Here is a 69,804-nt window from a genome sequence, read left to right as displayed (position 1 = left end):
GTGGATTTTAAACCCCAAGATTTTCATTATTTCCTTTACGTCTCATAGCTTAGAATTTAGAATAATTTTCAAAGATCTCCTTTATTTTCATTTATAAGTCATTTCTTTTTATTTGCCTCTACCTATCTTCTCATCTATTTTTGCAGACCTCTTGGTGAAGCAATTTGAAGTCCATGGGTAGACTATCCAGGGAAAAAAGCAATGAAGTTAATTTAAGAGACTCAAGAAAAATCCTCTAGTAAAAATACTTCAAAAGGGATTCCCTGCTAGATTATATTACTTCCTTCTCAGAGTCCCTCTAGGAATACAAACGACACCTAGGAAATTACCACCATTTACCAGAAGAACCTACACAAAGCACCTAATTTTATGACATGCCAGGAAAGCACAGAGCAATGTGTGAATATAAGCAGTGTGAAGTCAGCTTTAAATTGTAGTACTTATTTTTAGAGTCATTCATAGTGTTCTGGCCCACTTGGACAGGAAATATATATCAAAAATTCAATACTCACTATGATGATATCATAGTAATAACATTTATCTTAGTTTTTTAATGTAATAGTTCCCCAGGTCAGGACCCAATCATGAAGAATATTGGTGTTCTAACTTCAGGGCTAAATTTTACTTGTAGAGTCTTATTCTCTTGGTTTGGTGTATAGGCAGTGTCAGGCTAGAGCTCCACCTACAGGCCGGAGGAGTAGTTGTGCACATCTCCTCCCAAATCCATGTTCAGTGACTTCAGGCTGGTAACTCGAAATCAGCAATGATGGGAGTATTTACATTATGGAAATCAGCAAATATGGACTCCCCCTACCATCATCTCCCTGCTTCAAGAGCTGGTTGTTAAACATTCACCAGACACCACTGCACACAGAAAAAGAAAAAAAGAGACAAATATGGCTCATTTTCCTACTTCATTACAATGCAACAGTCCTATTTCATCAATACGTTAGTTTATGTTTTGCATGGATGTAGCTGAAAACCAGCATGTTGTTTATCTGGCTGGAAGATTTGCTTCTGATGAAATTGCAAAAGAGAACAAGACACTCTCTGGGATATTCTGTTGATAAGGAGGTTAAGTGGCTATAGCATTTACCTTGCCTGTCCCTATGCAGGGGAATCAATAAAAGAGAGGAGGAAATGTGACTGTTGTAACCAGTGTCACCTTTGCTTCCTGAGAGCTGACCTCAGGCACTGCACACTGTGGTTCTATCCCTGTGTGACACAGGATGCCTTTTCTCAAGACCTTCTGTCACAGCATTGCCCATTTAGCTCCATACTCTTTGTACCTTTGTTTTTATCCCTTCCATTTTCTCTGAAAATAAACTCAGAGACTCACAGATGCACCTTTATCCTGTTAGCATATAACACTTTAACAATCTTCAGCAATGCCCCTGGACTCTAATCTTTTAAGTTTCTTACACAAAAACCTGAAGGCATTTGGAAGTAATAGAGACAAAAGATCAGAATCTTGGGATGGAATGGCCAAAATAGATAAATTGGAATTCACCAGTGCTTTAAGAATTATCTGTAAAGAGGATAAGAAAAAAAAAATACTACAATTGTATTTGGCTTCCAAGAGTTAAACAAATTGCCCTTGGAGAGAGATATAAGGAAGGTTGAGGGCAGGTGATGGTGTGGAGGCCACGGGGGACCCACAATCAAGGTTTATTTGACCTAGAGGCAGTTATCAGTAAAGGAAAACCTGATGTCGCACAACCTCTTTGTCTGAAGCTTAACAAGTAGTTCTCCTCCCTTATGTAAATCCCACTGGAAACAAGTGCAAGGAGTGTGTCTTCACAGATGTCTCCCAAAGCATGTCCCCAGCTCAGGGATCATTAGTCATTGTAGTAGGTAGTTTGGGATTTGCTTTATGTACAAGAACAAAGGTTTTTTTTTTCCATTTTGCAAAGCTGAGCCTTGATATTCAAGGACAGTGAAATGTCTCTCATCTATTCCCCTCCTTTATATAAAACCTGCCTTTCTTCTTTTTTTCCTCACTTGTCTACTCATGTATGATGCTTAGCATATTCCATCTCGTCTGTAGATTCTTTTAGATATCTTGCCTGGTGTGTGTGTGTGAGGGGAGAAGGCTGTGTCATATTCATTTTATATCCCTTGTCCCACTAGCATAGAATCCTGTTGGGTGCTCATAAACAGTGCTAACTTAAGCTTCTTGTTTTCCTTATTTTGGAGATCTTTATCCATCTATTATTAATTTAATAAATATATTAAGCACATGGAATTAGAGTCGGGTCTAAATAGCATTAAATTCAATAAAAATTTTCTGCTATAGTTTCTCTTACTATTTTAGTTTTCAAAAGACAGTTTTTTTCTTATTTAGCTTATTATATCCATTATGTGGTTTATTATTATCTTAAGCTTCTAGCATTCTGCTTGGTATCAAGTTGATTCTCAACAAATGTTCATCTCTTTCTATTTCCCTCATGAACTCAGTTATTTTAGTTGAGTTTGTTCTCTGATTTTAGATAGTCTCTGGGCCATCTTAGTTGCAGGCTAGGCAGAAGATACTGAGCACACACACACACACACACACACTCACACACCTTACACCTATTGCCACCTTCACCTCCACCAACACTTGTTTATGGCTATGTGGCTCCAGCATACAGGCAAGTGTGTGGTATGAAGGTTGGATCATGGGCTCTGGGGTCAAGTGATCTTGTTTGCATCCTGGCCCTGTCACTAGTTTGCTTTACTTTCGACAAGTTATTTACCTCTCTCTGCCTCAGTTTCCTCATCTGTAAAGTGAGAATAACTAAGATGGTGCTTTGGGGATTAAAATAGATGATGTAGGTAAAAGCCTTAGCACTTCATTATAAACAACAACTGTGGTTAGCATTCCTTATAGAAGGTTTCTCTGGACAGCTAGCTCACTGAGGATGGCTCATTTCCCTGTCCCCTCACCTTGGTGCTCCAGAGGAGTAAGGGATGAGTAGGGTAATGAGGTTGAGGATCCAGTAAAAAATCTAGGGCATTCAAATTTGAATTCAAAGTCTTTTTCCTGTTCATGTTCTGTGGCCCTTCCTTGGTTTCCAGAGCCCCTTTGGCTTGGAAGTTACTTCCTCTCTGTCCTGTAATTCCCTTCCCCACATCCTGCGTACACACACCCCAGTTCACCCCAACCAGTTCTCTTCTATCGTCACAGTTTTATAGGGTTTTTAAAATACTTCTGCCATCCTTCCATGCAAAATCTGTTTTCTTTACCTCTGACAATTTCCAGATGTGTATCTGCCACTCTCTCTGCTAAGCTCCAGTATATAAGTCTCCTGGGCCAGCCTGGGCATATAGGTGGTTCTGGAGATGTAGGAGACAGGTCCCACTTCAAGTGAACTTTAATGGGCAATCATAACTCATTAACTTTCTTTCTTAGAAGTAATATCAGTGAGTAGAAGGTACAGGGAGAAGGTCTTCAGAAATTTCCACATTCAAAGATGGATTTTTTGCAGGAGGACATAGTAAATTCCCCAAGACTGAAAACCTTCAAGCACAGGCTGAGAGACCACTGCTATGCAGATTTAAAGACTGGAAGGAGGAATCAGTTAGATAACTAAACCCAAGATACCAAGATTCTATTAAAATTTCATGTTACTTTGCATTATGATTATTATAATATTTTAAAGTTCAAAAGTTTTAGACCAAAGTAGGACAGTCTGTCATACACATACACAGTCACACACAGACACACAGACACAGACACAGACACAGACACACACACACACACACACACACACACACTTCATCCACATTTGGAACTCCTTTTGAAGTTTAAATAAGTTGCAGTGAAAAACTCCAGTGAAGTCAAGACCTTCAAATTTTATTTTTGAAAAGAGCACTCCAGAACAATCAGGGCAAACTCAGAGATTAACTGCAGTTCTTCATTTATTTAATCCTCTTTATCATGTGAAAAGCAGTTCTGTCACTTCCTTTGGAGACTGAGCAGGTACATTTGTTAATAAAAATCTACTTTGCATGTTCCTCTTGCATAAGGGCATTGCTGTAAGCCAATTTGATTTGAATGACAGGAATCTGCTCAAGTTGTGAATGGATCCAATAAATTGGAATACTCTTACCTGAGAGAAAATGGAAATCCCAATGTTGAGTGCATATTTGGAACCAGGCTGGTCTCCTGGGAATAGTGTAAATGCTTTATTACTATGTCTTCAACTTAAAACCCATCTTTCATTTGACACTTGAATTTTTATTCCCAGGGCTTCTTAAGTCTCCTACAATTTTCATGCAAAATATGATTCAGCAAGACTCATTGCATACTTGCTGGGTACAAGGCAGTATGGTAGGCCTTGGGGAAAAGAGAAAAATCAGAAATAGAAAGTTGAATAACACATGGTTCCTGCCTTACAGGACTTTAAAATCTACTGGGAGAGGAAGTAATGGTTAAGACTGTCAGTTAGATTATTGAGATATTTTATCGATTTAACATATTTTAACTGAGGGGTGTAAAGACTATGGAAGAGAAAATTTCTTAAGGAAGGAGACTGGAATGAATGAGATCAAAATACTAATGGTCATTGTGTTAGAGCACTGAAATTCAAAGTGATTCATTTTTCTTTTGCTGTTTCCACATTTTCTTTAATTGATTATAATTCCTTATCATGAATGAAAATACATATAAGTTCAAAAATTCTTCTAGAGTATTTCCTTACTCCCTAAAACATAACTACCATGTCTTTAGTATGAGAATTTGCTTTGAGGAGCAAGGAAATGTAAACTTGAAATCAATATCAATATGAATGGAATTTACAAAAGTAGTGGCCTTTATGTGGTGCTGCACATATGTGTGTGTGTGTCCCTTGCATATCTATCTCTATATCTCTCTATATGTATAGAGATAGATAGATAGATATAGATATATAGGCATATATCCCTTGCAAGGGATATATAGATGCATACAAAACACACATACTCATTTCACACACACACATATGTGCATGCACATACATCTATATGTACATACATATATTCATTGCCAACTCTAGAATGTTCACGAACTAATGGGTGTCTTGTGTTCTGTTCCTTGGCTCTTTCATTATCCTTATGATTGAAAAGACAGAAAGTGACCACCTCCCACCTGCCACTTTCCTTAATACTGACAACCATGGTGGAAAGTAAAGAATATCTGACTGGTAAGACTTAGCTCTGAGTTCAGATCCTGACTCTACCACATATTACTTCTCCCTTTCTGTGAGTGTATGAATATTCTCTGGTAGAATGGAGGGGTCAGAAAGATCCCTGCTTATACCAGTAAAGGCCAGCCCATTGCCTGGGTTAGGGATGAAAAAAAAAAATTGAGAAGAAGCAGTTTGACCACTCTTGACCTTAGAGAAAAGCTTTGAAAATCTAGCCCATTCCCTCTCCAAGCTTATTGTAGATGAAAGTTCTGAGACCCATATACTCCAAACTCCAAACACCATGCTTGTTCACCAACTTCTGACCCTCCATTACCCTTCAACCTTCTCCACCTACTTTATAGAGGGTGTTTCCATGACACAGTTGCACCAAAGATTAGGTGGAGACAATAATAGCTACTAAAAGTAGCTATTTGTTAAAGGTCTATCATGAGAAAAATTCTCACCTCCATCATCTTATTTAATACTCACGAGAATCTTCCCAGTTAGCTATTATTTTCTTTATTTTACAGATGTGGAAATGAGGTTCAGAGAACCAAGTAATCTGCTTAAGGAGGGCTAGTTAATGAGTGAAAGAACAGGTGTATCAATGTGACACAGTGCTGCATTCCAGAAGAACCAAGGGCACACTGACCCCATGGATAAAAAATGATGCCAGAATTGGCTGGTGTTAGGGTTCAAGGAGGACTCTGCAGTAGTATGATCTGATTTTCTCTTTGCCAAAAGATCTTTACTTTAAGGATGGGGACAAATCTACTTCTGTAGCAGCTCTGGTCATGCTTATCATATAAAGAGAGGAGGGAGGGAGGTGGAGAGGAAGGAGACATCCTTGCAGAATTTTAGCTTTTAGATGTCTAGAACCCAAAACTGAAACTATTAGATACAGGTTTTTGCAAAAAGTTAGTAAAGTCCATTTTGAGAGCCATAATCAACCATATGCTTAAGTTTTTCTCCTTTTGCTCCAAGGACTCCAAATACAAGTCTCCTGTTTTCAGTATACCCTAGTCCTTCTCTTCCATTTACATGAGAACCTACTGAGACCAACGTTGTTGTGAATGTCAAAGTAGAAATTAACTGGTATAAAATTACTTTGAAAATTTGAAAGAGTAGAGGGGTGTATAGGAGAATAAAATTTGAGGAATTTTTAATAAGAGGTCATTACCTCCAATCCTATACCTAACATGTGTTTACGAAGTGCTTCGTCCTGTCATCTACTGTCTCTCAGCGTTAAAGGAGGCTACTATGAGTACAGAGGCAAAGGCTGCATTAAGCTCCACAGCGAAGCTCAGTGGGGGAGCCAGAGGGACTCTGCAGTAAAAGCTGCCCCCACTCCCATGCCAATGTTATCAGTGGAGGCTGAGTCAGTGGAGGCTACATCTCCAGGCACTGATCATCATTTGATAATGGGCTGGGCTCCTGTGCCTGATCCCTTTGGTACTTAGGTCATGAGCAATAGATCCCCAAAAGTCCTAGGGTCACCTACTCCAGGTGATTGCATTACCATTTAAGTCATACTGCTCTGAGTTTAGGATTCCTCCTCCAGCTAATCAAATCATTTACATACTCAAACTGACTCAGGGCCAGCAGGGACATTTTCTGGAATATGACTCATAGATGATATAAGGCACTGAGATTGAAAACCACAGCCCAGTGCTATAACAATGATAGATGGCTTGCTTACATTGTATGGAATATCTCTAGGTTTATTTCCATGAAAATGAATTTGTTAGCCCATAAATTGAAATTACAAAGGAGATTTTTTTCCTTCTCTTATCTTTCCACCCCTTCCTGGGTATATTGGTGGAAATAATGAGGCTAACCAGGTCCTAAATGTCACGGTGAAAAATTTGCAACCTTATCCAACACTCTGATTATTCCCTTTATCCCACAACTGAAGAGAACCCAGGCCTCGTTATCTTCCCTGCGGACGGCAAGGAGACATAAATACACTTTTTATTTTCCTTCTTGTCAACTTAATATAGGTAAGTTTCACACTGAACCAGGAGTTAATAGTCAATAAATATAATTTGCAGAGATGATCATAGTGGAAAAGACTATAAAAACACTAACAGTTGAAGTTTAATTTTTAGTAAGAAAACAAAATCTACTTTTTGAGTCATAATGTTATATTTAGGTCATAATTCTTTTTAACTTGTAAAACTTTAGCTTTTTTAACTTGTCATATACAGAGAAGACAATATACAATGTATATCTGTATTTAAAGAATAAAAATAAAGCAATCACCTGTACAACCATTATCCATGTTACCAGACAGAACTTTGACCACTTCTATTCCCCAGCAGACTGCATTACTTCTCCAACCCCAAGACAATCATTACCCCGACTTCTGCCATTGTCATCCTAGTGCTTGACTCTATGGTTGTTTTACCTGTCTGTGTATCCTTAAACAAATATTGCTTAGTTTCACAGAAACTTGCTTATTCCTTCCTTATTATGTTTCTGGGAATCATCCATGCTCATGTGTCTTGCTGCCCTCTCTTCATTTGCACTGCTTGTAATGTTCCATTGTATGAGTCTATCACAATTTCTTTCCTCAGTCCTCTGTATTAGAGATTTGTTTCTTTTTAGTTCATATCTGCATAACATGGCAAAAGGAAACACAAAGATAAACCAGTAGTGAAATTAGTTATACAGAGGGTGAGTAGGAAGTGCTGCAGGTGAAAGAAAGAAAACTTTTAGTATACATCTTTTAATGTATTTTTTTATTTCAAACCATGTTAGTATGTTACATATTCAAGAAATTTAACATATTTCAATAAGAAATAAAAATAATAAGAAACTACAATTTCATGTCAACAGAAACAAATGAACCTTACTGTATCAATTTTTAATACTCAGAAGAAAAGTAGTAATCCAAATAACTTTTAAACCACTATTCTGACTGTATGCTCACTGATGATATATTCTCAGGACAAAAAGAACTACAGTGAAACACCTTTTGGTGTTTTGATTGAGTGACATTGCATTGAATTTATACACCCATTTGAGGAGCCATCTTTAAAATATTGGCTTCCTATATAAAACCATGACATATTTATTTACTTTAGACATCTGATAAAGTTACAATTTTGTCTTTATGTGAGGCACACGTTTTATCAGACTTATCCATGGCTACTTCATACCTTTTATTGCTACTGTAAATAATATATTCTATTCATTTTCTATTTATTACTAGCATATAGAGATGCAATGTATCTTTGTATATAGATTGTGTATCAATAAATTTGCCAAATTTTAAATTAATCCTAATAATTTGTTTACAGATTATTTGGGGTGATTTGTTCATAAGCATATCATTTCTGAATTTTATGTCTTATTTTTCTTCTTCCCCAACTGCACTGACTGACTAGAACCTCCAGGGTAGTTCCAATGGGAATGCTATCAATGCTTTATCATTAAATGTGATGCCTTCTGTATGTTTTTTTATGTACCTTTTATCTCATTAAGAAATTTCCCACTTCTTCATAGTTTTTGAAAGCATGAGTGGATGTGAAATTCTCTACCAAGCTTTCTGCATTTATTGAGATTCCTTTATTTTCCTTTAGCTAAATAATGTGGTGATTTAGGTTTATTTATTATTGTTAATAAATAAACCTTACATTCCTATGATAAATTAAATGTCATTACATTATATAATGCATTTTATACATTGCTGGATTTGGTGTGCTCATTTATTATGATGATTTTTTTTCACCTGTCTTCATAATAAGATTGGCCTGTAATTTCTCTTTCTCATATTTGTTCACATTTGGTTTTGGTATTGAGATTAGTCCAGACTCATTAAATGAGTTGGGGAATGTTTTCTTGTTTTGCTATTTTCTGGAAAAGTTTGTGCAAGATTGGAATTACCATCTTTTTAGTTGTAGACCTCACTGGCAAATTCATATAGTGGTGGATGTTTCCTTGTGGGCAGATTTTTGACTACTAATTCAATTTATTTAAATATTACAGAAATTGTAAAGTCTTTATTTCTTTTGTGCCAGTTTTGTAGTTTTCTAAGCTTTCTCCATTTCATTTAAATATACTGGCATACAATTGTTCATAATATCCTCTTCCATCTTTTTAATATTTGCAACATCTATAATTATGTACCACCTTTCACTCCAAATACTATTTATTTGTGGGTTCTCCCTCATTTTTGATTAGTTACCTTGGGTTGTTTTTAAATGATCAACTTTTAACTTTGTCATGTTCATTGAATTTAATTTGATTTTCAATTTTATTACTTTCTGCATTTATCTTTATTATTTTCTTACGTATGTTTAACTTTGATTTTTCTATTTTTTCCCTAACTCCTTGAGTTGAATGATTATCTCATTACTTTTATCCCTTCTCCCTTCATATCATAAGAATCTAAGGCCATGTATTTCTTTTTTTTCATACTGCTTTACCTACATCCTTCAGAAATTGATAACAGTACCTTCATTACTGTTTACTTTTAAATGTAACCTTATTTGCATTATGATTTTTTTTCTTTTGCCAGTGTTCTATAAGTGTACGTCTTAGTTGTGAAAATGTGGGGCTTTTACTTCTGTAATTTATTTCTGATTTGATTCCCTTGTAGTGAGATGTTGGAGGGATTTATTTCAGTTCTTTGAAATTTGTTGAGACATTGAATTTAAGGTCTAATATATGAATAACTTTTATAAATATTCTCTGTGTGTTTAAAAAGAATGTATATTTAGCAATTTTGCAGTGCAAAATCTATGTATGTTAAATCCAGTTTCTTAATCTGTCATTTAAATATTCTCATATTTTTACTGATTTTTGGTCTGCTTGTTTTATCAATTAATGAAAGTGATGGGTTAAAAATATTCGATGTGATGGTGGATTTTCATATTTTTTCTTGTATTTTTTTTCAGTTCATAACAATATTTTTAAATTGAGATATAATTGACATACAATAGTATATTAGTTTCAGGTGTACAGCATAATGATTTGATATTTTTATATATTGCAAAATGGTCACCACAATAAATCTAGTTAACATCTATATGTAGCTACAAATTTTTTTTTCTTATGACAAGGATTTTAAGATCTACTCTTTTACCAACTTTCAAATAAGCAATACAGTATTTCTAACCATAGTCCCCATGTTGTATGTTACATCCCCATGACTTATTTATTTTATACCTGGAAGTTTGTATCTTTTGACCTCCTTCACCCAATTCATCCTCCATCCCCCACTCCCTTGCCTCTGGCAACCACCAATCTGTTCTCTGCATCTATGAGTTCAGTTTTTGTTTGTTTTAGATTTTGCGTATAAGTGAGATCATATAGTATTTATCTTTCTCTCTCTGACTTATTTCACTTAGCATAGTACCCTCAAGGTCCATCCATGTTATCACAAATAGCAAGATTTCTTTCTTTTTATGGCTGAATAATCATTATACACATGTACTACATCTTCTTTAGTTATCCATCAATGGATACTTCCATTGCTCCCATGTCTTGGCTATTGTAAATAATGTTGCAATTAACATGGGGTGGTGAAGATATTTTTTGAAATTAGAGTTTTCATTTCCTTTGGATATATACCCAGAATTGGAATTGCTGGATCATATGGTAGTTCTATTTTTAGTTTTTTGAGACTCCTCCATAGTAGCAGTACAAATTTACATTCCCACCAACAGTGTTGTAAGGCTCCTTTTCTCCACATCCTTGCCAACACATGCTATTTCTTGTCTTTTTAATAATAGCCATTCTAACAGGTCTGAGGTGATATCCCACTGTGGTTTTGATTTGCATTTTCCTGATGATTAGTAGTGTTGAGTACCTTTCATGTACCTTTTGGCTATGTGTATGTCTTCTTCAGAAAAATATCTATTCAGATCCTCTATTAATTTTTTTTTTTTTTGTGGTACATGGGCCTCTCACTGTTGTGGCCTCTCCTGTTGCAGAGCACAGGCTCCGGACACGCAGGCTCAGCGGCCATGGCTCAAAGGCGTAGCTGCTGTGCGTCATGTGGGATCTTCCCGGGCCAGGGCACAAACCCGTGTCCTCTGCATCGGCAGGCGGACTCTCAACCACTGCGCCACCAGGGAAGCCCCCTCTATTAATTTTTAATCAGATTGTTGGGATTTTGCTACTGAAGTAAGTTTTAAAATATATTTTGGATATTAACACATTATTTTAAATATATATATACATATATTTATATAGAAATATTTTCTTCTGATCAGTTGGTTGTCTTTTTATTTTGTTGATGGGTCCCTTTGTTGAGCAGAAGCATTTTAGTTTGATGCAGTACTGTTTGGTTATTTTCATTTTTGTTGCCTTTGCTTTTGGTATCTAATTAAAAAAATCAGGACCAAGACCAGTGTCAAGGAGATTGTCACCTATGTTTTCCTCTAAGAATTTTATGGTTTCAGGTCTTATGTTCAAGACTTTATTTCATTTTGAATTACTTTTTGTGTATGGTGTGAGACAGTGCTCCAGTTTCATTCTTTTGCTTGTGGCTGTTCAGTTTCCTTAACACTATTTATTGAAGAGGCTATCCTTTTCTCATTGTATGTGCTTGGCACCTTTGTTGTAAATTAATTGACCATATATGTGTGGGTTTATTTCTGGACTCTCTATTCTGTTTCATTGACCTATGTGTGTGTTTTTATGCCAATACCATACTGTTTTAATTACTATAGCTTTGCTTTGTAATTTTGTTCACATTTTTCTGTATGCATTTTTCAGGTCCTATTACTGGCAAATCAAATTTTAAATTATTGTTTCACTCTGCTGAGCTTTACTCAAAATGATGTGATTTTTTTGCTCCAGATTCTTCTTTCCTTAAAGTTCTATTGTATCTTTTTTAAAAAATATGTGAAGATCTGAGGATACAGATGTAGTTCTTGCCCTTATAGAATTTATATACACAAACATGCAGGTGCTAAATATTAGGGCAGGTCTCACTCAAGCCTCTTTGTAGTAAACATAGAAATCTTCAACTTCAGATATTATGAAGAATTGAACAAAAACTAGCTATTCAAATATTGATTTTTAAATAACACTCCCCCCGTTACATTCATGCCTTAGGCCCACAGGGAAAACTCGAGGGCATTTTTTTTACACTGTCTTATGCACAAAGAATCTTGTAGGAAACAAAACTTATTTATTTATGTATTGTCTGCCAAACAACCTCTTCCTCTAAGAACTGTTACTGCTTACATTCACATGGAAGCTGCTTTTGATCCTGACACACAGAAGAATCTTCTTGCTTTTGACCCTGATACACACAAGAATTATCTAGACCATTTGTGAGCATTTGACACAGGCATGAAAAATCAGGGTCTTTCACCTGGAATGGAAATAAGAAGCCAGCTTTAATAGAGTATTCAAATGATAAGATATAAAGCTAGTGATCTGATGCTGGCCACCTTGCTTGTATGGCCCTGAGAATTAGAAGAAGCCAGAATATGAAGAGGAAAATAAGAATGGATATGCACAAAAAAGAGGCAAGAGAGAGTTGAAGAGAGAGTTTTGTTTTCTTTTCTGGTTCTAGTGGTTTCTGAGATCCTTTAAAAACTGATTTTTCTTTCTGCTTAAGTAGTTTACACTGTGCTTCTGTCCCTTGAAACATGTATGTACTTGATAATGCTGTTCATCAAATCTTGCAGCGCTGGACACATGAAAGGATTGTACTTCCTCACTTCTGCCTTTCTGGTTGAAGAGGACCACATGACTAGTTCTGGACAATGTGTTGTGTGCTGTGGTTACAGGTGTCACTTCCAGCACAGAGCATTTTATTCCAGGACAAAGCTCAAGGCATTTGGAGCTCTTTCCATCCACAATGGAGACTGACAGCTATTGAAATGGTCAGTCTGGGTCCTGGTATGAGGTATCCCAGCTGATTCAAGAAGGATGTGTAACGTGAACAAGAAATAAAACTTTGTTATTACAAGCCACTATGATTTTGAGGTAGTTTGCTAGGGTAGCATAAATTAAGTTATTCTGATTGATACACAACCAAAGGATCTTTAACTAATAAAGCCAGCTAACTTCCAAAATAAACACATCAGTCTGAGACCATTTGTGTTACTGAACTCAGGTCCAGCTGCTTGCCACTCAAAAATTAATACTTGAGAGGCAAGTGTTGGTAGAAAGGAAAGTTGCTTTAATCAGAAAAGCTGGCAATCTGGGGAGAAGGTGGACGCATGTCCCCCCCAAACCAACTCTGAAGATTCTGCTTGGCCATGAAAGTTTTTAAAGGGAAAAGGGAAAGTAAGTTCACATAACCATTGAGATAAGGGTTCATACTAGACACCATCTCCCACTGTGTGCAAGCTTGTCAACTTTTTGTGATTTTTTTTTTAGATACTATCTTGTTCACATAGTTTGTTCACGAGATTACTGAAGGAGAAGCTAGGGAAGGGATCTTGTCATCTGTTATTTACTTATTCTTCATTTCTACTTCTTTGACGTATGGAAAGAACCAACAGGTTAGGCAAGGTATTTGTGACCAAAAGATTTGAATGGTGTGCTTAGGCTGAACATGAGTAGAGCATGGGGGCTCCTGATTTAAAATTTAGTTACAATGTAGCTTTGCTAAAGTGACAAGAATAAAGAGGCTTCCTGCTGAAGGCAGTTTCCTGCAAAGAGCTGCTTACATTTGCAGCTTTATTTGAAGGTGTAAGACTGACCTATATATCTGGGGAAGATTTTGTGTTTCTGCCTCTGATTATTGTGAAGTTCATCTTTACAACAATATTTGGCTTCTTATTGTATTAATAAAATCATGCTTTTTAGAAAAAGATGACTATAAATATGATTATTATTTTTTAAAATTTTAATTTGGCTCCAGTTTGTCCCAAGGAGACAATGAAGTCTGAAAGAACAGATTAAATTGAATAGCCTAGCCAGGAATTCTCTGTACGAGGCAAAGAGAAGTTGTGGGTTTAGTGATGTGATACAATAAAAAATAAATGTTTTTTATCCCTGGTTTTTGGCACACAGCTCCTAAAACTCCTCTGGAGTGATAATACTATCTTTTGTATGCTAATGAGGTGACTGGGGCTGTGGATCTGGGTAGCTTCATGTTTGGGACTCGTCAGCATTAGAAAGAGCAAGCCATATGAGAGGGTTGGAGTTTCAGTCCCATTCCCCCAATCTTCTGGAAGCAGAGAAAGGCTGGAGATTGAGCTAATTGCTGGTGTCAAATGATTTATTCAATCATGCCTCTGTAATGGAGCCTCCATAAATAACCCTAAACCACAGATGTCAGAGTGCTTCCTGGTTGGTGAACGGATCCATGTGCTGAGAGGGTGGCATGTCCAGGGAAGGCATGGCAACTCTTGGTCCCTCCCTCCCCCACCCTACCTTGCTTTAAGTGTCTTCCATTTGGCTGTTCTTGAGTCATATCCTTGAAAATAAACCTCTAATAGTAAGTAAGGTATTTTCCTGAGTTCTGTGAGTCATTCTAGCAAATTATTGAACTGAAAGGGCAGGGCTGTGGAACTCCCAACTTTGTAGCCAAATTGGAGAGAAGTGTGGGTGGCTTGGGAACTGAATACTTGAGACTGTTGTCTTACGTGGGGGCAGTCTTGTAAGACTGAGTCCTTAATCTATGGGGTCTGCCCTAATTCCAGGTATCTAGTGTCAGAACTGTGGGGTGAATTATAGGACACCTAGTTGGTGTCCAGTGAATTGGAGAACTGGTTGTTGGTGTGAAAAAAACCCCACACATTTTGTGTCAGAAGTGTTGTGAGTAAAAACAGCTCAGGTGGCAACCAGCCAGCAGGCCTTACCAATTTCCACATGTCCTGGTTCCTGGGTCTGGATTCTCTGGATATATTATGAGTGGAAATTCCTCCCTTGTTTGTTAGGATAAAAGCTGCCCACGTGCTCACTTTTATTTTGGTAGCAAAAAATGACATACATTCTTTTTTGAGGGATAATGCACCAAAGTTTCCAAAACCTCCAAGTCACAAAATCCATAGACTTGATAATACTAAAGGTGGAGGTGATCTCAGGAGTTGTCTAAGTTTGGAAAGGACAAAACAGAAGCCCAGAGAAGAGAGGACAGTATCTTGATCCAGGGTGATACCAGTGAAGCTGGTGTTTCAATCCTTGGTATAATTTGAAGGTAGATGCACAAGATTTGCTAATGGATTGTATGTAAGTTACTAGAGAAAGAGAAGAGTTAAAAATGAAGTCAACGATTTTAGCCTGAACAACTGAGAGAGGCATATCTAAGGTCACATAGCTGATCAATGACATCTATCAGAGATCAAAAGACAGGGCCCATGTCTTCTGACTGCCAAGTTAGTGTTCTTCCTACTTCAGCGTGGAGATAGTAGAAAGGGAACTAACAGCAGTTTTTATATATTGGGTATTTTTATTGTACATATTTTCATGAGATTTGTTATGTTTATTTTTATCTCCATAGTACCTTGTAGAACAAAGGCATAATTTCATTCAATTTTAATTTCTGACACATATTACCAGCTACACATTACTTCTAGTTTCATTTTTACAATAGAACTTGCACGGATACCAGAAAACTGTGTGGTTTTCATTCTATTAATGACATAGCATCTGCTGAGAAGGTTTTGTGCTACTCTCCTGGGACCTGCGTGGCTTTAGACAGAGAAGTGGAAGATTGAAAGTTGCCAAGGAAGCAAAGCTCTAATGTAAAAGACTAGATAAGGGCTTCCCTGGTGGCGCAGTGGTTGAGAATCTGCCTGCTAATGCAGGGGACACGGGTTCGAGCCCTGGTCTGGGAAGATCCCACATGCTACGGAGCAACTAGGCCCGTGAGCCACAACTACTGAGCCTGCGCGTCTGGAGCCTGTGTTCCGCAACAAGAGAGGCCGTGATAGTGAGAGGCCCGCGCACCGTGATGAAGAGTGGCCCCCGCTTGCCACAGCTAGAGAAAGCCCTTGCACAGAAACGAAGACCCAACACAGCAAAAATAAATTAATTAATTAATAAACTCCTACCCCCCCCAAAAAAAGACTAGATTAGAGGGGCATCAAAGATAGAGGTAAGGGGCAGGGAGGCAAAAGCATATTCACAGTCATATCTCTGCCTCAGATCCTAACCACTGGCTTCTAGGAAAAGAGAATCAATGAGAACAATATGGGAAATGTTTCTCTCAAATAATACCATTACCTCTCAAAGTTTCATAGCACGTAAAGGGAATAAGTAAGAGGCTGAGTTGCAGAATATAATAGCAAAGATCAAAGCAGGACTCTAACTCATTCATTCATCTATTAAGGAAATATTTCTTGAGCCCCTATTATATGTTGGGCACTCTTCTAGACACTGAGGCTGTAGTGGTAAGCAGAACTCTTGCCATAATTGAGCATACTTATGAATGATTAAGTAAGTATATCATACATCACAAAGGAATTACTGGCATGGAGAAAAATAAAGCAGAAAGGGGGAAGGCAAGTGAATGGGGATTACAGGAGGTGTTACTATTTACGTAAGATAGTCAGAAAAGTCCTGTCTAATAAAATAATATTTAGTCAAAGACTTGAAGGAATTTCAAGTTCCACATGTAAGGAGCTTGGAAGTGGGAACTGTCCTAACAACAGATAAAAAGCTAAACAGACTGAAAAATCACCAACTCTTCTTAGATCCTTAAGAGAAGAAGGACACAGGGCAAACAATGTGTCTAAGATTGGAGAGATGGACAGGCAAATACAGGAAATCATGGTTTACTGAGCAGACTCACAAGCAGAAACTGCCCTAAGAACCAGTGCCTGGATAGGAAAACCTGAACTGTAATTTACAAATTGCTGGAGGCTCAGTGTGTGTCCTCTAAGAGTTAAAAACTCCAGGATGACCCTGTCATTGAGGTTCCCTACAATATTGAAAAATTAACCTCCAGGAACTGGACCAGGTTCCTGTAGTAAACATAGGAGAAAAATCCCCTCATGCTTCCAGCAGGGGGAAGAGAAAAGGAAACATTTTGAGATACCACAGAGCACACTGTTCTTCTTAACAAGTCCTGTCCTCAGGGGAAACTAGTTAACCAGAACCTAGGATATTATCAGATCCTACTGAACCGGGGAAGGGAAATACCCAATTCCAGTCCTATACTGTCCCACCTAAGGGGGAAGAGGAAAAACTGAGAAGCATTTGTGAAGTTCACAGTCCAGGGGCACTTCCAAGCTCACTAAAAGTCTGATACCTAATCACAGGACTCTACAATTCTTCCCTTCCCCACACAGCTCATTACCACATTACTAAAGGCCTATTTACAGCAGTTTATTTTACTTGGTGTGTCATGTTCAGCTATTAAGAAAAAATATATAAGACATAATAAAATGAAAAAGACAAAATTTAAAGAGACAGATCAAGCATCTGAACCAGATATGGCAGGACTGTTGGAATTATTGGACTAGGAATTTAAAACAGCTATGATTAATATGCTAAAGTCTCTAATGGATAAAATAGAACACATACAAGAATGGATGGGTGGGAATTCCCTGGCAGTCCAGTGGTTAAGACTGTGCTTCCACTGCAGGGGGCATGAGTTTGATCTCTGGTTGGGGAAATAAAATCCTACATGTTGCAAGGCCCTGCCCCCCAAAAAAAAGAAAAAGAAAAAGAAAAGAATGGGACAGCAGTGTAAGTAGAGAGAAGGAAATGATAAGAAAGAACTAAAAAAAAAATCCTAGAGATAAAAAACACAGCAACAGAAAGGAAGAATGCTTTTGATAGGCTTCCTAAGTCAACTGGACACCACTGAGGGAAAAATATCTGGGCTTGAGAATATATCAAGAAAAAATAGATGAGTCCACATTATAGCTGGAGTCATCAATACCCCTGTATCAGAAATGGATAGATAAAGCAGATAGAAAATCAATAAGGACATGATAGACCTCAACAACACCATTAATTGAGTGGATATAATTGGCATGTACACTTCATCCAACAACAGAATACATATTCTTCTTGAGTTTACATGGAACATTCCCCAAGATGGACCAAATTCTAGACTGTAAAATATACTTTAACATATTAAAAGGATATACATCACATCCTTTCTCAGACCATGATGAAGTTAAATTAGAAATCAGTAGCAGAAAAACAGCAAGAAAATCCCAAAATACCCGGGGATTACACAACATACTTCTGAGTAACACATGTCAAAAAAATAAATCTCAAGAGAGTTTAAAAAATATTGTGACTAAATGAAAATCTAAGCACAGCTTATCAAAATTTGTGCCATGTAGTGAAAGCAATGATTAGAGGGAGAGTTATAGCATTGAATGCTTGTATTAGAAAAGAAGCCACTAAAATTAACAAACAAAGATTTTGCCTTAGGGAACTAGAAAAAAAGAGAAAATTAAATACAAAGTAAGTAGAAGAAAAGAAATAATAGAAATCAGAACTGAAATCAATGAAATTGAAAACAGGAAATCAATAGAAAAAATCAACCAAACTAGACAAGCCTCTAGACCTGTTTCATCCTTCAGAGGGCAGACACCAGAAGGAAGGAAACTACAGTCCTGCACCCTGCAGAACTGAGTCTGCAAACACAAGTCAGAACCTACCCTGGAACCAGTTGATCCCTGGCCCTTGGGTGATGAGAATGGAGTGTACTGCTGGGATACATAGGACATCCTCTACTGAAGGCAACTTCTCCAAGGTTGAGAAATGTAACTAAGCTACTACATACATAAAAATACAAATAGAAATTTAAATAAAATGAGACATCAAAAGAATATGTTCCAGACAAAGGAACAAGATAAAACCCCACAAGATCAACTAAGTGAAGTGGAAATAGGCAATCTACTTGAGAAAGAGTTCCGAGTAGCTATTGTAAAGATGATCCAAGAACTCAGGAAAAGAATGGATGCACAGAGCAAGAAGTTACAAGAATTTTAAAACAAGGAGATAGAAAATATAAAGAACAACCAAAGAGAGTTGAATAATAAAATAACTGAAATGAAAAAAGTACCCAGGAAGGAATCAATAGAAGAATAAACAAGGCAGAATAATGGATCAGTGCTGCCATGAAACAGGATAAAGTCAAAAGAATGTAAAGAAATGAGGACAGTTTAAAAGACCTCTGGGACAACGTGAAACACACCAAAATTTGCATTATAAGGGTCCCAGAAGGAAAAGAGGGAGAGAAAGGGACAGAAAATATTTGAAGAGATAATAGGTGAAAACTTCCTTAACATAGAAATGGAAAGAGTCACCCAAGTCCAGGAAGCACAGAGAGTCCCATACAGAATTAACCCAAGGAGAAACATGCTGAGACAAATATTGATCAAACTGACAAAAATTAAAGACAAAGAGAAAATATTAAAAGCAACAAGGGAAAAGGAACAAATAACACACAAGGAAATCCCCATAAGACTATCAGCTAATTTCTTTTTCTGCAGTCCAGAAGAGAGTGGCACAATATACTTAAAGTGATGAAAGGGAAAAAACCTACAAAGAATACTCTACCCAGCAAGGCTCTTGTTCAGATTTGATGGAGAAATCAAAGTTTTAAAGGCAAAAGATAGAAGAATTCAGCACCACCAAACTAACATTACAACAACTGCCAAAGGAACTTCTCTAAGTGGAAAAAAAAAATGACCACAACTAGAAACAAGAAAATTATGAAATGGGAAAGCTCAACAGTAAAGGGAATTATACAGTAAAGTAGGATATCATCCACATGCAAATATGAAATCAAAACTAGTAATTGTGAGAGGAGGAGAGTACAAATACAGGATATTTGAAATGCATTTGAAATTAAGAGATCAGCAACTTAAAACAATCATGTATATACACAGACTGCTATATCAAAACCTCATGGCAAATGCAAATGAAAATTCTATAATAGATAAACACAAAAAAGAAAAAGGAATCCAAACACAATACTAAAGACAGTCATCAAATCACAAGAGAAGAGAACAAAAGAGGAGAGGAAGAAAAAAGACCTACAAAAACAAATCCAAAACAATTAAGAAAATAACTATAAGAACACACATTTTGATAATTACCTTAAATGTAACTGGATTAATTTCTCCAACCAAAAGACATAGACTGGTGGAATGGATACAGAAACAAGATCTGTATATATACTGTCTACAAGAGCCCTACTTCAGATCTAGAAACACATACATACTGAATGTGAGGGGATGGAAAAGGGTATTCTATGCAAATGGAAATCAAAAGAAAACAAGGGTAGCAACACCCATATCAGACAAAGTAGACTTTAAACTAAAGACTGTTACAAAAGATAAGGAAGGACACTACATAATGATTAAGAAGAGGTATAACAATCGTAAATATATATACACCCAACAGAGATGCATCCTAATTTATATATGCTATAAAATGCTAGGAGCTGTAAAAGGAGAAATTGACAGTAAAATAACAATAGTGGGAGCATTAACACTCCATTTACATCAAAGGACAGATCATCCAGACCTAAAATCAATAAGGAAACACATGCCTTAAATGGCATGTTAGATCAGATGAATTTAATTGATATCTATAGAGCGTTCCATCTGAAGGCAGCAGAATACACATTCTTTTCAAGTGCACATGGAACATTCTCCAGAATAGATCACATGCTAGGCCACAAAGAAAGCCTACAAAAATTTAAGAAAATTGAAATCATACCAAGAATCTTTTCAGACCACAATGCTATGAAATTAGAAATCAACTACAAGAAAAAAAAAAACAAAACTACAGAGGCTCTTTGGTGGGGCTAATGGCAGATCTGGGAGGGCTCACTCCAAGGACTACTTCCCAAAACTTCTGCTGCCAGTGTCCTTGTCCTCATGGTGAGACACAGCCACCCCCCGCCTCTGCGGGAGATCCTCCAACACTAGCAGCATTGCTCAATAGTGTAAGTTGGTCTAACTTCATTGCTACAACAATCCTCAAAATCTCAAAAGCTAGGTTGGCGGTGTGAACACGGCCTGAAGAGGTTACTGCACAATGGCTAGCTGGGAGGGAGTCCGGGGAAAAGTCGGGACCTGCTGAAGAGGCAAGATAGTTTTTCTTCCCTCTTTCTTTCCTGGTGCGCGAGGAGAGGGGATTAATAGCGCTGCTTAAAGGAGTTCCAGACATGGGCGTGAGCCACGGCTAACAGTGCGGACCCCAGAGACAGGCATGAGATGCTAAGGCTGCTGCTGCCACCACCAAGAAGCCTGTGTGCAAGCACAAGTCACTATCCACACCTCTCTACTGGGGAGCCTGTGCACCCTGCCACTGCCAGAGTCCTGGGATCCAGGGACAACTTCCCTGGAAGAACGCATGGCGCGCCTCAGGCTGCTGCAACGTGCCACCGACCTCTGCTGCTGCAGGCTCACCCTGCATCATGCCCCTCCCTCCCCCCAGCCTGAGTGAGCCAGAGTCCTCGAAACAGCTGCTCCTTTAACCCCATCCTGTCTGAGCGAAGAACAGACGCCCTCCAGCGACCTACATGCAGAGGCAGGACCAAATCCAAAGCTGAGCCCCAGGAGATGTGCAAACAAAGAAGAGAAAGGGGAATCTCTCCCAGCAGCCTCGGGAGAAGCGGATTAAATCTCCACAATCAACTTGATGTACCCTGCATCTGTGGAATACCTGAATAGAGAGCAAATCATCCCAAATTGAGGAGGTGGACTTTGACAGCAAGATTTATGATTTTTTCCCCTTTTCCCCTTTTTATGAGTGTGTATGTGTATGCTTATGTGTGAGATTTTGTGTGTATAGCTTTGCTTTCACCATTTGTCCTAGGATTCTATCCATCTGCTTTTTTTTTTACTTAAAAAATTTTTTTCTTAATAATTATTTTTTATTTTAATAACTATTTTATTTTATCTAACTTTATTTTTTTCTTTTATTTTCTTTCTTTCTTTCTTTCTTTCTTTCTTTCTTTCTTTCTTTCTTTCTTTCTTTCTTTCTTTCTTTCTACTTTTTCTCCCTTTCATTCTGAGCCATGTGGATGAAAGGCTCTTGGTGCTGCAGCCAGGAGTCACTGCTGTGCCTCTGAGGTGGGAGAGCCAACTTCAGGACACTGGTCCACAAGAGACCTACCAGCTTCACATAATATCAAACAGCGAAAATCTCCCAGAGATCTCCATCTCAACACCAGCACCCAGTTTCACTCAATGACCAGTAAGCTTCATTACTGAACATCCTATGCCAAACAGCTAGCAGGACAGGAACACAATCCCACGCATTAGCAGAGAGGCTGCCTAAAACAATAGTAAGTCCACAGACACCCCAAAACACACCACCAGACGTGAACCTGCCAACAAAAAAGACAACATCCAGCCTTATCCACCAGAACACAGGCACTAGTCCCCTCCACCATGAAACCTACACAACCCACTGAGCCAACTTTAGCCACTGGGGCCAGACACAAAAAACAATGGGAAGTACAAACCTGCAGACTTCAAAAAGGAGACCCCAAACACAGTAAGATAAGCAAAACGAGAAGACAGGAAAACACACAGCAGATGAAGGAGCAAGATAAAAACCCTCCAGATATAAGAAATGAAGAGGAAATAGGCAGTCTTCCCGAAAAAGAATTTAGAATAATGATAGTAAAGATGATCCAAAATCTTAGAAATAGAATAGACAAAATGCAAGAAACATTTAACAAGGACCCAGAAGAACTAAGGATGAAACAAGCAAAGATGAACAAAACAATAAATGAAATTAAAAATACTCTAGAAGGGATCAATAACAGAATAACTAAGGCAGAAGAATGGATAAATGACCTGGGAGATAAAATAGTGGAAATAACTACTGCAGAGCAGAATAAAGAAAAAAGAATGAAAAGAATTGAGGACAGTCTCAGAGACTTCTGGGACAACATTAAATGCACCAATATTTGAATTATAGGGGTTCCAGAAGAAGAAGAGAAAAAGAAAGGGACTGAGAAAATATTTGAAGAGATTATAGTGGAAAACTTTCCTAATATGGGAAAAGGAATAGTTAATCAAGTCCAGGAAGCACAGAGAGTCCCATACAGGATAAATCCAAGGAGAAACACACCAAGACACATATTAATCAAACTGTCAAAAATTAAATACAAAGAAAACATATTAAAAGCAGAAAGGGAAAAACAACAGCTAACACACAAGGGAATTCCCATAAAGTTAACAGCTTATTTTTCAGCAGAAACTCTGCAAGCCTAAAGGGACTGGCAGGACACATTTAAAGTGATGAAGGAGAAAAACCTAAAACCAAGATTACTCTACCCAGCAAGGATCTCATTCAGATTTGATGGAGAAGTTAAAATCTTTACAGACACGCAAAAGCTGAGAGAGTTCAGCACCACCAAACTGGCTTTACAACAAATGCTAAAGGGTCTTCTCTACACAAGAAACACAAGAGAAGAAAAAGACCTACAATAACGAACCCAAAACAATTAAGAAAATGGGAATAGGAACATACATATCAATAATAACCTTAGATGCTCCCACCAAAAGCCACAGACTGGCTGAATGGATACAAAAACAAGACCCATATATATGCTGTCTAAAAGAGACCCACTTCAGACCTAGAGACACATACAGACTGAAAGTAAGGGGACGGAAAAAGATATTCCATGCAAATGGAAACCAAAACAAAGCCGGAGTAGCAATTCTCATGTCAGACAAAATAGACTTTAAAATAAAGACTATTAGAAGAGACAAAGAAGGACACTACAAAATGATCAAGGGATCGATCCAAGAAGAAGATATAACAATTGTAAATATTTATGCACCAAACATAGGAGCACCTCAATACATAAGGCAAATACTAACAGCCATAAAAGGGGCAATCGACAGTAACACATTCATAGTAGGGGACTTTAACACCCCACTTTCACCAATGGACAGATCATCCAAAATGAAAATAAATAAGGAAACACAAGCTTTAAATGATACATTAAACAAGGTGGACTTAATTAATATTTATAGCACATTCCATCTAAAAACAACAGAATACACATTTTTCTCAAGTGCTCATGGAACGTTCTCCAGGATACGTCATATCTTGGGTCACAAATCAAGCCTTGGTAAATTTAAGAAAATTGAAATTGTATCAAGTATCTTTTCTGACCACAATGCTATGAGACTAGATATCAATTACAGGAAAAGATCTGTAAAAAATACAAACACATGGAGGCTAAACAATACACTACTTAATAACGAAGTGATCACTGAAGAAATCAAAGGGGAAATAAAAAAATATCTAGAAACAAATGACAATGAAGACATGATGACCCAAAACCTATGGCATGCAGCAAAAGCAGTTCTAAGAGGGAAGTTTATAGCAATACAAGCCCACCTTAAGAAACAGGAAACATCTCGAATAATCAACCTAACCTTGCACCTAAAGCAATTAGAGAAAGAAGAACAAAAAAACCCCCAAAGTTAGCAGAAGGAAACAAAATATAAAAATCAGATCAGAAATAAATGAAAAAGAAATGAAGGAAAAGATAGCAAAGATCAATAAAACTAAAAGCTGGTTCTTTGACAAGAAAAACAAAATAGATAAACCATTAGCCAGACTCATCAAGAAAAAAAGGGAGAAGACTCAAATCAGTAGAATTAGAAATGAAAAAGGAGAAGTAACAAAAGACACTGCAGAAATAAAAAGATCATGAGAGATTACTACAAGCAACTCTATGTCAATAAAATGGACAACCTGGAAGAAATGGAAAAATACTTAGAAATGCACAACCTGCCAAGACTGAATCAGGAAGAAATAGAAAATATGAACAGACCAATCACAAGCACTGAAATTGAAACTGTGATTAAGAATCTTCCAACAAACAAAAGCCCAGGACCAGATGGCTTCACAGGCGAATTCTATCAAATATTTAGAGAAGAGATAACACCTACCCTTCTCAAACTCTTTGAAAATATAGCAGAGAGACGAACACTCCGAAACTCATTGTATGAGGCCACCCTGATACCAAAACGAGACAAGGATGTCACAAAGAAAGAAAACTACAGGCCAATATCACTGATGAACATAGATGCAAAAATCCTCAACAAAATACTAGAAAACAGAATCCAACAGCACATTAACAGGATCATACACCATGATCAAGTGGCGTTTATTCCAGGAACGCAAGCATTCTTCAATGTACACAAATCAATAAATGTGATAAACCATATTAACAAATTGAAGGAGAAAAACCATATGGTCAACTCAATAGATGCAGAGAATGCTTTCGACAAAATTCAACACCCATTTATGATAAAAACCATGCAGAAAGTAGGCATAGAGGGAACTTTCCTCAACATAATAAAGGCCATATATGACAAACCCACAGTGAACATCATCTTCAATGTTGGAAAACTGAAACCATTTCCACTAAGATCAGGAACAAGACAAGGGTGCCCACTCTCACCACTCTTATTCAACATAGTTTTGGAAGTTTTAGCCACAGCAATCAGAGAAGAAAAGGAATCCAAATCAGAAAAGAAGTAAAGCTGTCACTGTTTGCAGATGACATGATATTATACATAAAGAATCCTAAAGATGCTACCAGAAAACTACTAGAGCTAATCAATGAATTTGGTAAAGTAGTAGAATACAAAATTAATGCACAGAAATCTCTGGCATCCCTATACACTAATGATGAAAAATCTGAAAGTGAAATCAAGAAAACACTCCCATTTACCATTGCAACTAAAAGAATAAAATATCTAGGAATAAACCTACCTAAGGCAACAAAAAACCTGTATGCAAAACATTATAAGACACTGATGAAAGAAATTGAAGATGATACAAATAGATGGAGAGATATACCATGTTCTTGGATTGGAAGTATCAACATTTTGAAAATGACTCTACTACCCAAAGCAATCTATAGATTCAATGTAATCCCTGTCAAACTACTACTGACATTTTTCACAGAACTAGAACAAAAAAATTCACCATTTGTATGGAAGCACAAAAGATCTCGAATAGCAAAAGCAATCTTGAGAACGAAAAATGGAGCTGGAGGAATCAGGCTCCCTGACTTCAGACTATACTACAAAGCTACAGTAGTCAAGACAATATGGTACTGGCACAAAAACAGAAATATAGATCAATGGAACAGGATAGAAAGCCCAGAGATAAACCCACACACATATGGTCACCTTATCTTTGATAAAGGAGGCAGGAATGTACAGTGGAGAAAGGACAGCCTCTTCAATAAGTGGTGCTAAGAAAACTGAACAGGTACATGTAAAAGTATGAGATTAGAACACTCCCTAACACCATACACAAAAATAAGCTCAAAATGGATTAAAGACCTAAATATAAGGCGATAAACTCTCAAACTCTTAGTGGAAAACATAGCCAGAACCCTCTATTGCATAAATCACAGCAAAATCTTTTTTGACCCACCTCCTATAGAAATGGAAATAAAAACAAAAATAAGCAAATGGGACCTAATGAAACTTCAAAGCTTTTGCACAGCAAAGGAAACCATAGACAAGACCAAAAAACAACCCTCAGAATGGGAGAAAATATTTGCAAATGAAGCAACTGACAAAAGATTAATCTCCAAAATTTATAAGCAGCTCATGCAGCTCAATAACAAAAAACAAACAACCCAGGCCAAAAATGGGCAGAAGACCTAAATAGACAGTTCTTCTAAGAAGATATACCAATTGTCAACAAACACATGAAAAAATGCTCAACATCATTAATCATTAGAGAAATGCAAATGAAAACTACAGTGAGAGATCATCTCACACCAGTCAGAATGGCCATCATCAAAACATCTAGAAACAATAAATACTGGAGAGGGTGTGGAGAAAAGGGCACACTCTTGCACTGCTGGTGGGAATGTGAATTGATACAGCCACTATGGACAACAGTATGGAGATTCCTTAAAAAGCTACAAATGGAACTACCATTCGACCAAGCAATCCCACTACCGGGCATATACCCTGAGAAAACCATCGTTCAAAAAGAGTCATGTACCAAAATGTTCATTGCAGCTCTATTTACAATAGCCAGGAGATGGAAACAACCTAATTGTCCATCATTGGATGAATGGATACAGAAGATATGGCACATATATACAATGGAATGTTACTCAGCCATAAAAAGAAATGAAATTGAGTTATTTGTAGTGAGGTGGACGGACCTAGAGACTGTCATACAGAGTGAAGTAAGTCAGAAAGAGAAAGACAAATACCGTATGCCAACACGTATATATGGAATCTAAGAAAAAAACTGTCATGAAGAACCTGCGGTAAGACAGGAATAAAGACCCAGACCTACTAGAGAATGGACTTGAGGATATGGGGAGGGGGAAGTGTAAGCTGTGACAATATGAGAGAGTGGCATGGATATATATACACTACCAAACGTAAAACAGAGAGCTAGTGGGAAGCAGTCGCATAGCACAGGGAGATCAGCTCGGTGCTTTGTGACCACCTAGAGGGGTGGGATAGGGAGGGTGGGAGGGAGGGAGATGCAAAAGTGAAGAGATATGGGAACATATGTATGTGTATAACTGATTCACTTTGTTATAAAGCAGACACTAACACACCATTAAAAAAAAAAAAAGAAAGCTCATCTGTAGCATGTAAACTTGAATTGTAAACATGCTCATATTTTATCCTAAAAAAAAAAAAAGAGAAGAAAAGAACTACAAAAAACCCCAGAAACTTGTGGAGGTTAGGCAATATGCTACTAAACAACAAGTGGAAATTTGTTGAATAAAAAATAAATAAAATAAATAAAAGAGGAAATCATAAAATACGTAGAGGCAAATGAAAGTGAAAACAGGATGATCTACGACCTATGGAGTGCAGCAAAAGTAGTTCCAAGTGGGAAGCTTATAGCAATACAATTTTATCTCAGGAAAAAAAGGATATCTCAAAAAACAAAATTTAACCTTACACTTAAAGTAACTAGAGAAAGAAAAAGAACCCCACAAATTTAGTAGAAAGAAATCATAAAGATTAGAGAAGAAATAAATAAAACAGAGACTAAGAAAACAATGGAGGCGATGGAGTAGCAGAAGCAGCAGCAGCAGCAGCTGAGAAACCTGTGGGACTTCCTGTTGGTCTACAATTGGATGATGGAACTCTGCTTCCAGCGCTGCGTGCCCAGTTTGCACCACCAATTTCTGGATGCTGAGGAGGAGGCCTGTCCGCACAGCTCTGCTGGGAAGCTGATCTATTCCAATCACTGCCTCATGGCTGCTTACATTCAGCTCTTGCCTGTCCTGGTCCAGCACTGCATCGCAGACTATGAGGCTGCCTCATCTGTGCCAGTTGGAAGTGAAGATATCATCGGAGAGTAAAGCCAAGGAAAACGGAAGATGAGAAAGTGCAGCAGACGGTTTCAAATAGACTCCCTCTTGAGAGAGCACTGGAATAACAACTAACTACTGAACAATCATTAAAAGGAAGACACTGAAACTCACCAAAAAAGATACCCCATATCCAAAGACAAAGGAGAAGCCACAATGAGATGGTAGGAGGGGCACAATCACAATAAAGTCAAATCACATACCAGCTGGGTGGGTGACTCACAAACTGGAGAACAATTATACCACAGAAGTCCACCCACTGGAGTGAAGGTTCTGAGACTCACATCAGGCTGCCCAACCTGGGTGTCTGAAAATGGGAGGAGGACTTCCCAGAGAATCAGACTTTGAAGGCAAGTGGGATTTCATTGCAGAACTTCTACAGGACTGGGGGAAACAGAGACTCAACTCTTGGAGGGCACACACAAAGTAGTGTGTGCATCAGGACCAAGTGGAAGGAGCAGTGACCCCATAGGGGACTGAACCAGACCTACCTGCTAGTGTTGGAGGGTCTCCTCCAGAGGCAAAGGGTGGCTGTGGCTCACTGTGAGGACAAGGACACTGGCAGCAGAAGTTCTAGGAAGTACTCCTTGGCATAAGCCTTCCCAGAGTCCACCATTAGCCCCAATAAAGTGCCCAGTAGGCTCCAGTGTTGGTTTGCCTCAAGCCAAACAACAAACAGGGAGGGAACACAGCCCCATCCATCAGCAGACAAGCTGATTAAAATTTTACTGAGTTCTGTCCAACAGAGCTCTACCCACCACCAGTCCCTCCCATCAAGAAACTTGCACAAGCCTCTTAGATAGCCTCATCCACAAGAGAGCAGACAGAAGAAGCAATAAGAACTATAATCCTGCAGCTTGTGGAACAAAAATCACATTCACAGAAAGATACACAAGATGAAAAAGCAGAGGGTTATGTACCAGATGAAGGAACAAGATAAAACCCAAGAGAAACAACTAAATGAAGTGGAGATAGGCAACCTTCCAGAAAAAGAATTCAGGATAATGATAGTGAAGATGACCCAGGACCTCTGAAAAAGAATGGAGGCAAAGATCAAGAAGATGCAAGAAATGTTTAACAAAGACCTAGAAGAATTAAAGAACAAATAAACAGAGATGAACAATACAATAATTGAAATTACAACTACACTAGAAGGAATCAATAGCAGAATAACTGAGGCAGAAGAAAGGATAAGTGACCTGGAAGAACGAATGGTGGAATTCACTGCTGCGGAACATAATAAAGAAAAAAGAATGAAAAGAAATTAAGACAGCCTAAGAGAAAACTGGGACAACATTAAACGCAACAGCATTCACATTATAGGGGTCCCAGAAGGAGAAGAGAGAGAGAAAACACCCGAGAAAATATTTGAAGAGATTATAGTTAAAAACTTCCCTAACATGGTGAAGGAAAGAGCCACCAAAGCCCAGGAAATGCAGAGAGTCCTATACAGGATAAACCCAAGGAGAAACATGCTGAGACACACAGTAATCAAATTGACAGAAATTAAAGACAAAGAAAAATTACTGAAAGCAACAAGGGAAAAACGACAAAGAACATACACGGGAATTCCCATAAGGTTAACAGCTAATTTCTCAGCAGAAACTCTACAAGCAAGAAGGGAGTGTCATGATATACTTAAAGTGATGAAAGGGAAGAACTTACAACCAAGATTACTCTACCTGGCAAGGATCTCATTCACATTTGATGGAGAAATAAAAAGCTTTACAGACAAGCAAAAGCTAAGAGGATTCAGCACCACCAAACCAGCTTCACAATGAATGCTAAAGGAACTTCTCTAAGTGGGAAACATAAGAGAAGAAAATGATCTACAAAAACAAACCCAAAACAATTAAGAAAATGGTAATAGGAACATACATATTGATAATTACCTTAATGTGAATGGATTAAAGGTTCTAACCGAAAGACACAGGCTTGCTGAATGGATACAAAAACAAGACCCATATACATGCTGTCTAAAAGAGACCCACTTCAGACCTAGGGACACATACAGACTGAAAGTGAGGTGATGGAAAAAGATATTGCATGCAAATGGAAATCAAAAGAAAGCTGGAGTAACAATTCTCATATGAGACAAAATAGATTTTAAAATAAAGAATGTTACAAGAGACAAGGAAGGACACTACATAATGATTAAGGGATCAGTCCAAGAAGAAGATATAACAGTTATAAATATATATGCACCCAAAAAAGTTGCACATCAATACATAAGGCAATGGCTAACAGCTATACAAGAGGAAATCGACAGTAACACAGTAATAGTGGGGGACTTTAACACCTCACTTACACCAATGGACAGATCATCCAAACAGAATATTAATAAGGAAACACAAGCTTTAAATAACACAATAGACCAGATAGATTTAATCGATATTTACAGGACATTCCATCCAAAAACAGCAGATTACACTTTCTTCTCAACTGCACACGGAGCATTCTCCGGGATAGATCACATCTTGGGTCACATATCAAGCCTCAGTAAATTCAAGAAAATTGAAATCATATCAAACATCTTTTCTGGCCAGAACACAATTAGATTAGATATCAATTACAGGGGAAAAAACCGTAAAAAAACACAAACACATGGAGAGTAAAAAATATGTTACTAAATAAAAAAAAGATCACTGAAGAAATCAAAGAGGAAATCAAAAAATACCTAGAGACAAATGACAATGAAAACACGATGATCCAAAAACTATGGGATGCAGCAAAAGGAGTTCTAAGAGGGAAGTTTATATCAATACAATCCTACCTCAAGAACAGCCTGACATTACACCTAAAAGGACTAGAGAAAGAAGAACAAACAAAATCCAAAGTTAGTAGAAGGAAAGAAATCTTAAAGATCAGAGCAGAAATAAATGAAATAGAAACAAAGAAGACAATAGCAAAGATCAATAAAACTAAAAGCCGGTTCTTTGAGAAGATAAACAAAATTGATAAACCATTAGCCAGCTACATCAAGAAAAAGAGGGAGAGGACTCCGATCAATAAAATTAGAAATTAAGGAGGAGATTTTACAACAGACACCACAGAAATACAAAGTATCCTAAGAGAAAACTACAAGCAACTGTATGCCAATATAATGGACAACCTGGAAGAAATGATAAATTCTTAGAAAGGTATAACCTTCTAAGACTGAACCAGGAAGAAATAGAAAATATGAACAGACCAATCACAAGGAATGAAATTGAAACTGATTAAAAATCTCCCAACAAACAAAAGTCCAGGACCAGATGGCTTCATAGGTGAATTCTATCAATATTTAGAGAAGAGCTAACACCCATTCTTCTCAAACTCTTCCAAAAAATTGCAGAGGAAGGAACACTCCCAAACCTATTCTATGTGGCCACCATCACCATGATACCAAAACCATACAAAGATACTACGCGAAAAGAAAATTACAGACCAATATCACTGATGAATATAGATGCAAAAATCCTCAGCAAAATACTAGCAAACAGAATCCAACAACACATTAAAAGACTCATACACCATGAGCAAGTGGGATTTATCCCAGGGATGCAAGGATTCTTCAATATAGGCAAATCAATCAATCTGATACACCATATTAACAAATTGAAGAAGAAAAACCATATAATCATTTCAATAGATGCAGAAAGAGCTTCTGACAAAATTCAACACCCATTTATGATAAAAACTCTCCAGAAAGTGGGCGTAGAGGGAACCTACCTCAACATAATAAAGGCCATATTCGACAAACCCACAGGAAACATCATTCTCAATGGTGAAAAACTGAAAGCATTTCCTTTAAGATTAGGAACAAGACAAAGATGTCAACTGTCACCACTATTATTCAACATAGTTTTGGAGGTCCTAGACACAGCAATTGGAGAAGAGAGAAATAAAAGGAATACAAATTGGAAAAGAAGAACTAAAACTGTCACTGTTTGCAGATGACATGATGCCATACATAGATAATCTTAAAGATGCCACCAGAAAACTACTAGAGCTAATCAATGAATTTGGTAAAGTTGCAGGATACAAAATTAATGCACAGAAATATCTTGCATTCCTCTACACTAACAATGAAAAATCTGAAAGAGAAATTAAGGAAACACTTAAATTAAGAAATTAAGGAAACATTGCAACAAAAAGAATAAAATACCTAGGAATAAACCTACCTAAGGAGACAAAAGACCTGTATGCAGAAACTGTAAGACACTGCTGAAAGAAATCAAAGATGATAAAAACCGATGGAGAGATATACCATGTTCTTGAATTGGAAGAATCAATATTGTGAAAATGACTCTACTACCCAAAGCAATGTACAGATTCAATGCAATCCCTATCAAATTACCAATGGCATTTTTTACAGAACTAGAACAAAAAATCTTAAAATATTTATGGAGACACAAAGACCCTGCATAGCCAAAGCAATCTTGAGGGAAAAAAACGGAGCTGGAGGAATCAGACTCCCTGACTTCAGACTATATTACAAAGCTACAGTAATCAAGACAATATGATACTGGCACAAAAACAGAAATATAGATCAATGGAACACAATAGAAAGCCCTGAGATAAACCCACCCACCTATGGTCAACTAATCTATGACAAAGGAGGCGAGGATGTACTATGGAGAAAAGACAGTCTCTTCAATAAGTGGTGCTGGGAAAACTGGACAGCTACATGTAAAAGAATGAAATTAGAGCACTCACTAACACCGTACACAGAAATAAACTCAAAGTGGATTACAGACCTCAATGTAAGAATGGACACTCTAAAACTCTTAGTGGAAAACATAGGAAGAACACTCTTTGACATAAATCACAGCAAGATCTTCTTTGATCTGCCTCCTAGAGTAATGGAAATACAAACACAAATAAACAAATGGGACCTAGTGAAACTTAAAAGCTTTTGCACAACAAAGGAAACTACAAACAAGATGAAAAGACAACACTCAGAATGGGAGAAAATATTCACAAACAAATCAAAAAAGGATTAATCTCCAAAATATAAAAACAGTTCATGGAACTCAATATTAAAAAAGCAAACAATCCAATCCTAAAATAGGCAGAAGACCTAAATAGACATTTCTTCAAAGCAGACATACAGATGGCCAAGAAGCACGTGAAAAGCTGCTCAAGATCACTAATTATTAGAGAAATGCAAATCAAAACTACAGTGTGGTATCACCTCACAGCAGTTGGAATGGGCATCATCAGAAAATCTGCAAACAACAAATCCTGGAGAGGGTGTGGAGAAAAGAGAACCCTCTTGCACTGTTGGTGGGAATGTAAATTGATACAGCCAGTATGGAGAACAGTATGGAGGTTCATTAAAAAACTAAAAATAAAATTACCATACGACCCAGCAATCCCACTACTGGGCATATACCCAAAGAAAACCATAATTCAAAAAAACACATGCACCCCAATGTTCATTGCAGAACTATTTACAATAGCCAGGACATGGAATCAACCTAAATGCCCATCGACAGATGAATGGATAAAGAAGATGTGTTATGTATATACAATGGAATATTTCTCAGCCATAAAAAGCAACGAAATTGAGTCATTTGTAGTTATGTGGATGGATCTAGAGACTGTCATACAGAGTGAAGTAAGTCAGAAGGAGAAAAACTAATATTGTATATTAACGCATGTATGCGGAACTTCGAAAAATGGTACTGATGAAACAGTTTGCAGTGCAGAAATTAAGACATGGATGTACAGAACAAACATATGGACACCAAGTTGGGAAAGTGGTGGTGGTGGTGGTGGTGTGATGATTTGGGTGGTTCGGATTGACATATATACACTAATACGTATAAAGTGGACAACTAATAAGAACCTGCTGTATAAAAAAATAAATTAAATTAAATTTAAAAAGAGAAAACAATAGAAAAGACCAATGAAACTAAAACTGGTTCCTGAAAACACAAACAAAATTGATAAACCTTTAGCCAGACTCATCAAGAAAAAAAAAGGGAGAAGACTCAAACCAATATAATTAGAAATGAAAAAGAAGTTACAGTTGTCACCACAGAAATACAAAGGGCCATAAGAGACTACTACAGGCAACTATATGCCAATAAAATGGACAACTTAGAACAAATGGACAAATTCATAAAATTGTATGATTTCCCATGACTGAATCAGGAAGAAATAGAAGATATGAACATACCAATTACGAGTATTGAAATTGAATCTTTGATCAAAATACTCCCAACAAACAAAAGTTCAGGACCAGATGGCTTCACAGAAAAAATCTATCAAACATTTAGAGAAGATTTAATTTCTATCCTCTGAAACTATTCCCAAAAATTGCAGAGGAAGGAACACTCCCCAACCCATTCTATGAGACCATCACTGTGATACCCAAACCAGACAAAGATATCACACAAAAAGAATATTACCAGCCAATATCATTGATGAATATAGACCCAAAAAACCTTGACAAAAAACTAGCCAACTAAATCCAACAACACATGAAAAGGATCATACACCATGATCAAGTAGGGTCTATCCCAATGATGCAAGAATTTTTCAATTAATTTTTCAAAGAATTTTTCAATTAATTTTTCAATCAATTAGTGTGATACACCACATCAACAAACTGAAGAATAAAAACCATATATCATCTCAATAGATGCAGAAAAAGCATTTGATAAAATTCAACATCCATTTAAGATAAAAATTCTCCAGAAAGTGGTCAGAGAGGTAACGTACCTCAACATAATAAAGGCCATATATGACAAACCCACAGCTAACATTATACTCAATGGTGAAAAGCTGAAAGCATTTCTTCTAAGATCAGGAGCAAGACAAGGATGTCCACTCTCACCACATTTCTTCAACATAGGTATGGAAGAAATCCTAGCCACAGCCACCAGAGAATAAAAAGAAATAAAAATGATTCAAATTGAAAAAGAAGAAGTAAAACTGTCACTGTTTGCAGATGGCATTATACTATGCATAGAAAATCCTAAAAATGATACCAGAAAACTACTAGGGCTCATCAGTCAATTCAGTAAAGTTGGAGGATACAAAATTAATACACAGAAATCTGTTGCATTTCTATACACTAACCAAAAAAGTTCAGAAAGAGAAATTAAGGAAACAATCCCATTTACAATTGCATCAAAAAGAATAAAATACCTAGGAATAAACCTACTTAAGGAGGCAAAAGACCTGTACTCTCAAAACTATGAGGCTGTTGAAAGAAATCAAAGATGATACAAACAGACAGAAAGATATACCATGTTCTTGGATTAGAAGAATCAATATTGTCAAAATGACTATACTACTCAAGGCAATGTACAGATTCAATGCAATCCCTATTAAACTATCAATGGCATTTTTCATGAATTAGAACCAAAAATTTTAAAATTTCTGTGGAGACAAGAAAGACCCTGAAGAGCCAAAGCAATTCTGAGAAGGAAAAATGAAGCTGTAGGAATCAGGCGCCCTAACTTCAGACTATACTACAAAGCTACAATTATCAAAACAGTATGGTACTGGCACAAAAACAGAAATATGGATCAATGGAACAGGATAGAAAGCCCAGAAATAAACCCACACACCTATAGTTAATTAATCTATGACAAAGGAGGCAAGAATATACAGTGCAGAAAAGACAGTTACTTTAGTAAGTGGTGCTGGGAAAACTGGACTGCTACATGTAGAAGAATGTAATTAGAACATTCTCTAACACCACACACACACACACACACACACACACACACACACACACACACAATTCAAAATGGGTTAAAGACCTAAATGTAAGACTGGATACTCCTAGAGGAAAACATTGGCAGGACACTTTAACATAAATTGCAACAATATCTTTTTGGATCCTTCTCCTAGAATAATGGAAATGAAAACAAAAATAAACAAATGGGACCTAATTAATCTTAGAAGCTTTTGCACAGCAAAGGAAACCATAAACAAAATAAAAAGCCAACCTACAGAATGGGAGAAAATATTTGCATTGAAGGGACTGACAAGAGATTAATCTCCAAAATATACAAACCGGTCATATAGTTCTATATCAAAAAAGCGAAGAACACAATTGAAAAATGGAGAGAATATCTAAATAGACATTTCTCCATAGAAGACATACAGGTGACCAAAAGGCACATGAAAATGTTCTCAATACTGCTAATTTTTAGAGAAATGCAAATCAAACTACAATGAGGTATCACCACACAATGGTCAGAATGACTGTCATTAAAAAATGTCTACAAATAATAAATGTTGGAGAGGGTATGGAGAGAAAGGAACCCTCCTACATTTTTGGTGGGAATGTAAATTGGTACAGCCACTATGGAGAACAGTGGCTAAAAATAAAGCTACCATATGATCCTGCAATCCCACTCCTGGGCGTATATCTGGAGGAAACCATAAGTTGGAAAGATACATACCCCCAATGTTCAATGAAGCACTATTTACAATAGCCAAGACATTTGCCTTATGTACTGAGGTGGTCCTATGTTGGGTGCATAAATATTTACAATTGTTATATCTTCGTCTTGGATTGATCCCTTGATCATTATGTAGTGTCCTTCTTTGTCTCTTGTAATAGTCTTTGTTTTGAAGTCTATTTTGTCTGATATGACAATTGCTACTCCAGCTTTCTTTTGATTTCCATTTGCATTGAATATCTTTTTCCATCCCCTCACTTTCACTCTGTATGTGTCCCTAGGTCTGAAGTGGGTCTCTTGTAAACAACATATATACAGGTCTTGTTTTGCATCCATTCAGCCAGTCTGTGTCTTTTGGTTGGAGCATTTAATCCATTTACATTAAAGGTAATTATCAATACGTATGTTCCTATTACCTTTTTCATAAGGTTTTGTGTTTGTTTTTTTTTTTTTTTTTTTAATTTTGCGGTAAGCGGGCCTCTCACTGTTGTGGCCTCTCCCGTTGCAGAGCACAGACTCCGGACGCGCAGGCTCAGCGGCCATGGGTCACGGGCCCAGCCGCTCCGCGGCATGTGGGATCTTCCCAGACCGGAGCACGAACCCGCGTCCCCTGCATCAGCAGGCGGACTCTCAACCACTGCGCCACCAGGGAAGCCCCTGTGTTTGTTTTTGTAGGTCTTTTCCTTCTCTTGTGTTTCTTGCCTAGAGAAGTTCCTTTAGCATTTGTTGTAAAGCTGGTTTGTGGTTCTGAATTCTCTTAACTTTTCTTTGTCTGTGAAGATTTTTATTTCTGTGTCGAATCTGAATGAGATCCTTGCTGGGTAGAGTAATCTTGGTTGTAGGTTTTTCCCTTTCATCACTTTAAATATGTCCTGCCAGTCCCTTCTGGCTTGCAGAGTTTCTGCTGAAAAATCAGCTGTTAACCTTATTGGGATTCCCTTGTATGTTATCTGTTGCTTTTCCCTTGCTGCTTTAAATATTTTTTCTTTGTATTTAACTTTTGACAGTTTGATTAATATGTGTCTTGGCATGTTTCTCCTTGGATTTATACTGTATGGGACTCTCTGCGCTTCCTGGACTTGAGTAGCTATTTCCTTTCCCATGTTAGGGAAGTTTTCAACTATAATCTCTTCAAATATTTTCTAAGACCCTTTCTTTTTCTCTTCTTATTCTGGGACCCCTATAATTTGAATGTTGGTGCATTTAATGTTGTTCCAGACGTCTCTGAAACTGTCCTCAATTTTTTTCATTCTATTTTCATTATTCTGCTCTGTGGCAGTAATTTCCTTTATTCTATCTTCCAGGTCACTTATCTATTCTTATGCCTCAGTTATTCTGCTATTGACTTCTTCTAGAGTATTTTTAATTTCATTTACTGTGTCATTAATCATTGTTTGTATGTTCTTTACTTTTTCTAGGTCCTTGTTAAACGTTTCTTGTATTTTCTCCATTCTATTTCTGAGATTTTGGATCATCTTTATCATCACTATTCTGAATAATTTTTCAGGTAGAGTACCTATTTTCTCTTCATTTGTTTGGTCTGGTGGGGTTTTACCTTGCTCCTTCATCTGATGTATATTCCTCTGTCTTCTCCTTTTGCTTAACGTACTGTGTTTGAGGTCTCCTTTTCACAGCCTGCAGGTTCGTCGTCCTCTTATTTTTGGTGTCTGCCCGCAGTGGGTGAGGTTGTTTCAGTGGCTTTTGTAGGCTTTCTGGTGGGGGAGACTGGTGTCTGTGTTCTGGTGGGTGGGGCTGAATCTTGTCCCTCTTGTGGGCAGGGCCACGTTTGGTGGTTTGTTTCGGGGTGTCTGTGAACTTCGTATGACCTTAGATAGCCCCTCTGCTAATGGGTGGGGTTGTGTTCCTGTCTTACTTGTTGTTTGGCATTGGGCTTCCAGCACTGGAGCTTCCTGGCCATTGGGTGGAGCTGGGTCTTAGTTTTGAGACGGAGATCTCTGGGAGAGCTGTCGCCAATTAATATTACATGGGGCTGGGAGTTCTCTGGTTGTCCAGTGTCCTGGACTTGTCTCTTCCACATTGGAGGCTCAGGCCTGACACCTGGCTGGATCACCAAGTCCCTGACAGCCACATTGCACGGAAGAAAAGTAAGAAAAAGAAAACTCAAAGAACGCCCCCGCCAAATGAACAGACAGAACTCCAGGACAGATGGTTAAAGCAAAACTAAACAGACAAAATCCACAAAGAAACATACACACACACTCACTCACAAAAAGAGGAACAAAAATAAAGGAAGAGAGCAACCAAACCAATAAACAAATCCACCATTGAAAACAGGCACTAAAAACTAAACTAAGATAAACGTAAAACCCCAGAAACAAATCAAATGCAAAAACCAAATCCCAAGTCTAAAGTTGTTCCCAAAGTCCACTGCCTCAATTTTGGGAACAATCATTGTTTGTTCAGGTATTCCACAATTGCAGGGTTTATCAAGCCGGTTGCAAGGATTTAATCTGCTGCTCCTGAGGCTGCACAGAGAAATTTCCCTTTCTCTTCTTTGTTTACACAGCTCCTGGGGTTCAGCGTTGGTTTTGGCCCTGCCCCTGCATGTAGGCTGCCCTCAGGCATCTCTGTTCCCTGCCCAGACAGTAGGGAGTTAAAGCAGCAGCTGCTTAGGGCTCTCTTGGTCACTGAGGCTGGGGATAGGGAGGGGTACGGTAGTCATAATTGGAATGCAGCCTGTGCCTGTGGCAGCTGAGGCCAGTGTGACATTGCAACAGCCTGAGGCACACTGTGTGTTCTCTTGGGGAAGTTGGCCCTGGATCACGTGACCCTGGAAGTGGAATGCTGCATAGGCTTCGGGGTGGGAGGGGGCAGTGTGGGTAGTGACCTGCACTTGCACATCGGATTCTTGGTGGCAGCAGTGGCAGCGGTAGCGGTCCACGCACACCTCTGGGGTCCAAGATGATAGCCTCAGCTCGCGCCCATCTCTGGCGCTCGCTTAGACTGTGCTCTGCCTTCTGTGTGCACACAGAGCAGGAAGTCCCTCTCCTCATGCACCCCAAAACAATGGTCTCTTGCCTCTCCGGCAAGTCCAGACTTTTTCCCGGACTCGCTCCCGGCTAGCCGTGGTGCACTAACCCCTTCAGGCTGTCTTCATGCAGCCAATCCCAGTCCTCTCCCTGGTCTGACCTCCGAAGCCCAAGCCTCAGCTCCCAGCCCCCACCCACCCCGGCAGGTGAGCAGACAAGCGTCTCAGGCTGGTAGGTGCTGGTTGGCACCAATCCTCTGTACGGAAATTTCTTTGCTTTGCCCTCTGCACCCCTGTTGCTGTGCTCTCCTTTGTAGCTCCAAAGCTTCCCCACCAGTGGCTCCTGTCCCCACCAGTGATGGGGCTTCCTAGTGTGTGGAAACTTTTCCTCCTTCACAGCTCCCTCCCAGAGGCGCAGATCCTGTCCCTATTCTTTTGTCTCTGTTTTTTCTTTTGCCCTACCCAGGTATGTGGGGATTTTCTTGCCTTTTGGGAAGTCTGAGGTCTTCCGCCAGCATTCAGTAGGTGTTCTGTAGGTGTTGTTCCACATGTAGATGTATTTTTGATGTATTTGTGGAGAGGAAGCTGATCTTCCCTTCTTACTCCTCTGCCATCTTGAAGGTCTTCTCAAGAACTGAATTCTGCCAATAACCAGAATGAGCCTGGAAGAGGACACCAAGCTCCATATGAGAAACTAGCCCTTGTCATCACCATGACTGCAATCTTGTCCTGGGCAGAAGACCCAGTTAAGCCATTCTCAACTTCCTGATCCACAGAAACTGTGAGATAATAAATGGATGTTGTTTAAGCAATAAGTAATTTATGGTAATTTGTCATGTAGCACTTGAAAAATAACACATCATATTGTTCAATAATAAGACAAACAATTCAATTTTTAAAAAATCAACAAAGTTTAACAGATATTTCACAAAAGAAGACATACAATGGCCATAGCACATGAGCATATGTTCAACATCATTAGGCATCAGTGAAATAAAGATTAAAATGAAAATTAGGTATTATTACATGCTCACAAAACACCACTTTTTTAAAAAGTAGATTAACTGGGAATGTATGCATATAAAATGTTACAACCACTTTGGATAATGGTTTGACAGTTTCTGATAGAGTTAAGCATATACCTATTCTATGATCAGCCAATTCCACTTCTAGGTATATATTTCCAAGAGAAATTAAAACATATGTCCACAAAAAGATTTATATATAACTATTTATAGAAAATTTATTCACATTAGTGAAAACCTGGAAAGAATATCCACCAGTAGGAGAATGGATTTAAAAAATTGTGAATACTACTCAGCAATAAAAAAGTCACATACTACTGATACATGTAATAATGTGGATGAATCCCAAACACATTGCATTGGGCAGAGAAATCATACACAAAAGAGCTCATATCATGTAATTCCTTACATAAGAAATTCAATAATAGGTGGAAGGAATATATGGTGATAGAAATCAGAATCATAGTTGCCCCTAGGAGAAGAAAGGCTAACTGGAAAGTTGCACAGGAGAATTTTCAAGAGTGATGGAAATATTCCATATCTTGATTGACTACCTAGGTAAATACATTTGAAAAAATATTTACCTTTATGTACATTATACTTTTTTTTAATGTTTAAAAAATTATGAAAGGAAAAAGAATGAGTAGCAATAATCATTGGTGTTTTGTTGAAAAAGAGAATAAGGAAAGTAGAAAGTAGCTGGAGCAAGACATGGGGCCCAGTGAGGAATTTTTTAATGTTTACAAATAGAGCAGCATACTTGTACGCTGACTGCAGTGCTCCAGTAGAAGGGGGAAATCGATAATGCAGGAGAGAAAAGGGAGATCAGCTGGAATGATGGCCTTGAGTGGGTGAGAAAGAAGGGGATCTAATGCCCAAAGGGAAGTTTGGCCTTAGACAGAAACATAATTCGTCTGAAGTAAGAAAGCAGAAGGCAGGGAATATAGTAAAGAATGAGAGAGACTGGTGTGGGGCCCAGGTGCTAGTTTTGGAGTCAATATTCCAGGATTTCTGCAATTGACACTTACTAGATGGATAAAGTAATTACTGCCCTACTTTCCTCACAAGAATGTAGTGATTATTAAATGAGACTAAGTCTGTGAAGTAATAGTGCCTATAAAAATAATAAAACTTGCTACAAATGTTATAATGGATAATGAGACTTGCACTGGAGTAGACAGGCTTATCAGGTCATGGACTCTGCATCTTGGATTGTTTACAGAGGGGATCCCTTTGATGTGTGGAAGGTTGGACTAGGTGATTTCTAAGGTACCTTACCCATCTTGGCTGTTATGAGTAATGCTGCAATAAACATTGGAGTGCACATATCTCTTAGAGATCCTGATTTCACTCCTTTTGGGTATATACCCAGAAGTGGAATTGCTGGATCATATGGTAGTTCTATTTTTAACTTTTTGAGGAACCTCCATAATATATTTTCCATGGTGGCTGCACCAATTTACATTGCCTCCAACTGTGCACAAGAGTTCCCTTTTCTCCACATCCTAGCCATCACTTGTTACCTATTATCTTTTTGATAATAGATATTCTAAGAGGTATCAGGTGATATTTCATTATGATTTTGGTTTGTATTTCCTTGATGATTATTGAGGTTGAGCACTTTTTCATATACCTGTTGCCCATTCATATGTCTTCTTTGTAAAAATGTCTATTCAGTTTCTCTGCCCATTTTTAATTGGATTTTTTTTTTTTGGCTGTTGAGTTGTATGAGTTCCTTTCATATTTTTGATATATGTTTGGCAAATATTTTCTCCTATTCCATATATTGCCTTTTCATTTTGCTGATGGTTTCCTTTAATGTGCACTACCTAAGTGTTCATCAATGAATGAATGAATGAAAGAAGAAAATGTGGTACACACACACACACACACACACACACACACACACACACACAATAGAATACTCTTCAGCCATAAAAAGGAAATCCTGCCATTTGTGATGACATAGTTGAAGCCAGAGGACTATCCTAAGTGAATTAAACTAGACACAGAAAGACAAAATGCTATATGATCTCACTTATATGTGGAATTTAAAAAAGTCAGACTCCTTTAATCAGACAGTAGAGCAATAGTTTCTAGGAGTTGCGGGGGTGTTGAGTGGGAAAAGGTATTGATCAGTTATAAGATGAATAAGTTCTGGGAATCTAATGTACAGCATGATGATTATAGTTAATAATATTCTGTTGTATAGTCACTGAGAGTGGATTACAAGTGTTCTTACCACACACACACACAAAATGGTAATTATGTGAGGTGATAGATATATTAATGAACTTCATTGTGGTATCATTTCACAATGTGTATATATGTTAAATCATCACACTGTATACCTTAAAATTAAAAATAAATAAAATTTTTAAAAGGATAGAATTTGAAAAAAATTTAAAATAAATAAATAAGATACCTCATTGATCAAAATGAATAAAAGCAAGACCTAAAATGCTAAAATGATGTAAGAGTTTGGTGTGACCACTAACCTTCCTGGGAGGCATCATTTCAAGTAGTCCTGCACATGACTGGAAGATTTCAGGCTGTATATGTCATGGGTTAAACACCTATTCCTCCTGTGCATTATGGCTTTGTCATTCACCAGCTCTATAAGTTTTGGGCAACTTTTGTTTCCTCATCTATAACTTAAATAAATAAATGAATAAATCTCTCTCTCTCTCTCTCTCTATACACACACACACACACACACACACACACACACACACACACACACGTATGTAAATATATTAAATATAAAACAAATAAATCCCAAGTGTTGTAAGGGTTAAGCAGTGCAGTGTTCATAAAGTGTTTGGATTAGAGTTCAGCACAACTAGACCTCAGCATGGGTTGTGATGCTGGACAGAACATGGGAGGACCTGGGGGAGGAAAACTTATAATAAGGTGAAGGAAAGACTAGCAGCTCCCACTCCTTTTTCATTCAGATTCAGCTCCTTGTGATAAATTGCAGAAAAGCATCTTATTGTGAGGTGAAATCTCAAAAGTGGTGGGAAAAATATTCATAAAATTTTATAATCTCCCTTCCTCAGAGAATCTTCTCTATCCACAGCCATACACATCAGAAATTCAACTCCACTGAAGTTTCTGTAAGTCCCAGCTTACAGTTGGTTCTGAGGAAGAAATAAATTCAGAATATTACCTTTGTTATAAATATTGTTCAAAAATTTTCATTTATAAAAAATAGCTATATAAACATCTGTCTGAAAATAACTCTCACCTTCCTGAGTAAAGAAGAAGGGAAAGAAGAAAAATTGATTAATGGATAAATGTAAGTGTGTATATTTATATTAAGGATGAGTTGAGGAAAGTGTAGGTAGATAGGAGGAATACATTATTAATAACTCAGTTACTGAACCAGGTTCTTCTTGGCCCTAGCATCGCTCTAAGCCAGGGGTCTACAAATGTTTTCCAAAAAGGGCCAGATAGTAAATACTTCAAGCTTAGTGAGCCACAGAAACTGGGGTGTAAGTATTTAAATCTGTCTTGCAGCAAAAGAGCAGCCATAGACAGTAGGAAATGAATGGGTGTGACTGTGTTCTAATAAAACTTGATTTACAAAAATAGATGGCAAGCATGGTCTAAGCTTTGGTGATAGACACCAAGATCAAAGACTGTTTCTGCTATGTGAAGCTTAGACTATTGATAAAGAAGGTGAGGAAATGAGGGTAACTCAAGTCCCTGATAACAAAGGTGTTTTGTAATAAAGCTGGCTTTAAAAAGTCAGATCTTCAGAGGAACACTGTGATGGCAAACAGAAACAGTGAATATGAAGAGCTTAGCTTCATCCTTACTATTTACAAAATTATCCATGTGACCTCAGGTAAGTGAAAAATCCTTTTCAAACCTCATAATATTTATCAGTATAAGTAAATATCTCCAGGTTGCAGGAAAGATAAAAAGTGATGACATAAACAAGAGTCACTTTTGTTAGAAGAAAAATTTTGAAAAAAGAAAATGAATAAGCTTCAATATATATGCATCCATATGGTATCTGTGATTACTGTTTGATAAATATTTGTAAAAGTGGTGATCTGTGCAAAACACTTGATAAAATAGAAAATGATATATAAATATTTAGTATTGTTTTTATTCTCACATTCACCACGACTATTCCCAACATGAAGATGTCCATAGAAAAGATGATCAGAGAAGGACACAGATTAAGATGATCAGGGACGACATAAAGGCTGATTCCAAGGGAGGGAAGTTTCAAAAAAATAGCAAGTACAGTTGACATGTAAACAACATGGGTTGAACAGTGGGGATCCACGCATACATGGATTTTTATCAATGAAAACGTATTACAGTACTACCAGATGGGCGGTTGGTTGATTCTTTGTATATGGAACCACCTATATGTAGGGTCAACTGTGAAGTTATGTGGATTTTCAGATGTATGGGAGTTGGCACCCCTAACCCCTGTGTTGTCCAAGAGTCAGCTGGACGTGCGTGTGTACGTATGTATTTATTTTGGTTTTCAACTAATTTTATTTTTTAATTGAAATGTAGTTGACCTGTGATGTTGGATTGGTTTAGGGTGTACAATATAGTGATTCAACATTTAAATACATTACAAAATGATGACTGTGATAAGTCTACTCACCACCTGCCTTCATACAAAGTTATTACAATAATATTGACCATATTCCTTGTGCTATGTGTATTTAATTTTATCAGTCACGTTAAGTAATACTAGAAAAAAAGAGATTGCATTTTTACTAATGTAGTTGTTCATTTATAATACTCTACTGAATGATCTCTGTTAAAAAATATAAACAAATTGCTCCACATGGCAAAATAGTATTGAAAAGGGAGAGACCAAGAAAAAAAGAGGAGGAAACTTAGAAACTGGGAAAAGACTTCTTCCAAATTTTTATTTTAGAAAAATAAAAGAGAGGTACTTTCTTTAAAAAAAAAAATCATATAGAGCAGAGTTCCTTCATTATCTGGGCAATGTTCTGCTCCAGGACAAAAATTCCTCCCAGTGGAGCCTCCACTGATGTATGCCAGTGGAGGGCAAGGGCAAAATCAAGAGGCCCAGGGAGGGTGCTCAGTGTTTCCACTTCCCTAGTAGACAATTCTTTGTGTTTAGGGTCCTGGTTCTTTCCTTACCCACTTTAATTTCCTCTATGAAAAGAAGCCAATGTCTGGTATTGGCTCCTTTTTCCTTATGTTTTCAGTGGCCACCAGCTCCCTTTCATGCCATCTTCCTCTGCCAAGACAACCTTATAGGCCTTAAGGCCTTACTTCCTAACTCATTGTCCCAGAAAGATGAAAATTACCTGACATCAGTCAGTCATGGCTGTTGATCCATGTCCAAATTCACTTTAAGATCCACGTGATACCTCAACAGGCACCATCATTTTAAGTTATTTTGTCAAATTGTAGATTTCAACCACCAACTAATGAATATTTGTTATCCCTCACCTAGAAATATCAGGAATCAGTGAACAAGTAGGATTTGAGGGGACTAGGTACTAGGGATAGAATAAGATAGTTACACAGCTAGAAATCCCACTAGGGGATGATAGAGAGGAATTTCAGGACATCACCATAAGCTAGACACCAACTAGAAAATGCCCAGAACATCTGGTAGCTAAGCAACAATCAGAAACTAAGCAGACTTACTTAGGCCACTACCACAGAAAAATGGATACAAGACCTGCATTTGGCCTTGGGAGGTCTAGAAGATCACAGACCCTGAAAAAAACTGCATTCCTGCATGTAGCCAAGACAGGAATATCAGTGAAAGGTGACAAAATTAGGGGAATAGGGACATTATACCAAAACCTGAAATGAATGACCATATTTTAGTATATGTTCTCACGCTTGTGCTAATACATATATGATCTAAATAGCACTACGACAGTCCCTGTTAGACCATCTAGGGTTAAAGGAGGAACTAATGATATGAGCCTTGACATCCGCCCAAGAATGAGGAAGAACGTGGTCTTCTCCCCTTCCTACTTTTTTCTTTGATTATAAAAATGGATCCCTCTTTGTTCCTGGGGCTGTGTGCCCCTGCCAGCCCACTTGTATCTCTCATGATGCTAATAAACTCACTCTTTGACTATCACTTTGCCTCACACTGAATTCTTTTTTGAGTCGGGACAAAAGAACCTGAGCTTCAGAAAGTCCTGAGACCAGGTGAGTGGTTTCAATTCAAAGACAGTGGGTTCGAGACCCCTCCTAAGTCAGGGATTATGGGTTCAAGTCCCAACCCGAGGTGCGACTGGGTTGGAATCCCATCTGAAGGAGTGCGGTTTCATAGGTAGGTCCTTAAATTTACAATGCTGATTTCCTTCAGACCTTAGAGATGTGAGTGGGAGAGGTAAGGCAGTATTGAAAAGGAAGAGGGTGGAGTACAAATGAATAATCCTTGATACCTCTGAGTCCAGTTTCTCCAGAGGAGCATGGGTGAAGAATGGGACCTGAGCAAACAGAGCTCTAGCAGCTGCAGACATGGAGGGGACACCACCAACATCTTCCAGAGCTTGAAATTGACAACTGATTTAGCTCAGGTCTAACTAAAGGCCCCCTGCCTCTAAGACCTTCCATATATATGAGAGGCTGGACTGGCCCAAATGGTCCCTTCCAGGCTTAACATCTTCTGGTACTGCCTAAGGAGAGGTTGAGTCACCATCCTTGATGTTTCTTCTGCTTCAGGACTCCCTGGCATATAGGAGATAATTTGGGATGCTGGCAGTGTGATGCAGAGAAGACTACACCTCCTTTTCCTCCCTGTCCCTTAACTCCTCACCATCCTCTGACACAAGGCTGTACTGGTTGGAACTTTCCTTCATGTTTGGGGGTCTCACCTAGGAAATGGGGAAGTGGTGTAAAAAGAGCACAGCCCAGGTCAGGAGACAACTTAAACTCCAGACATTGCACTTCGGGAAATTTCCTCAGGTATCCCTTTCCCTTCTGGAAATGTTTCACTGACTAGCTTTTCTCCTCTGTCTCTGATCTGCTGCCATGCTGCTGGCCTCTCTCTCTCCTGGGACTTTCTTCTTATGCTTGTCTCTGAAAGTGTTATTAGATTTATCAGAGCCATTCCTAGTGATTCTGAATCTGTCTGTAAATATTTAGAGGCAGGCATCCATAACTGAGCCCATATAGAGCATATAACCAACTCCTGTCCACTGAGCAAAGGTTGACTAAAACTGTCAATTATCATATATGACCCCCATAAGGTAATACAAAGTATAATTATAATTAATGGAGAATCAGTCTCACCTAAAGCAACCTGCTTCTAATGAACATGGAAGCCCCAAAGTTTCAGACTTCAATTTATGACAAAGGACTCTCACACATAATATAAATGGAATGTCTAGTAAGCTAAAGAAAAAGGCCCTATAAAGGGGGTGGGGCAGAGAAATACCCCTTAAAATAATTGGTTTGACCACATTGTGGTTCTAACCAGTGGTGAATATATCCATAGATGGACTTTATGGTGATAAGCAATTTGTCAAGGGTTAAAGTTCATCACTTAGAATGACTAATGTAGGACCTGCTTAGAGGAAGAAAATCTTCCTCGAGTTTTTGACTTCATCTTAACTTCTAGTCAAATGTCCAATAATGTTCAGAGTAGGTGGCCTTGATGTCTAAATCTAAGAAAAATAAACCCCTTTTGGTATCAAATGTAATCTAGGTTTGTAGGACCTTGATTACCAGATTCAAAATTGGTAACCACGTCCCCTGCTTTACCAACATTATGGTGTCTGAAAGCATAATTCAAATTTTCCCTCTAGGAGTGATACCATTAGTAGGCTGGAAGGGTTAAAGATATTAAAGCCTTCAGGGTAGAGATATACGTAAAATTTTCCCAAGATTTACACACTTGCTACTTTCTGCACTACTAGGTAGGGATCGCTCGTATATAAATCTGGTAGAGAAATTTCCATCGTTGTTGACAAACACATCCCTAGAGGAATGGCCCATGGGAAAACAACACTACTCCTCTATGACTCCAGGTAATACCCATCAATTTTGCTGCCAGTCCTGGAAATTGGGGTCCCAGAAATAATTAATTCCATTGCCAGAGTACACCGAATAAATAAAGGCTAAAATTAATCAAAATGATCAGAGTTTCAATCAGGCAGCACAAGACTCGACAAGAGGGATGTAAATGTTACTGCAAAGTCACACCAAACCTGTCAGCAAATGAAATCCACATCCAGAGAAGCTGATTCCTTCTAGAGAAGAAGCTGGAGGAGGGCCCCTGAGGCTGAGGAAGCTCATCTTCAATCTACTCAATCTACAGTCAATCTACTCTCACCTCTAACATGTTTCAGTGAGAAAAAAAAAATCAAATCTTTACATGTGCGGGAATTAAAATAAAATTCTTAAATATATATAATGTATAATGCTACAGTCTTTCAAGATTCCCTTGAGAGGGATTCATCTTCAGGGTCCCAGCCAATCTTACTCTAGGAGAGAAATCGTAGACGTGACAAACCGTACAGAACTTTTTTTTTTTTTTTTTTTTTTTTTGCTGTACGCGGGCCTCTCCCTGTTGTGGTCTCTCCCGTTGCGGAGCACAGGCTCCGGACGCGCAGGCTCAGTGGCCATGGCTCACGGGCCTAGCCGCTCTGCGGCATGTGGGATCTTCCTGGACCGGGACACGAAACCGTGTCCCCTGCATCGGCAGGCGGACTCTCAACCACTGCGCCACCAGGGAAGCCCCGTACAGAACATTTTGTCTGTCTTGAGGGCGGGATCTGCAGCGTCTTATTTGCGCTTACACACAGGAGGCACTTGATGCATGACTGTGAAATAAATGAACCGGTTCAAGGACTTAATAAATCACAAAACGTCCCTCAAGCACAGGACGTTTTGTTAGGTTCTATGGATCAGTTACCACCTTACTAGAATAACACACCACACTAGCGGATGAAAACCATTAAGCTTGAGAATTAAATCTCCTACTTAAAACAAGGATAAACAGGAATAACAAACTCAGGTGCACAGATGCACCACAGGAAGGGGAAGGGTGAGCTGGGACAGAGTGAGAGAGTGGCATGGACATATATACACTCCCAAACGTGAAATAGATAGCTAGTAGGAAGCAGCTGCACAGCACAGGGAGATCAGCTCAGTGCTTTGTGACCACCTAGAGAGGTGGGATAAGGAGGGTGGGAGGGAGACGCAAGAGGGAGGGGATATGGGGATGTATGTATATTATAGCTGATTCACTTTGTTATAAAGCAGAAACTAGCACACCATTGTAAAGCAACCATACTCCAATAAACATGTTAAAAAAAACAACACACACACACACACACACACACACACACACACACACACACACAAAACCAGACTGCATCAGTGCTCCGCGTGAGGTAGTACCGCTGCCCATTTCCCTGCTCGTCCCCCTGTTCAGGTGGCGGCCAGGAGAAGGTCCTCACAAGCCTCGGTTGACATCATCTGGGAGTCACACCCCCACCACCGGCTGCTCCCAGTCAATGCCTGAGCTCTCCAGAACCTGAACTCAGAGGGAGAAACACTCGACCAGAGATAAGGAACTCTTCTGATGACTGACTTTGGCTTTATTGCTTCCCCAGGCTTTGCTGAGCCTTCCTCAGACAGCGAGGCAACAGTCAGGGTGCTTCTACCTCCCTGCCGTCCTCCTTTTCACTTCACTCGGGATCAGACTGATAATTCTCCCAGCTTCTCTGACTCCCTGTTTTCCTTCCCACTGGCATTACACCTAATCGCATCCCTGCACATTTAATCCCATCTTGGCATGCGGGCTAACACACCAAAATGAAGGGAAGACTCTTGGGTAGCGCAGCAGGCATAGCCCATGAGCCTTTTCTCTGACCCTAATAAAACACCCAGGAACCCAGTCTTCCACATGCCCTGCTGTCCCTATAAAGAGATATCAGTTGCTCTTTGATAAAGGAAGATCTATTGCTTTAAGAAAAGGCAGGAACAATATAGCTATTAACATATTATTATATGCATAATATTCATATATAAGAAAGAAATTAATGAAATTTACTTAAGCATAAAATCTGAGCACTACCACTACCATATAAAACAAGAGGGAACACATTTTACATTTAAAAAGGGAACAGATAATTAGAGATTAATATTCATTGCACTGTCTGTGTCACTGTGCTAATTCATGAAAGTACTCGGAAAGCATTTCACTGAATCCTCTCCTCCCCTAGGATTTACTACTGTTATCACCTCAAGTTTACAGATAAAGACACTGAAATGCAGATAGGTTAAGGGACTTGTTCTGGGCCCTACACAGCCTATAATTTTGGATTCCACAATTCTGGCTCCAGGAGCTGCACTCTGAACTCCTCTCCTCTCCAGCTTTCTGTTTTATTAACTGCATCAAGCCAGGTAAATACTTACCTGAGCACCTCTCCAATTCCCAATCTTGGCTTGCTTATCCAATTCCAATTTCCTGATTGGCCCTGGCCATTTATGTCTTAGGTTCTGCCTCTCATGATTTATTTCAGTAGCTAAATTTGGAAAGAATAAATTTCAGGGGGATTTTGCTTCTAGGAGTACAGTAGATTCTGAAGCAGTGCCACTGCCCACATAACAGCTAGGTGTATGTGGAGCAGAGACTTTCTAATACATCTCTGAACTGATAGGTGAGGACACACTCCAAGTGCCACATCCCAAATAAAAGGAAATCAAAGGGAGGCAGAGTGCACCTTCCTTGGAAGTATGAACAATTCTGGAATCAATTCCTCAAAAAAATGGGGATTAGAGATGCTGATGTCTGGAGGACGAGCATTCAGTAGAAGAAATTGCCAGAACAGAGGTCTTGAGGGTGATCTGCCTTGCCTATTCACACTCCATTCTCAACATAGCAGCCAAAGAGATGCTGTAAGTTAAAGTGTAAGTCAGATCATCTCTCATCTCTTCACAAACTTCCCCGGGCTGTGCATCTCATACAGAGTAAAATCCAAAGTCCTTTCTGTGGCCTACAAGATCCTATGTTATCTGCTCCCTGCCACCCCCTCCTCCTCTGTCATTGGCAGTTTCTGACCAGGATAACGTGTTCTCATGTCCTTAGCTAGAATGTTGTAGTGGATCCCAAAGGCACTGCGTTAGAAGCTCTTAGCACATTGTGATCTTTTCAACAGTTCTTTTCTTGCAGAGGGTGTGAGTGTCTCACCCCTATGGCTGTCAGAATTGGCCAGGCTGAATTCATCAAACTCAAATGAACAGCAGATATTTTAACATCTAATTTTTTTGTTTTAGGCTTCATGCATATTCTGTAATCCATTCTCCCATAAATTCAACTTAATTGGGATAAAAGATCTTTTAATTATTAAAAATATAAATTATTAACTATTAAAAAATAATTTGCATCTTTCTCTCATATTCACATTAACTAGCCACAGGGTAACATTATGTTGACAAATAGAGGTGATTAGGAAGAGAACTTAAGTAAAAAATATAGTCTTTTACATTTACCCCATGTTTATGAATTCTAGTACTCTTCATTCCTTCCATTTGAGTTTCTATTTGGTGCCATTTCTATTCAGTCTGAAGAACTTAATTTTAGCTTCTTTAATCTTAGAATGTTTTATTCCATCGTCATTTTGTTTCTACATAAATAAGTTGAATGTTTAGAGCAGTTCTAGGTTTATAGAAAAATTGAGAAGAAAGTAATGGGAGTTCCCATAAACCCCTCCTCCTTCCCCTCACCTGTTGTTAACATCCTACATTAGTTCAATACATTTGTTATAGTTGAGCCAATATTGATACACTATTCTTAACTAAAGTCCATAGTTTACATTAGAGTTCATTCTTTGTTGTTCGATCTAAGGGTTTTGACAATTGTATAATGACGTGTGTCCAAAATTATAGTATCATGTAAAATAGTTTCACTGCCCTAAAAGTATCCTGTGCTCTACCTATTCACTCCTCTCTCCATCCTCCTGAACCCCTGACAATCCTGATCTTTTTACTCTCTCTATAATTTTGCCTTTCCCAGAAGGTCATCCAATTGGAATCATACAATGTGATGGTTAATTGTATATGTCAACCTGACTGGGCCATGGGTTGCCCAGATACTCGGTTAAACATTATTCTGGGTGTGTTTGTGAGGATGTTTCTGGATGAAATTAACATTTAATTTGATAGACCAAATGAAGCAGATTGCCCTCCCCAGTGTGGGTAGGCGTCACCTAATTCATTGAAGGTCTGAATAGAACAAAAAGACTGAGTGAAGGAGAGAATTTACTCTCTCTGCTCACTGTCTTTGAGCTGGGACTTTGGTCTTCTCCTGCCTTTGGACTTGGACTTGGACTGGAACTTATATTATCATCTCTCCTGGGTCTCCAACTTGCTGAATGCAGACCTCGGAACTTGTTAGCCTCCATAATTGTGTGAGCCATAATTCCTTATTCTAAATCTCTTTCTATTTGTGTGTGTGTGTGTGTGTGTGTGTATATATATATATATATATATATATACACATATATCCTTTTCAGATTGGCTTCTTTCACTTAGCAATATGCATTTAAGATTCTTCTTTGTCTACTTGTGGCTTTTTGACAGCTCATTTCTTTTTATCAATAAATAATATTCCATTGTCTGAATGCACAACTGTTGTGCCATTCACATTTTGGTTGCTTTCAAGCTTTGACAAATATGAGTTATATTACTATAAATATCCATGTGTACATTTTTGTGTGGACATATTGCGGTTGGCCAAAAAGCCAAAATGTTCATTTGGGTTTTTCCATAAGATCTTATGGAAAAACCCCAATGAACTTTTTGGCCAACCCCCAATACATTTCCAACTCCTTTGGGTATATACCAAGGAGTGAGATTGCTGGATCATATGGTAAGAGTATGTTTAGTTTGTAGGAAACTGCCAAGCTGTCTTCCAAGGTGGCTGCATCATTTTTCATTCTCACAGCAATGATCACCTTCATTTTGAAAAATATTTTGTTGGACATAGAATTCTGGGTTGAAAATTTGTTTTCTTTGTATGGAAAGATGTCATCCCCCTGTCTCTGTCCTCCATTGTTTCTTATCGGAAGTCAGCAGTCATTCACACTGTTGTTTCTCTGGGTGAGTTCAAGACATTTTCTTTATCTTTCATTTTCAGTAGTTAGGCCATGATGTGGCTAGTTGTAGGTTTCTTTTTATTGCCTGGATAAATTTCTTGCCTGGATAAACTTCTCCTACAATTAAATGACTAGATAAGAATGTTTTGAAATCATCATGTCAATTATTTTTAGGTAAGTGAATTTATATAAAGCATTTTGAAGCAGCCTTTTCACATAGTACCAGCAGTTATTGTAGAAACATGTTTTCAAGTTACCTTGAAAAATATGCAAAACTAATTATTTCATTTATATATTTTAAACTATAACTAGGAAATATTTATTATGTAATTATTTTTTAAGAAAACATTGTTCCTCATAGAGCAAAGGTAAACTATATAAGAAAGCTATAAACTATAAAGGTAAACTACAGCAAAGGTAAACTAAGCATTACTCATAATTATTACAAATTCCAAATTAAATGAATATAAATTATATGGATTTTTCTGCCCACTAGTTCCACAAAGAGAGAGGTGCAAATGTAATGGTTTAGTAAAGATTTTAGATGAATAATCTTAGAAAAGGAGGTGAGTGGAAAAGGGTTAAAGCCCAGGAAGAGGCTCTTCACATTCTTTGAAGTAGAAAATACAGTGGCTTTACTGTGAATTGTAGAACACTTGATAATTAGGTCATGGGAAGCACTATGAGGAAGAGAATGTGTTAGTTTTGTTTCTTAGAGGAATGACCTTTCTGATGTCTCCTCCTAGAATTGTTTCCTTTTCTCCAAAATAATGGTTTATTTTAAGACAATAATAACTAATTTATGTGTGGTGCTCTCCTAGTATATGAAGAATTTTTAACACATTTTATCTCAGTTAATCCTTACAAAAGTTAATAGGATCATTATCTCTCATTTATTTGCAGGCTCTACACACCCAGTTAGTGGCTGATCTGGTCATTGAAACCAAGGCTTTCAATGCCAAACCCCATACAGATGAACATCCCACCATATTGCTGTGGCAAATAAATACTAATTACATAGCCTCCCACATTGTGAAGTGAATCCACAATAACTAAATTCCAAACACCAGAATTCAGTGCATTGAGTTTTAACCGAGGTCTGAAGCACTACAAAGAGTTCAAGAGACATAGGAGAGAGTTACAGGTTTAGAGTAAAGAGCAGCAGGACATACAGAAAAGAAAGAAAGCACAGTTTTGTGCAAGTACCCTAAGGGTGGATCCAGAGAAGGAAGAAAGTAAACAGGAGAGAGGGAATGTAATGCAGACCAGAGAATGCAGAGCAGGGGAAGAGAAATTTCAGGAGAAATGAGAGTACAAAGAAGTCATCAGGGGAGAGAGAGAGTAATACAAAACATGAAAGAATGATCACAAATACTAGTTATACTGGTACCACAACCACAACAAAGAAACATTTAGCCCATGACTGTAATATGCATTACTTCCTAATAACACAGAGGGATTGAGTAACAAGTCCCAGAGCCACAGCATTATAAGAGATGATGCAAAATTTAGAACAGGTCTGACTGACTCCAGAATCCACTCTCGTAGCGACCCAGAATTTAGAATTGTTCATGACAGTGCCATCATATCAGGATATTTGGGCGTTGAGTACATCACAGAGCAGGCTTTAAATCTGTAAGTGGGTACAAGAAGAGAGAAAATGAGACGCAGGAGGCCAGGGAGGAAGGCACTAGGGACAGCAGAGTAGCACTGACACACTGACCTCTTCACGCCTGACAAAAGCTATTAATTGGGAGAAGCAGGTAGTAAAAAAGTCATTTCAAATCTGGAACTACTGCAACATCTTCAGTAAAGATGTTTCTAGGTTTGCCCAGAGTATTACTGCTACTCTCAAACAACATAATTTTTATTTAAATTTGCAGTAAAAAACCTAGTCTGGTATTATCTGGAGCAGTAATAGCATTTAATATTTGTACATTCCTTTTAAAGTTTTCAAAGAGGTTTTGCACACATCATATCATTTGGTTCTCAAAAATTCTGTGAAGAAGTTATTGATTTTGCAAGTTTTTTTAGAAGAAAAAAATAATCATCTCAGTGAGGCACCGTGGTAGAAAAAGCATGGACCAGGCATTAGACAGACTTGTGTTCACATCCCAGCACAGCCTGACAGTTAGTTATTAATTTGTGACACTGGATGAGTTACTAACTTTTCTAGACCTGAGTGTCCTATATGCAAAATAAGGATTATGGTTTATAGTTTGCAATGTTTCTTGTTAATATCATGTAAGATAATAGGTACATGTAAAATACTCAACCATGCCTGAAAAAAAGTGAATGCTCAATAAAGATTTTATTTTAATTTGTCAGGATTCTTAGCTTCAAGTGGCCAAATTCTAACTCATATTATTTATTTATTTTTTATCTTAACCAAACTGTAGGAATAGCAGGGATGCAATTGAACCTTAAAAACTACAATCATCAATATGAAGGCAGCTGAGATATCACTCCATCTTTTCTCCCAACTTTTCTCTGGATGTCATTTTCATTCTTTCTTATTACAGATTGTTTTCCTTCACATGGTGGCAAATATGATGGTGCTAAGTTCTATATCCTCTGCCACTGAATAGAATAAGAACTTAACTCTCTGGGTCCCTGATCTGGCATCAAGTGCCCCCCCCACCTCCACCCCCATTCCACTCACCTGTAGCCAGAGGGCAGACATCATGTAAGAACATGGCAGCTCCATGCAGCCATGTGGGTGCAGGAGGCCAGTATGGGGGTGCAAGTGCCCAGGAGAAGGTAGTGATGGAAAGCAACCTCTTGGACGTCCACTAAGTAATTACAGTTTCCCAAGGTCCCAGATGAAGTGTTAGAGGTGAGCTTAAACTCAAATCTGACTTCAAGTCAACTTTTTTCTGAGTGCTGATGAACTGATGACAGCTACCAGCTCTCTGGTGACTGGATGACATACAGATAGGGACAGACTCCCTCAAAGTGACTCATCTGGATATCTTCTTGACTGGGAGGAGGAGGTAGAGTTGCCTGACTGGTGAAGGCAAAGGCTCTAAGTAACACTAAAGCAATGACATTTATACCCCCAGCATCACCGCTAAGACAAGTGATCGTCTGGGATCTGCTCTGCTGCAGGGTGTGGTTCACGAGGCAGTGGTAGAGAAGGGACTGAAGGCTGGGGCATTTGTGCACAAGAGCAAGTGCCAAGGGCTCAGCCCACTGGGTGGGGCTGCTCTGCCCTGAACCCGTGTTCTCTACTACGTGTATCTTTAATGACTCCTTTTCCCCTTCAGGGTTGAAATTCTTATGTATCTTGGGGGTCAGGACTCCTTTTATAGTTGCTGCTGCCCTTTGAGTTCTTGAAGGAACTCACAGAAAGATAAAGGCCAATTTGGCTTGCCGTAATTTTGGAGGTTTCATTTTGGGCCAACCAAAATGACTGGGAACCATGACTGGGAACAAGTAAAACAGTGCAACACGACTGTCACGAAGGTGTACAGTTTTAGCCCAAATTTTAGGTTAAGATAACCTCCTCAAACCTACTCTCACACAATCCTAATTGAAGCCCAGTCCCAACACTCCATAGTAATCCCTGTGTACCTCACAGGGGATGAAGGGAAATCTCATAGGAGAGATGGCTTGCTGATACACCCTCAATCTTTGTTCTAGGAAATGCTAGGATGCCGGGCTTCTGGTATACCTGCCCACAAATGAAAGCTCAGCTGCCTGGCACTTGGGTTCTTCCTCCACTTCTAGCAACACAAGATGCAAATAATCCTATATATCAGCCAGGAAGAGGGAAAAGCCTGCTGAACAGTTAGGGAATTCAGGCTGTTTTTGGGTGGCTAATAATAGATGAAAACATGTAATCTAGAGAGTAAAGACCTGTTACTCTGGACCTTCAGGAGCTTCATCCTATCATATTAATTTCACCTGGATACAAATGTTGGACTCAGAGCTCACCATGCCTTGCCCTTAATCTCACTAAATTCTGGGAGATGTTTAAAACAATTATTATACAATTCTAGTGTGTATATTTCAGTTTGGAAAAGCATCACAACAAGCCTTGAGTGACCTTCTTGAATCTTTGTTTTGCCTATATTTCAATAAAGGACTGCTCTACCTCGTGGTGGCTCACCCTGGGGACAGTGCCCATATGTGGTAGATGCAGAGCTAACAAGAGTTGTTTGCTTGGAGCGTGCTTGGATTGATAGGCCATCCCCTGATGTTAGGGTAGTTGGGTGTACCTCATGAGCTACAATCGTGCAGCTCCTTGGAAAGTCTTAATTTGACTTAAGGTATTTGATGCAACTCACTAGATGATTAAAATTCTCTCCACAGCGTATTTTGGAATTTTGGAGTTAGCACCTTTTGTGTGTCCACAGGAAAGGGAAGTAGAACTTTAACAAAATAGGGTTCATTGACATACCTGACTAGCCTTTACTATTAACTCTTCATTTGCACTGTGATTTTTCCCTTTTGGAATTTATTGGAGTTTCCTATCACAGTCCCACAGTAATGCCTAGTTCTATGTTCCATTCCCCTCCTCAAGGTGTCACAGGCCAAAAAAGCACACCCTAGGAAGCAATGCAGGTGTTCTGCCTCATATCTATACCTGTTCCCATAACCCAAATTTCTAAAAGAAACAAACAAGCCAATGAGCTGGGGCCTTGGCCTTGTTCTGCCAAAAAATGCATTCTAGCAGGAATGGCAGTCCATGGTCCCCAGCTACTCCAGAGTTTTTAGGAGGTATGTGGAAACTGTGAGAACAGTTGAACACAGGCTGTAACGACACATCTGGCCACACACAGTGTAATGAAAAGTCACATCAGTGGTGCACTACACCCACAGCCAGCATCGTGATCTGAAAAGAGGCCCACCCTGGTTTATACTCCTGGCTCTCACCTTTAGGATATGTGACATTGAGCAAAACTCACTTTCTGAGCCCATGTTTCCTTACCTGAAAACTGGGAATAGCAATAGAACCCACTTTGTAGGGTTTCTGTGAGAATTAATGAGTGCAATGCACCCGAAGTGCTGACACTGTGACATTGAGCAATGAATGTCCTTTTGGAGAAGCTGGTGACTGACTGGCTTGTGCTTTTGGTCACAGCTAACAATCAACTTAAGACACATTCTTTGAGAGGCTGTAAGCTCTGTGCTTTGTTCTTCTCTCCTAAATCCTGCCCAAGGGGCACAGGAAGGAAGAAGAAAAATAGACATTAAAGGGACTTTCCACATCGAAGGAAGCTCTGTGGAGAATGTAAGACAACCAGTATCTTGTTAGCTGGTGAAATATGTTTTTCCCTGATTAGAAGGTTTAAGAATGAATTCTACCTGGATGGTTTCTTATGCTCAGGGGGATCATTTTCTTCAAAGAGATGTGTTGCCAATTCACTTTATTCTTAGCTCTTGGGAATTCAAGAAACAGATTTCTTCTAGGAAAATTTCCAAGGTAATGCTTGGAATTTCTTGAATAAACAAATAGTGGTGGGATATCTATGTGTGTGCCTGTCCTTATTTTTTTAATCTATTTAATGTCGCATTTTTCAAAATATATCACCCTCTCTTTCACCTGTTTGTTTAAGCCAAGTTTGTCTTTGATGTCAGGAATTTACAAGAAGTAAAATACACAGCATGAGCATTTTGACATATCTGGCACACATCACTATTCAACTTCAACAAAGGAAAATGTATTCTTTGTGATAAGAAAGCTCTATTTCTATATACTAAATATTATTAAGGGATGTTCTTGGGAAAATATGTGTTTTCATGTGTTGTTTTCACTTTTTTTTTTGTTTGTTTTGTTTTCACTTTTGATAGTGTGCTTGTAGAGCTGACTCCCACAGATAGTATTTCCTAAGGAACAATGGTGGTTAGAATAATAGACATTATCTTGGTGGCAGTTACAATGAGAAGTGTATTAACTTCCTTATTCCAATGAAGTTTAGTAAATGAAAACTCTTCCATTTGTACTATTCATGACAATGCAGAAAAGAGAAGTTATGTGAAGCAGAAAGAGACTAAATATAGGGAAGTAGAAAGGAGCTGATTCCATCTGGGTCTTCAGGACTGTCCTATTAGAGGGGCTGCTACCTCTGAGGACATCCCTGGAGTTGTGCTGGCAGTAAGAGGCTGCTGCCGCCTCAACTGTTTCTCATCTAGTAGGGAGATGGAGAATGGACACCTAAATTCAATCCAGGGATTAAGGAACCAGATCTTGAAACTGTTGCTGCTTCCACTGGATGCTTCCCGACATCCAGGAAACTGAAGAATGCACACAGGGACACTGCTATAGGGAAACCTTCCACTTCCTTGATCTCATGGTCATACCAGAAGAAAGGGTCAATAATTGCAAAAGATGGTCCCACCCAATTCTGCCTTCCACATCTCATGAATGCATTTAATTGAGAGTCTAATTTGCATTCAGAATCCTTGTTGCAAGGGAGTCTGAAAAGTGTAATTTTTAGATGTTTAATTTCTCTAACTACCATGAGTGTGGTATAGTGGTAGAATGAGTCAATTCAGAGTTTCCAGCACTCTATTTACATAGCAGGTGCATCATAGCTACTTCTTTTCCCAATTGCATTGGGCACCTATTTCTGGAGTAGCATTTATATTCTAATGTGATTATTTAAGTATGCCTTTCCAGGATTGTATGTACACTCCCTGAAAAGGTTACTTATATCTCTAGTACCTGGCACATAGTAGAGATCAAACAAATGTTTGTTTAATCAATAAATGAGTGAATGAATTATCTTTTTTGCTAGAATTTAGCTTCAAAGGCAGAGTCTATGTCTTATCCACTTTGATATAACCAGCTCGCAGCACGGGACATTGTCTATATTTAAGAAAAAAGAAGGTGACTTAAATAAATATTAAATATATGTTTTATTATTTTAATACCCAATTGGAATGACATTCTAACTTCTTTGTTCCAAGATTACCATTTCTTTGAACAGATTCCACTTTAAATTCTTGTTATGTACTACCACTACCAGTTGCTAGTCTGTGCTTACTATATTCTAAGCATGTTACTCTATTCCAAGCATGAAAGAGTTTTTCATGTATTATCAATATTTAGCCTCATCCTGGGAGGTAGGGGCTATTACTGACCACAGATCCTTATATACAATTATCTGAAAACCAAATATTCAGCTTAATGAAATATAAACTCCTGTGTAACCACAGCCAAGGTCAAGAAATAGACCATTGTCTGCATCATAGAGGCACACCCTTCTTTCCACCCACTGCCCATTCCTAACCACAGCCCCCTTTTTCACCCCTAATTCAACTACTCCTCCAATATTCATGGTTATCACTTCCTTGCTTTTCTTCAGACTTTTATCTGCTTAATTTTCATTCCTGTAAACTATAGTTCAGCTTTAACTAATTTTGAACTTTATATAAATGGAATCATACTATAGAAATACTATTGTGTTTTCCAAAGTGTTTGGCTGTTTTATTATTGTTGTTGTTCAATATTACGTTTGAGAGAGTTGTCCATGTTGCTGTGTGTAGTTCTAATTTGTTCATTTAATTGCATTGCATTGTATTAATACTTACAAACTACTTATGCCTGCTACCCTTGAATGGCATTTGGATGATTTCTGTTTTGGCATATTAAAAATAATGCTTCTAAGAACATTTCTGTAAGTCAGTAAGAACTTGTAAGAACTTTCCTGAAGTTAGTAGTATGTTGGTAAATATTTAACAACTGGCTCTCCAGGGAGAAGAGCCCTGCTTGTAGAGTCTGCCTATTTCCATTGTGTAAATACTTCCACCATGGCCACTTTCAAGCTACCAATGTCACTGAATGTGGCACTGGAGAGAGCTGCACATCAACAGCTCTCTTGAACTGGTGTAAGCTGGTTCCAGCACACCCCTGCCTGGAGTTTAATGTGCCTCTATGTCTTTTGGGTGTATACGTAGGGGTGAATTGCTGGATGGAGTGTATATTTAGCTCTAGCAGATAATGTCAGACTATTTCCAAAGTGAGTGTACCCATTTAGCCTCCTTTTGGCAGTGGGTGACAGGTCCAGTTATGCTACATCTTTGCCAACAATGTGTTATTTCCATCCATTTTCTTTTTGCAATTTCTGTCATCTCATGGTGTTTTTAATTCACATTTTCCTGATATTAATAAGGTTGACATCTTATCATATGATTGTTGGCTATTTGAACATCCTCTTTTAGGAAGTTGTATTCAAATCTCCTGCCAAATTTTCTATTGGATGTCTTACTTTTCTTATTAAATTGTAATTGTTTATATGTTCAGGATATTATCCATTTAGTTGGTTATATATTTTGCAAAAGTTTTTTTCTCATTCAGTAGGCTTGCCATTTCTCTTTCTTAATGATTAATTTTGATTAATAGAACTACCTTATTTTAATGTATTCAGTTAATTTTTCCCATTATGTTTAGTACTTTTGTTTAACAATATCTCTTTATCATGAGATTCTAAAGATGTTCTCCTATATTATTCTCCAAAAATTTTATTGTTTTGCTTTTCACCCTTGGTTCTGGAACTGATTTTTAGAGTGAAGTAGAGGTCTAGATTGATGATAGTTTCAGCACCATTTATTAAAGAGAGTTATTCTCTCTCAACTGCTCTGCCATCTTGCATTTGTCATAAATCAAGTGTCAATATATTAAGTGACCTTGTGTTTGGGCCTTCTTCCCTTTTCTATTATTTTATTTGTCTATCCATACAACAATAAGAGATTGCCCCACTTTTAAAGAACATTGCTATCTAGTGGAACAATTTCTCTCATACTGTTGTTCTTCGGTTTAGTTTATTCTTGGCTGTGTATTTCCCCATGTACTTTCATATTAGTTGATCAAGATATGCAAAGAAACTTGAAATATTAGTTGGGATTACATTGAGTTTATAGGTTAATTTATGGATAATTAATGTCTCTAAAATACTGAGATTTCAATCCAGGGAGGTGGTGTATCTCTCAATTTAATCAGATCATTTAAATTTTACCTTAAAAACATTTACAATTTTTTACATAGAAAGTTTGCCCAACTTTCATAAAATTTACTTGTAGGTATATGATATTTTCAATGTTCTTGAAAATATTTTAAAATTTTGTATTTGTTGATAGTACTAATACAATTGAGTTTTATATTGACCATGAACCCATAAATTTTGCTAAACTCACTAATTTAACAATTTGTCACTTTTTATATTTTTTCTATGTGCCCAGTCATATCATTTGTGAATAATATATGGAGTTAGTCTAACTCGAGGTTAAGACTAAGAAGTCCTCCAGACTGCTAAGTCTGGCCAAGATCTCTGACACCTAGTAAAAGTTCAGGAGTTTCCCACAACCAGTTACAGGTTTGAAAATTTGTAGAAAGACTCAAAACTCACTGAAAGCTATTCTACTGACAGTCATACTTATTAAGGTTAAGGACACAAATTAGAATCATTCAAAGGAAAAGACACAATGGGTGAAGGTCTGGGAAGGTGTAGAGCTTCTGGCTGTCAGGAGAGCCCTGTGGATCCATTGATGGCATTACCTCCTCCTGGTCATATGAGTAGCAACATGTACAGAGTATTCCTGCCAACCAGGGAAGCTCACCTGAGCTTCTGTGTCCAGAACTTTTGTTGAGGCTTCATTGCATAGGCATGATTGATTGAATCATTCCCATGTGGTTGAACTCAATCTCCAGCCTCCCCTCCCCAGAGACTGAGCTGACATTTCATGGCCCAAAGGGCCCATCAAGAATCATCACATTAGCACAAATTATCATGTGGTATCTGAGGAGCTCACCATGGATAACAAAGATACTCTAGCACTCAGGAAATTCCAAGTGTTTATTTAGAACTTACCTCTCAAGAGTCTGGGCAAAGGTCAGACCTCTCTTTGGAAGACAAATTCCTTACTACACGATTTTTTTTCTTTCTTCTTTATCTTTATTCGTATTTATTTCTTTTTCTTGATACACTGCACTGGATTTCAGTATATTGTAAAATAATAGTGCTAATTGTGGGTACTACTGTTTTCTTCCTGATCTTACAGGGGATGTTTTTGATATCACCATTAAGATATCCTGTATCAGATTAGGAAACATTTCTTCTATTCCTAGTTTGTTAAAAATGGGGATTTTGTGAAAAACAAAGTGGAATTTTTTACTTTATTTGCATCTGATAAGATAGTTGTATAGTTCTCCTTTAGTCTGTCAATGTATATAATTACATTGATTTTCTACTGTCAAAAACATGTGCATTGACAGAATAAACACAGTTTGGTTATGATTCATCCTTCTTAAATGTTATTAAATTCTGTTTGCTGATTTTTTCCATTTTATTCATGAATTTAAATTTTCTGGAATTTTTTTAATGTCCTTGTTGGGTTTTAGAAACAAAGTTCTGCTGGCTTCCAAATACAAGTTTGGGAGTGTTCCCTTTTAAAAATTTTTCTGGGAGAGTTTATGTATTATTGGTATTAGTTGATCCTGAAATGTTTGGCAGAATTCCGTAGTAAAATGATTTGGACCAAATTTCAATTAGGTATGCAATGTCTTTAATCATGATAGGAACACAGATTTTTTATTTCCCTTTATGTCACTTCTATTAAGTTGGTGCTTTAATATGCTTATTTGTTAATTTTAATTTAAGTCCCTAATGCATTGGTATAAAGTTGTTCATAGTATTCTCTTACTATTTTTCAGTGACTGCATGATCTATAGTTATATCTCTTAAGTTAGCAGTTATTTTCTCCCACCATTTTGAAGATCTGAGTTCATTATCTATTTATTTATTTATTTTTTTGCGGTACACGGGCCTCTCACTGTTGTGGCCTCTCCCGTTGTGGAGCACAGGCTCCGGACGCACAGCCTCAGCAGCCATGGCTCACGGGCCCAGCCACTCCGCAGCATGTGGGATCCTCCCGGACCGGGGCACGAACCCGTGTCCCCTGCATCGGCAGGTGGACTCTCACCCACTGCGCCACCAGGGAAGCCCCTCAGTTCATTATCTTTTGACTTCAGTTTCTTTAGTTGAGAAGTCAGGTGACAGTTTTTACTCTTTTTCATGAAATCTGAATATTTTTCTCTGGGTGCTTTTTACATTTTCTCTTTAACTTTGTTGCACTTTAGTTTTACTGTGATGTGTCTAGATTGTGTGTATATGTGTGTGTGTGTGTGTGTATGTGTGTTTATCTTGCTAGGGGTTTACTGGGTCCTTTGCCTTTCAATAATTTTGGAAAATTTTCTCAAATATTTCTTCTCCTCCATTCTTTGTCTTATTTCTTTCAGGAAGTACTATTTTGTATATATTATACCATTATTACTGTATTCTCTCTGTCTCTGTCTCTCTGTCGTGTGTGTGTGTGTGTGTGAATTCTTTTTGTCTCCCTATGAGTCATTTTGGATATTTTCCTCTGACCCAACTTCCAGCCTATTCTCTCTCTAGCCATGTACGGACTGTAATCCGCAGTTAAACCCACTCATCATTTTTAATTTCTGTTACTGTATTTTTTAATTTCAAAGTTTCTATTTGATTCTTTTTCAAATCCACATCACTTTTTATTGTTTTTAGTTCTTGGCTAAAATATTCTACCTAAACAAGAACATAGTAAGTATAGTTTAAAAATGTGTGTGTGTGTGTGTGTGTGTTTTAATGTGCCTGGTTATGTTTTGTTGTGTCTTAGGTATAGTTATTGGAATTTTATTTGTAAGAAAAATTTAAGGACTAGGATAAATGTGAAGGTTTGGTTTACTTGTAGTTCAAGTAGTTTGTCTAAATTACCTAGTCTGCTATTACTGGAAAAGGAAGAGCTAGAGTGATCTTTTAAATATATAATTATGCTACTTCCCACTTTAAATCTTTCCAATGGCTTCCCATGAAGCTTAGAATGAAATCTAAGTTCTGTTCATAGTTAGGATAACTTCTTCTTCAACCTCATTAGTTTTATCAGTTTTTCCCAATTCAGGGAGCTTATTTTTGTTTCCATTCATCCCTGGCTCTTTGAACGGCTTGTTCTAACTTATCTATTAGTTTTCAGTGAAATATGACTTCCTCATGGGGAAACCAGACCTAACTAAATTAGCTTGGTCAACTTAATATTCTCTATCACTCTGTTTACATTCTTGATAACATTAACCCAAATCAGTAATTATTTGATTATTATTATTATCTGCTTATTTATTATTTTTTCCCTACCACTTGAATGTACACTTTGAGAACTGGGACTGCTTCTCCAGTAACTAGCATGAAAACTTGCACATAATTCAGTAAACAGAGTTTTAATGAATGAAGGTTGTATTAAGTGCTGAGAATATATTTAAAAATAGAAATAATCATTGTTTTTGTCATCTTTATAGTAGTAGTAGCAATAGTAGTTGTATTACAGTTAAAAATAGTAATATGGCCTTGAAAAGCAGTTAGAGTCATACTGACTGACTTTGAATCTTACTCTGCCACTTACTACCTGTGTAACCTTGGACAAGTTAACTAACTTCTCTGTCCTTCAGTTTCCTCAACTTTAGAAGAGTGATAATCAAGTCTTCATTCCTTATCCAAATCCTGAGGCTGAATACATTTTGGAATTCAGAATTTTCCTTATTTTAGAAAAGCAATGTGGTACATATACCATATATTCTATAACAATCACAGTAGTGTCTTAGGCAGCTGCCATAATTTAACACATTAATATTTTTGCAGTAAAACATATTAATCATAAGTGGAATAACTAGACTATGAGTGGGTTTATATCAGTAAAGATCAGATTTTACTATGCAAACTTTGAAAACTTAGTTTTCAGAGCTGATCTTTGGAAACTTAAATGCAGAGAGAACCATAGAACTCTAAAAATGGGAAGAATCCTAGTGGTCTTTTTTTACAACTTCTCCAATTTTAATGATGAGGAAACCTAAGACACAGAGATATCAGACAACCTCCCTAAGATCACATAGCTAGTTTCTTATAGTGTTGTAGACTGACTTTCAGTTTAGTGTCCTTTTTGCCACACCATATTATAAAAAAAAATAGAAAATAATTTTATTTCAGGCTTGAAAACTAGAACTAATGGATTGTTCACGTGATTCTTTCCAATCTTGAAATTCTAAAATGTGGACTGACTTTCTCATGATCAGTGGATAATTTTTTTGATTACCAAAAAATATGTTTCTTAGTAGATGGTGATAATGAGAAGAAGAAACGCCCTTGCATCAGTACTTACAAGACAGTGAAGAAGACATTTACAGAAAAGGTGAGTAACAAATAGAAGTTAGCATGTGAATTTTCCCAATGGATAATAAATGCTATATTATTGATTTCGTATAGAGAATATTATGATAACCTAATAGGGACGCTAGAGCTGGTGAATTGAAATAGCTGTAAAATTCTATGGATAAACTCCTTTTTCAAAATGGTAAAAGAGCTTCCAGTCTTTTTACTCATTATCTCATATAGCAAATGATATTCTGAAAAATGTGCAGAGTTGACTGACATTTACTTTATCTATGAGAATCAAGTCATTATTAGTGGTAAACATATCAAGTACTAGATAATCTGCATTCAGTGAAAATACTAAAATTGCCTATGTGGGCAGTTAGAGTATGTTTTTGTAAAGATAAAAGTGCATCTCAATTTACTTATAAAAATTTCAGAACCCCTCATTCTACAGAGAAAGTTTTTTTTTTCTTTTTCTTTGCGGTTCACGGGCCTCTGACTGTTGTGGCCTCTCCCGTTGCAGAGCACAGGCTCCGGACGCGCAGGCTCAGCGGCCATGGCTCACGGGCCTAGCCGCTCCGCGGCATGTGAGATCTTTCTAGACCGGGGCGTGAACCCGTGTCCCCTGCAACGGCAGGCGGACTCTCAACCACTGCACCACCAGGGAAGCCCACAGAGAAAGATTTTAAAGTTAAACCTGAAATTGCATTTATTGGCACGAATATGGAGTTATAACCTCTTAATTAGTAGTGGCAGTCACAGGACAATTGAAACACTAATGCCACACAGACTGCAGAAATATTTTTCTCTTAGATTCCTTAGAAGCAGATAATTCTCTGAAGACAGTACCACATAGTGATGGGAGGTGTCTGAAGCAGCTGTTCAGAGAAGGTGTTGGTAGAAAGAAAGGGCAGTAGAGTTCCAGAATGACATTGCAATTAAAAAAGAAAAATGGATGCAATTCTGCCTTACAAGTACATTTTTTTTCCTTTTGAAATAATCCATGAGACTTGCCAAAGGCTTCCTGGCATGAGCAGTATGTATATTTGCTTGCATGGAAGCCTGGTTTCTTTTTTTTTTTTTTTTGTAAGGCTGGTTTCTTGAACACAGAATTTCTCATTTTTATAAGTATAACTGAAGACATAGTTTCAGTCTCCCTGATGAGCTACAGGAACCTAAAACTGTAGGACAGGTAAAGACTCATCTATACGCGATTTTGCTCATGCTGTACATCTAATCTAAGTTTAATTGTTATCTTTTATTGATAGAATTGTATTTTATTATACAAAAATCCAGAAAAGCATACATTGAAGGTTATCATTGTCTGCATTTTGTTGTACCTTCCAGATTTTTCTACTCATATATTTGTGATTTTTAAATAACAAACCTTTATTATACCAAGCAAAGTTTTGAAGCTTCTTTTTCATTCAAAATAATAATGTGAATAGTTTTCTATGTCAGTATATATTTTTATGCATGATTTAATGGCTGAAAAAAATAAAATGTTTTCTAGAGCCAGCCATGTACTAAGCATTTTAAATTATCTTTTCAAAATTTAATCCTCATAACAACCTTAAAAGGTCAGTATTATTATGATCCTCATTATACAGTTAAAGAAATCAAAGTCTAGCTTAAGTAATATATCCAAGTACAGATATCTAGAAAGTAAGAGAAACAAGGTACCTGGGCACTCTAACTCCAAGAGTTTATGCCCTGAATCATATCACTCAGTTTTTCCTTTGCATGCACAATCTGCAATATATTTAATGCTTCTCTAACTGTTAGACCTCTAAATCATTTCCTTTTTCCTTCTTTTCTTCTTTCTCTCTCTTCCTCCTCCCCTTCCCTCCTTTCTTCCTATTATAAACAGCTCTTTGATGAGCATCTGTGTAGCAAAATCTTAGGTACACGACCTCAAAATTCAAATGTGAGTAACAACTGGTTCACAAATATCTGGGATCCATTGTCCTCCAAATTCTTACCCTCATGGGCTATGTCACTTCATGGACAAGTGACAGAAGACTCAACTCAGAAGTCTGGCTGAGTTCTTCATGAGCTTTCTTGCCCATCTGGTGAAACTTGAGTGTTGAGATGGCAGAAGCACAGAGCACACAGCTCACATCAGCCTGGGTCCCCGAGTGATGACACAGCTCAGCATACCCAACTCCCACTGATCTGTTTTGAACCTGAAACTTGAACTACAGAACAAAAATATCTTTAAGTCTCTGAGTTATTAGGTTTAAACTGTTACCACACATAATAGGAATTAGACAATATGTAGCAAAAATTATATCCATTTGCCTTCTGACTCAGCAATCCTATTTCAAGGAATCTTCCCCAGTCATGCTGGCCAAAAAGAGAAATAATGTATGCACAAGGCTATTAACTGCAGAGGAAGTGACTTCTGAATATTTTTGAACAAGCACACATCAAGAACACTTACTTCATCTTTTACTTTTGCTTTTTAGGGATTGCTATGTCCTCTACTTGAAAAATGAAAATACTATCTACTGAATTCGAGTTATGTTCTTGTTGACATTTGTGTTTATGCTTGCCTGTTTGCTCATTCTTGCATACATGCATGCATCTTCCTGATTCTGAGGGAGGTCAGAGCAGTTTCCTAAAGTTCATATATGGATGTTGAGATAGCATCAAGGTGAGGTGCATAAGAAGTAGATCAGATCCTGAATTACCTGTGGGAAAAGAAGGTTTTATCATTAGGAACCTTGGAGTGCAGGATAATTTGAAGAT

General features: G+C 37.9%; 1 pseudogene; it reads left to right on the top strand.

Moving 5' to 3' along the window:
- Window positions 1-28,077: 28,077 nt before the first annotated feature.
- On the top strand, window positions 28,078-33,623 carry LOC115859543 (mitochondrial import inner membrane translocase subunit Tim10 B pseudogene; annotated as a pseudogene).
- Window positions 33,624-69,804: the final 36,181 nt, after the last annotated feature.

The sequence above is a fragment of the Globicephala melas genome, chromosome 1 (assembly GCF_963455315.2).
Source record: "Globicephala melas chromosome 1, mGloMel1.2, whole genome shotgun sequence".
Lineage (NCBI taxonomy): Eukaryota > Metazoa > Chordata > Mammalia > Artiodactyla > Delphinidae > Globicephala > Globicephala melas.
The sequence above is the reverse complement of the archived record's forward strand: the minus strand, read 5'-3'. Positions and strand labels throughout refer to the sequence as shown.